This window comes from Ochotona curzoniae, unplaced genomic scaffold, assembly GCF_017591425.1.
Source record: "Ochotona curzoniae isolate NIBS_2020 unplaced genomic scaffold, NIBS_Ocur_1.0 contig_1071, whole genome shotgun sequence".
Classification (NCBI taxonomy): Eukaryota; Metazoa; Chordata; class Mammalia; order Lagomorpha; family Ochotonidae; genus Ochotona; species Ochotona curzoniae.
Genome location: NW_024464939.1, coordinates 22,893,954 through 22,954,901, shown reverse-complemented (window position 1 = coordinate 22,954,901; position 60,948 = coordinate 22,893,954). Strand labels below are relative to the sequence as shown.

At 41.4% G+C, this 60,948-nt stretch overlaps 2 protein-coding genes across 7 annotated transcripts; one reads left to right on the top strand and one right to left on the bottom strand.

Annotated features, from left to right (window-relative positions):
• Window positions 1-348: 348 nt before the first annotated feature.
• Window positions 349-43,049, top strand: TRIM55 (tripartite motif containing 55). 6 transcript variants are annotated; one of them, XM_040995888.1, is made up of 10 exons: window positions 349-949; window positions 1,464-1,636; window positions 7,774-7,939; window positions 9,810-9,905; window positions 24,262-24,495; window positions 24,824-24,846; window positions 24,943-25,067; window positions 26,315-26,544; window positions 27,895-28,188; window positions 42,252-43,049. In XM_040995888.1, the coding sequence occupies exons 1-10, from the start codon at window positions 782-784 to the stop codon at window positions 42,372-42,374; spliced, it is 1,632 nt and encodes a 543-aa protein (XP_040851822.1). In that variant the 5' UTR covers window positions 349-781; the 3' UTR covers window positions 42,375-43,049. The 6 variants fall into 6 exon arrangements, with proteins under 6 accessions (XP_040851822.1, XP_040851813.1, XP_040851804.1 ...); XM_040995879.1 differs by having other exon boundaries at window positions 26,297-26,544; XM_040995870.1 differs by having other exon boundaries at window positions 26,294-26,544.
• Window positions 43,050-44,650: 1,601 nt separating this feature from the next.
• On the bottom strand, window positions 44,651-45,293 carry CRH (corticotropin releasing hormone). The gene has a single exon (XM_040995859.1). It carries the CDS (start codon window positions 45,283-45,285, stop codon window positions 44,692-44,694), a length of 594 nt encoding a protein of 197 aa, XP_040851793.1. The 5' UTR covers window positions 45,286-45,293; the 3' UTR covers window positions 44,651-44,691.
• Between the last annotated feature and the right edge of the window lie 15,655 nt (window positions 45,294-60,948).

Below are 60,948 nucleotides of genomic sequence, written 5' to 3'. Positions count from 1 at the left end.
TGGAATTTTAGGAAACAGCACACTAGAATTTCATGATACAATCTTTTGAAAAGAATCATCCGGACCCCAGTGTTTGGAAAATTGCCTCTATTTAAGTTTGTGGACACTTTTGATTTGAAAAGATTTGAAAGTGGCTCCTAAGATGGGATAATTTTTTTTTTCTGATCACTACCCTGACAAAGATGAGTAAATCTTAGGCATGTGTCCTTGTGAAGCTAGGATGAGGGTTTTCTGACTTGTGTGTTTTTCCCTGAGGAGGTGATTCTCAAGATAGCAGTGGCAAATGTCATACAGTTAGATTCTCAGCCCGTGTTCTGCTCCTCCCTGGAGAAGCATGTCACCAGGGTCTGACTGAGTGCTCATGGAGAGCTTGGCTCAGGGACCAGGCATGCACACTTGGACTTGTTGCTGACAACTGTCAGCTTCTACCTCCTTCTCCTCACACCCCCCTTGGCCCATCTAAATGGAGTTCGTAATCCTCCTTCCCACCCACCCTCTTCATTCCCTGGGGTAAGAATGTTGACTTCTGCTCTCTGTCACCTGTCAGAATCCATCTCCCTGACACTGGCTTATATGGACAAGCTAGTTCACTGTCACGTGACCCTGGACTGCTAAAAACAGCTCAGGCACCCACTGTGAACCAGGGCCTGAAACAATGTCCTCCATGGAGAGAAATGTAAAGGACACTTGGTGATCCAATCCTTGGAATTATTTCCAGGAAATTCTTGCAGAAACCATTCAGAGCACCTTTTCCCTGGCAGAACTCAGGGACGGCCAGGAGATGAGCGCATCTCTGAGCTACAAGTCTTTTTCTAAAGAACAGCAGACCATGGATAACTTGGAGAAACAACTCATCTGCCCCATCTGTTTGGAGATGTTCACAAAGCCTGTGGTCATTCTACCCTGTCAGCATAACCTGTGCAGGAAATGTGCCAGTGATATTTTCCAGGTAGGCTTGGAATTGTGTGAGTATGTGCTGTGTGTGGAGGGGTGAAGATAAAATACTTAACAGGAACTGGATTCTTTAGAAAACTTTATAAAGCTAAATTTACTGTTAAGAAAAGTTTATTCGGAGGGTTTGTGCTTTGCTGTCTACCTCTTTCTTAACTCCAAATGTTAATATTAAGAATCAGCATAAGAAAGCCAAATTGTTGAATCTGATCAAAGATGAAAATAAATGACTGCCCAAGTCATGAATGTTTCTGACTATAAGTTTTGGATGTAAAAACATCGTATGGAAAACCGTTTCAAACTCAGAATGACACGTTTTCATTAACTATGGAGAAGGGCTTGGCCTGTGTTCAGGATCACTTGTTGGTTGAGTCCTGAGGGATTATCTCCTGGCAAACTCAAAAGCACAAGTTCGTACTGTTTGCAGTCACAAAGTGAAAAGAAGTCTCAGATATACTCCATGTGGCACTACTCAACTACTCAATTCTTGTTTTCTTGCTTGGCAAGAACAGGCCTCCAACCCGTACTTGCCCACAAGAGGAGGCACCACTGTGGCATCCGGGGGCCGCTTCCGCTGCCCATCCTGTAGGCATGAAGTAGTTCTGGACAGACATGGAGTCTATGGGCTTCAGAGGAACCTGCTGGTGGAAAATATCATTGACATTTACAAGCAAGAGTCTACCAGGTAATGCTCTCCTGTGTCATGCCCAAGGCTTGTTTTTTTTTTTTTTGGTGTCTTTGTTTCTTTCTGTTTTTGTTACTCTCTGAATGCTTTTTAGCCAATCACAGCCAAATGCTTTCCATTGAGAAAGAGTTTTGCAAATCTGTCCTTCCCAATGGGCTGAGATCATCCCTGGGCTGAGAAGGAAGCTGGTGTTGATGCTTTGTGTTCTTTATATCTCAGACAATTTTGCATATCACAGTTCTTTCATAATACCAAACCCTACCTAACAGAAAAAGTCTGGTGCAAAACTTTATAGAAAATAAGGTTTTTGGAAAATAATTTTCTGAAATAGCCTGTTCCAAGTTCACACAGTCTTGCCTTAAATTGCTCTGGATAATGATAACAAAATCAAAATTCTATAGCACAGTTTATCACTGAATTCACTCTCTGGGAAGTTGCAAAACAAGGCATAGATCTAACTTTTGCAAACTTCATTTTGGAGATGTGAAGTGGGAAAAAAGATGGGAGTTCAGATTGTGTTTTCCTATTCCCTAAATTGTATTTACTTACTCTCTTAGTATCTTCTTGTTAAGTGAAAATGACATACAGTATTCACACACAACACGCACACACACACACACACACACACACACACACACACACATATTTATATACACTCATTTAAAAGAAGTCTCCTTCTTTATCAAACTACATTGACTACCAAGTTTCTTTCCTAGAGACAACGTTGTGGGAGCTATTCCTGGAAGGCATGGCATAAGAGCTCTTTTTCAGTTGTACAGAGGTCAGTCCAATCCGAAAGCTTGACAGCAACCTTGAGGCCACCCAGCCTCATTGCCTCATTGTGATTCTTATTAAGGGAGAAGTATTGATGGAGCATCTGCCAGGCTCTAAGAGCCTTGAGTTCTTCTATGGAAAGCTGTTCTATAAATCTCACATAATTACTGTAATTATTATGGATATCACTTTCTGCCTAAAATTTAAAACTTAATTAGATAGGATCCAGATAGGGGACTGGAGAAGAAATGCTGACGACATATTGCAGAGTTTGGAGCTGGCGCTTTCCCTTGCTCCCAAAGTCTCTTGCCAAGAAGCAAAGTACTACTATTGTTGCTGTTTCCTCATATATCTGATCTCATTCTATCTCACTATTTTAAGATGCAAATGTATATACAAACTCTTAGAAAAAAAAATTAACCAGCCAATTAATAACCAACCAGTTATCAAAGGAATTTATCTGAAAATTGTTTCAGTACCTCTTACAGTGCCTTGCACAGAATAATTGTTCCACAAGTGCCAACTAATTGAATAATACCACATATAGTCTCATATGTTCTATTTATGTATTGCAATAATCTGTTTTTACTACTTGCCATGCAACAAAGTGGGGTGCAGGGAGGGAAGGACCTCAAATGTGGAAAATTAATACTTGTGATAAAATCCAGAAATGTTAAAAACTTGCAGTGTCAGTGAAAGTACGAAACATATTCTTCATTTAGCTATAAAGTTTGCTTAATAAAGCTGCCAAAATTAGTACCCAAGGGCTGGAATCAAATTGTATAAAAGCAATGAACCAAATTTCCAACACTACATCTCATTTCTGAGTGGAGTAGGGGTATCTGTGTCTGATTCTTCTTACAGTATTGAGACTTGCCTTTTACTTGGGAGTAAAACCACAAGTTGCTCAGAGGGCTTGGCCCCTTTGGGTGCCAAGCCAGTTGTTCCCTGAACTGCCACACCATTTTCCTGAGACTCGAAGTACCTGAAATGATGCTGTAATGACCTTGGCTATTCAGACGGAGATGAGCCCATCTCTGATCAATAGGATGTGGTGGTGCAAAAGGGTGGGGGTTGCCACTAACCTGCTAGGAGGTGCTAGTTAATTCTTATCTCCCACAGAACAGTCAGACTGCAGGTCTCTACAAAATTTTGCTTCCATTCTAGAATGCTGCATGATGCTGGACTGGTCATAGTTTGGGGGATAACAAGAGAAGGCACTAATTTGACTAATATTAAAAACATAATAATGAATAACTTTAAAATAAAAGTAACACTCCATTTGTCATGTGTCAGCCATGCTTCAGCTTGCTTTACACATAAATCTTTCATTCTCAACAATGTTGGAAATGGTGACTATTATCATTCAATTAAAGGTTTTAAATGTTTTATTCAAAATACCTTGAATATATAAGTTTTAAAATTTAACAGTACCACAAATCTTCTAATGAGAGCTGCAGTCCCTTCCCTACTCTCTCTTCACCCTAAGTCTCACTCCACCAAACCAGCCATTCTTAATTCTTTCAGCTATTTTTCTATTTATCGACTATGATATGTGTATCTGTGTTTTGGCTTGTGCCTATTTCTTGATTTTTTTTTTTTTTGCATTTTTGACATTCCTGACTTTCCATTGTAGATGGTTTCCATTCTGAATCCCTCGCAAAGCTAAACTTCATATTGTACTAAGGACTTCTATTACTCTCCCGTAGGCAAAACCCCTTGCTTGTGGGTTGCTGTGGTTTATTCTTCATTGATTTGCTTTCTTGTTTCTATGGTGTAAACCCTGAAGTAAACTCCTGCAGTGTGCACACCGTCCTCCTCTTTCCAGCGCCTCCCCCACTCCTGCCTTCAGGGTGCTTGGTTTTATAGCTCCAGAGCATTTCCAAGTTCCCCAGTGCAGGGCAGTTGGCTTCTTGTAGCCTCCTTCCTGTGGGAACTTGGCAGAGCTAAAATACAAGCAAGCAGGTCACTTCTTTTCATCAGTATGTCTTGACGCTCAACATTTGTTTGAGATTTCTCATGTTGATCACTTTGTTATTGTTAATTCATTCTTTTTCTTTCCTTACTCTCACTTGCATGGCATTTCAGGAAGACAAAATAAGTAAATGTCTGTTTATTCTGTCACAACTAATTAGAAGACTTTTTGCCCAATTTTATACATATTTTAAAATTTTTTATACATCAAATTTTATTTTATTTCGAAGACAGAGACAGTGATTGTCCTTCTGCTGGTTCACTTTCTATATGCCCACAGAAACTGGAACTAGACTGGGCCAGAACCAGGCACCTGGAACTCTGTCACTTCTCCTACATGGGAGGCAGGGACCCAAGGGCTTGCTCCAGCACCTGCTGACTCCCAGGGTGCACATGAACAGGTTGCTAGAGCCAGGAGTGGAATTAGGATCACCAGTCATGCATTCTGCCATGAGGTGCAGATAAAACAAGTGATGTTGTAACCCTTGCACCCAACTCCCATCCAGTGACTTTTAGTTGAGTCAAAGCTATCTAAGAGAGATTATGTAGCTCTTGTCTAGATTTACACAGCCACCCAATAAATAGAGGAGCTAAGCTAGAGTTAGAATTGAAGATCAATATGATGACATCGGTACTGTATGAAGCACCTTACCAAGGCTAAATGCCCCCTCTCAGGAACCTCTAGGGTGGTCCCAAGAAGTCTCAGAGACCAGAGAAAGCAGAATACACTCTTTCATCTGGCCAGCCCTGACCTACTAAAGACCACTGGCAACATTTGGTACTGGACCCTGAACCACATCTGTGAGCCACAACACTCTCACTTCCTCAAAATATATTTATATCTTTATTCCACAGGCAGTATTTGATCATGCCTGTTACATGTTTTAAACCATTCAGAGGTTTTCATTATATACCCACTTTGGATGTGTGGTACCTCTGGGCCTGTGTTGCAACAAAAACAGAAAAAAAAAATCCTTAAGGAATATAGAAAGTATTTCTCAGTATATAATTGTATCATGAAAAAACCTGAGCCATAAGCAGAACCAAACTCAGAGCCTTGTGGCTGTTTCCACAATGTCAGTGTCTCTATATACTGTATACACCTGTGCTCTTCAATGGACATCAGAACAGCACACAAGACACAGATGCACTAGGGAAGATAAGCCTCATTTATACCACCTCTGCCATTTTCTGGTCATTGGGTTACAGGCTCCAGCTTAGCCACATTTCCTGCAATGTGCTCATGAGAGGGAAGGCTTCAGAGATGCAGGAGCCTTTCACCAGGCAGACACAGTCTGAGTCTCTACGTGAGATTCCCTAGAGGGCTTCACATGTCTGAATTTGATATTGGGATGTCTGGCCTTCTCTTCTGCTATTCTTGAATGTCAAGTGATATCAAACTTCCCCATATTCCCTGTGCCTGGGTGGTATTAGATCAGAGAACAGAGAGTATTATGCATGAATCAGGCAAATTTCCCTTGAATTTCTCACTTGTTCAGTGAGAGAACTCCCCCCCACTCCCCACCTTCCCTCCAGCCCCCCTCCATGGGAGGCACTGTTCTGGGTACTAGGTACAGATTATGGCCCTGTTGTTAGGGAACTCAGGAGCCCACAGTGTAGTTGAGGAAATAGAGATGTGGAAAGAGCATTATTTTCTTAGTTGTGGGTTTTGCTTTGCTTTATTGAATTCCAAGCATCAAGAGAGAAGGTCAAAGATTTCATGGAAAGCATATTGCTACAAGAATAACAAATTCAGTTGGCAAAAATGCAGATTCTAAAGTCTTGAAGCTAGAAATCTATGCAATTTGCTTACCAGATTCAAGGCTTCTCCCAATGACTGGCCTAATGTCAAGTACTTGACTTCTACCTAGAGACTTACAGAGATATGTCAGCAGAACCTCCGCCATCACTGAGATCTGTGCTATAGCTACAAAGCATAGGCACACATCAGTGCCTCATAGAAGGAAGTATGTTTCACATTATAGCAGGTGTATGACTACATTTATATTAAGTGCATGGTGGTGTTTCAAGTGTATGTTCACATGGACATATGTATGAAGTACTTCAAAACATTTATAAAAAATGAAATTCAGTCAATTTTATTTTGGCACAAAAAATGTGAAGACATCTATATGGGAGATCTTCAAGAATTTGTGGAAAATGTGCATTGTGAAGAAATTGTGGATGGAGTGTGAAAATTTTTGCACCAAAGTAAACATAGCTTTGAATTTCATTTCCTATGAACTTTTTGAAGTCTTGTCACACACACATGCACACAAACACACATATGCATATATATTAGTAATTGTTGTAATCCAATAAATTGATTTTGTATAGTCCATAATAATTGATTTTGTGACCCATAAAAGCCAGCAATTTAAAAATGGACTCAATAACAACTAAAAAAAATGCTTCTAAATAGCTGAAAATCTGAGGACAGCATTTGAATTTGAGGTTTTCCAATAATTCCTCCTGATAACTATGATCAGCCTTGGTTTGTAGATAGGATATAGTGAAAGTCCTGCATTTAGTTAAGGAGGTTATCTTCACTCCTTTCTCTTCCACGGCAACCTCCAGCTAATACCTGGTCTTAGATCAACAATGACAGATTTCTGCTCCCCTAGCACCCTTACATTCCCTTCTGTATGTGGAAATACTCCTGATGCTGGAGTGGTGCGGTTGAGCTCCTTTGAAAAACTGGTACAAAACAGAGATTTAGCTTGCCAGAAACACTCCCCATTCCTTTGTCTTTTAAAATTTGAGATGAGGAAAGAGAACATGCATGCTTGTAGTCAGTTCCTTTCCCAGAAATCTGGAAGGGGCCAAGGAGTCAGGAGCTCAAGCCAGGTCTCATGCATGAAAGGCAGGAACCTGCCTACCTGAAGCAACACCCCTGCTCTCAGGGTCTCCACCAAGCAGGAAGCTAGGGTCAGGAGCTAGACACAGTGTGAAACCCAGGCACTCAGGTTGTGTGACCCGGACACCCCTTCTTTACCCATAATGGGAAAGCACCTTTTGAGAATCATACGCTTTGCCAGAGCCCAGTGTCCAACTTTTAGGAGTTTTTCTGTCTAGTTTTACTACCTTGAATAACTTGAAATATTCTGTGATGGAAATATTCAAACCTCAGAAATTGGCAAGTGCTACAGATCAGGGCCTCAGAGTCCCCAGCTCTGCCCCAAACAAGTTGTTAGAGGTTTTGTCACTGCTAAGCCACAGGGAAGACAAATTGGTTTGGTTCTGAGCACAAGCAGGGCTCCCTGGGAGTTGCCCAGATTAGGGCCACTGTAGGTACAGGCATGAGCTGTGGTTTGCAAAGCAGCCCAGCTTCTCCACTCAGTCCCAGTAGGAGTTGATGGACATTAATTGGCCTACCTCCCTCCATCCAGGCCAGAAAAGAAATCCGACCAGCCCATGTGTGAGGAGCACGAAGATGAGCGCATCAACATCTACTGCCTCAACTGTGAAGTGCCCACCTGCTCCTTGTGCAAGGTGTTCGGTGCTCACAAGGATTGTCAGGTGGCACCGCTCACGCATGTGTTCCAGAGGCAGAAGGTAAGAGAGCTGCTTTAGAATCATTTCCAAGCACCCACATGGTCAGCTCCTTATGTGCTGGTGGTGGAGAAGGGGAGAGCCCAAGCCACGAGGACCATGAGACGCCAGACACTGCCAGGGGCAGAGCCCAAATGGGAAGCTGTGTTACTCATCTGACTTTATCAGAGTCACTGGATGACCCTCGGGAAGAGAAGAGAGTAGCAATACAGAAGTTGGGAAAGGCTGCGGAGTGATGGGGTCACTGTTTTTTGTGCTTTTTGAGGTTGCTGAAGAAGAGCAGTGTTAAGGGATTGGCCCAACCTCAAAGTATTCAAGATTATTTGTAATGTAGTCTGCCCAGTACTAAATACTAAGTACTAAGTAATAAGGTTTCTCAACACAGAGCACTTAATTTTATTCACCAGAAAAAGTTTCCATTTCCCCTCCTTTCCTTTTCCCTATTCCTGGAGTGAGAGTTACAATAATGATGTTGAATTACAGAACAGCTTTAAAGCTTTGTTACTAGCCCTCAGGTCACTTGGGCCAGCAGTAAAAAAATAAAAGGCATCTTCAGTGTCACTCACCCCAGGGCCTCAGCCACAGTCCCACACTGCAACCTAGTGCAGCCCCAACCTCTTACAGCCCCTCCCTCTGCTCATGCACTCACATCAGGACTTAAGCCTCCGGAGCAGTTAACAGTGGAGTAAGTGCTCTAAAGATACAGCCATTCTGAGCACCAAGAATCTGGACCACTCTATTCCTTCAGTTAGAATCCCTGAGGCCACATTTGGTCAGCGTTTTACTTTGGAAGCCCAACTCCTGGGCAACACCAGCAATCCCTATGTGGTAAGAAAGCAGAGTTTTGCCAGAGAATTATAACATTTACTGCTTTTGCCATCCACTTACGATTCTTTCTCTGTCTCCTCCTCTTGCTTGTACTTCCAAGCCATTAGGAGTTAGAGTTGATTGGTATGTGCTCTACACCGCTTCCCGTAGAGGTCTGGAAATCCATGTGATATGGACAGGACAGACTGATAGAAAGCCCACTATACTCCAGATGAGACAAAGTAGCATTCCTTTTACCTGTAGGTCTCTATATTGGCTTCCATTTGAAGAAAGGATTCTCTGCAGCTTTGAAATGTTGCATAATCACTGCTGTGGTCCAGTCTCCTGTCTTAATTTGTGAGAAAAGTAGGATGTAAGATGGTTACATTATTTTGTCCAACATCAGAGATAAATGAAGGGCAAGGTTGGGTCAAGTAATCAGGTCTCCTAAATTTCCATTCAGTGTTCACTGTTAACTACAAACCAGCCCCAGCAATGGGATGAATACAAACACTAGAGCTCTTCTGGTGTCAAAAGAACATAGGACATTTCTTCCCAGAACCAGTTGCGCGTGACTTAACCTCCTGTGTGAGTGTGTGTGTATGCATGGTATTCCTAGCTAGCCTTGCAGGCCTGTGCTAAGTGTATGCTGAGTAAGTGACTACTTGTAATGTACATTTCCCCAGTAAAACGTATCCTGACCTACATTAGGCAAAATAATCCATTTGAGGTTCCTGAAGTCACATACTTGTGCTATTGGATTTCATCTCATTTATAAAACAATGTTTAGGATTTTTTAGCTTGGATATGTTATTCTCAGTGGCTGTAAGTCAATATTCATAGTGTTTTTAGAATTACAATCTCCTTTAAGAATGTATGAAGAACTATGGCATCTCTTTCCATACTAGCGGTTTGCCTGTGAATGAGTTTCCCAAGTACCACTGTTACTCCTTAGGGATTATGAAAGCCCTAATCCAAGAACCCACCAGAAAACTACTACAACTAATCCACAAGTGGGGCATTTGGGAAGTCTTTAAAATCTGAGTCCCTCTTTTCTCTCCATTAGTCTGAGCTCAGTGATGGCATCGCTCTCCTCGTAGGAAGCAACGATAGAGTTCAGGGAGTGATCAGCCAACTGGAGGACACCTGTAAAACCATTGAGGTAAGTAAAGTGACTCCCTGGAGTTCACATCAGGCTACAATCCAGCGGATTTGTGGCTTTCTTGGTGATACACTGGAAGCCCCTGTTCTGGCATTTCCTAGAGAATGGGCTCCTTTCTGATATATGTCTGAAATTGCACCTCCTGGAACACAAAGGGAAGTTACCAGGGGTCAATGAAGCAATTTTTACCGTAAGTATTAAGCATTGTTTTGCATGTGTTTTCCTTAGTCAACTGCTTTAGTAAATCTAGTTAGAGGAAAGTAAATTCCTGGCCAGTGTATTGTTTTATAGGCAAACCTAATTTTGCAAATGGCCTGATGTACTTCTCACTATGCTTCTTTTGTTTAAACACTATCTTTTTAAGATTCATTTATATGATTAAGAGTACATGTAAAAATGAGGTAATCAATCTACTCACTTTATGGTGTTACTTGAGGAATTAAACAAGCATAAACACAGTGCTGAGTGCCTGATGTGTGGTGTGTGACAAATAAATGCTGACTACTCATTATTTGACCATTAACAAGGCATGTTCTATTAAAAGCCAAAGGCCATTTCTTAGATGACAGCTTTAAGAACTTCACTGTAATTATCTCACTTTCCATTTGCACATCATTAATATAAATCTCCTTTCTTCTCCACACTCATATTCCTAAAGAGATCTGTGATAGTGCTGGGAACCATTTTGAGAAGGAAAGCTTTCTCTGGGTGAGGAGCCCAGTGAGAATGAGATATCAACAGGAATACTCTCCTTGGTCTCTACTTACAGAAAAGGTGGAGTCCGTACAGTTTGATCATTGAGCCATGAATCAGCACTGCAGTACAGTACCACACTGAGTCTTGAGAATATAAATAGCTGCATGTTGTTTGTGGGCAAGTGAGGTCATCGCTATCCTTGTCTCTGCTGTGATGGGGCCTTTCGCAGAGATCTCTGATGAGAGGAACAAGCTTTTCTGTCTGGGATGGAGCAGCTGGGGAACATCCCCAGGAGTAAAGCCCTGCGGTTCACAGTGGGGCCTTGAACAAATACAAACATTTCCTGGTTCATTCGGCTCACATCAGAAGACAGACACCAAGAGGGTGAGGAAAGGCAGCACTCCAGGTCCTCTTCCTGGAGACTGCTCAAGGGCACAGTAGAAAGCAGCTGTTCTTAATTCCTCCACGATGAAGACAAGCAGGAGCAGGTGTGAAGCTAATTCAGCTGACTGGATTTAGTGCAGATACTGAGGAGACCCTAGCCTTACTAATAATAACATTTGTCATATGTGATGCACTTTTATATACCTATTTTTTCAGGTTACTAGAGGAGGATGTGCAATTGTTCTGTGTGAACTGGGACCAAGCTGGAGGGAGTCTTTCCAAAAAAAAAAAAAAAAAGAAAGAGAAAACAGCATTTATTTTATTTTATTTACTTGTAAGGCAGACTGATAGAATTGGGGAGAGGAGAGAGATCTTCCACCTCCTGGTTCAGTCCCCAGTGACTGGGGCTGGGCCACACCAAAGCCAGAAGCTGGGAACTCCATACAGGTCTCCCATGTGGGTGGCAGGGACATAAGTAGTTGTACCATTTTCCACTGTTTTGCCAGGTACATGGGAGCTGACTCAGAAGTGGGGCAGCTGCGTCTCGAAAAAAAATCACAACATCACCCCACTGCACCAAATATTGGCCCTAAAAGAATCTTAATAGTGCTCACCCCCTTTTATGTACTTATTTTATTTCTGGGAATTGGTCACCAGGAAATAAGATGAAAAATAATGGCAGATATGTATTCATATATACTTCTAGGATGCGTACATTCAAATATAAACAGTATAAAATGTATATATGTTTCATGTATAACCTGTGTATTTGTGCTGGCAGAGAGCAGGAGAAAAAAATACAAAGACAGTGAATGGTGGAACATGGGTACCTTTCAGGGCCTTCTTCCTACAAGTGTATGCATTTTTACAAAGTGAGCTTGACCTTTTTAACAGCCAGTAAAATGAGGAATGAATGAATGGATGAATGAATGAATATGACTTGGATATGTACAGTTCTTTCAGGTCAGTTTTGGTGGCTCCTCTGGAGAAGGTCTCTGACATTCTGATTCCTACTTGATGCCATATCCTTTGAACAGGTCCTGGGGACCAAGGTTCTACCAGGAATGGTCACATCATGTCCGTGTAATCATGGGAATGATCTCCCACATAGCCAGGTCTCCATCAGTGGGGAAAACGGCAGAAACGCAGCTTCTTACCAGCCTACAAGGCAGGACAGCACGGCGCAGACACCAGCCCTGCCTCACATAGTGGGTGGATTCTTTGTATTCCATGTCAGGGATCAAGTTCACAGAACTTCTGCGGCTCCTTTTCTTCACCCAGGGTTGTTGCTTCTCTCTCTGGCTTAGCTCACCACCTGCTCAGAAACTATTTCTGAGAAGCCACTTGGTTCTGAAGATAGGGAGCTGTTGTTAAAAAAAAAACTGATTAATAAATTGCTTCTTAGGGACAGGAAATAGAGTAGCCCCTGGGGTAGGCACTGCCCTTGAATAATTACCTTGTCACTCCCTTTCCTGAGACCCTGGCACCTGACCTTTGGTAGTAGTGCCCATTTCTTGCATAGGTGTAATTTTGTCCCTACATCATGTATATCCTGGCCTAGGACCAGCTCTGTAGCATTGTTGAGCTTGGGATGACCCCTTGTTATCTTAATAAAATAAGGTACACAACAGTGGGCATTTGATGTAGTGGCTGAGACACTGGTTGGAACACCTTCGGTCCATATCAGAAGGCCAGGCTGAGTCCCAGTTCCACTTGCTATACAGCTTTTTGCTAATGCTTACCCTGGAAGGTACCAGATGATGACTCAAGTACTGAGGTCCCTGTCACTTGTATAACAGACTGGAATGAGTTCCAGCCTGGCTTCAGTGCACCTCAGCCCCACTGATGTAAGCATTCGAGGAAGAAATCAGTGTGTAGAAGGTGGCACTGTATCTTTTTTTCAGATAAACAAAAAATGTTAAGTTATGAAACAATAACATGCATAATTGGTGTGAATTTCTAATCATGGTGAAGGCCACTTTGAGAGTAACATTTTCCCTGTAGCTCGTGAGGGGTGGTAGGTAGGTGAGAGAGCCTTGAGTCAGTTTAGGCATCCCAGCTGAGAGAGGCTGAAAGTGGCTCGACCTGAGATACTCCTGAGATCTGGACTGCAGTTGAAGGAGGGTTCTAAGCCATCCTGATTGAACTTGCCATGGTTTGTAGCTCCAGTTGCCTTCACAAGTAAAGCGAGCTTCAGGGATAGGCCAAGACTGGGAAGTGGGGCTGCTTCTGAGAATGGAGATGTCTACCTGGGAGCTCCAAAGCGAACAAGCATAATGGGTTTTAGTTCTTCATCTCTAGAAAACATACCCTCCCTGTTGTCATCTTTACCAATGTCATTTACCCTGTGTCGCTGGCTTCACCAAGAACAAGCTATTAATGGCCCTTGCAAAGGCAGGCAGGCAGGCTGAGACATATTCCTGTTGTGTTTGAATGCCTGTTGCTGAAAAAAAATGCTACAAGTTCAATACAAATTGATACTGATCCTTTTTAATACATGAAAAATGCCAACTTTCATAAAATCTTTCTATAATTTTTCAATGAGCACAAATCTATTGAATGAGAGGTTTTCAAAACAAGTGCACTGAAATGTGTATTAAGAAAAACTATTAGTAGATTCCAATGTTTTGTACCATAAGCTTAGCTTTTAATTCCACTTTCCCAGAAAATTTTAAGCCTACCTTTGTTTTATATGAAACTCTGTCATGAATATGGCAAGGGGAAAGTTGCTCAAGCTTCTGGCCCCATCACCTCTTCAGTTACTTGATGAAAATGCTTCACCTTCATCACAGTGTTGTTATGAGGCCTGAGGTGGAATACAAAGTGCAGGCCAGGGGCCATTTGGTGTCTCCCCTGAGTCATTCTCAGAGACAGGTGGAAAGTGCTGTCTTGTCCTGAGGAAGTGAATGAAGAGTGTTGGATCCCTGGACTTAAAGGGTATCAGGAGAAGCCCCTCCAAGTCTTGGCTAATTGCTTTGGCCCAGCATAGCCATATAAGGGAATAATTGAAAATGGATGGAACTAGATATTAGCTCTATTGTTAATTAAAGAGGCTTTGTGACAACTGAAATTATTGGCAGCCAAGGAAGACCGAGCTTTTCCTTGGGAAACAAAAGCATGCAGACCGTGGCAGGCCAGAGTCCATTAAATATCTTCTCAGATTGCCACTGGGCAGACTAAATCAGGACAGACCCATGTGCTTCTCAGTCCTCAGGGCTTAACTCCAAATAATTCTAGGTGGCTAGGTTTAGCCCAGATAATTCCAAATGCCTATAACCCTAAGAGTAAGTATTAGATATGCCACAAAAACTAAGACATAATCTATACTTCCTACATGGAGTGGCAGCTTGACGCAGTAGACTAGACCCTGATTCAGGAGACGCAGAGCCCAGAGTCCCTGAAAGGAACATGACATCAAGCCTGGCTCATAGGAAAAGGCTAAATCACAGCCTTGCGCCTGGAGGACACTGTTTGTCTAATGAGTCTGTCTCTTTTTCTGGGACAGCTTAGTTTATACTTCTGGGACCTTTTGGGGAGTTTGTAGTGATGGGCTGGGCTTCATTTTCTTGGAAGGAACTTCCTACTTCAATATGGTTTTTTCTTCAGGATGCTCTTTTTCAGGAGTATGGGGAGAGGTGGTGGGAGGAACCCTGTTTGGCTCAATGAAGGCAATTTTGACTTACTGTATTTCCAACAAAGCCACAGCTCTGAACACGTGTGTGTTGATGAATGCTGGAGGAATGTCGAGGAGATATGAATGGGACTGGCAGCACCACAGTTGTTCAGAAGCAAGTGCTAAGGCTCAAAGCTTATCTTAACTCTATTTTAGTTGTAGAGTTGTACTCCATATATGGTAAGAAAGAAAAAAAAATTGTGCCTCTACTGAGATTAATCTTTCCCTGTTGAGACCATGGCTCATGTCCATCTTATTGCACAGATTTTAATGCAGAGTACATGCATTGTCCGGGAAATGAATATTGTACAAATTTTAAAAAACTGCCTGGAGGTTTAATGGCTTCTCCAAAGTTGTATTATTATGACTTTTTTTTTTTTTTGAGCATTGAATGAAACAGTAGTTTGGGGATCCAGTTAAATGCTCCTTTTCTTTGGGAAGGAACAACATAGAAGATACTTTTGAGTGAGGAATGAATCAATCAATCCTTCAAACCCTGTTTCTTAAGTGTATATCATGTACCATTCTCCGGATATATCGAGTGGAAAAATAGTGATGAGTTAAATGTGAAAGATTTGTGTTCTGGGGCTGTTTTTGCTATAGGAGAGTGGGTAGACAATAAAATAAATAAAAAGCAGATATAAGTAATAGATGCCTGGGAGAAAATGTGAGACAATAACCATTAAAAACAGTGGTATCCTGGTATTTTGTGTAGAATACTGTCTGCTCTTTTAGTTTAACATTACTTATTATTTCTCCCATAGAAAGTTTCTCTGCAGTTGTATATCTTGCTTTATTTTATTGCTATTAAAATATACAGATGGCTGAAAATGGAAAAAATGTAAATTTTAATATTTCTGTGAAGACTTCAAATGCCTGTTTTTTAAAAGATTTGTTCATTTTTATTGGAAAATCAGATTTATAGAGAAAATGAGATACAGAAAAAAAGATCTTCTATCTGCTGGTCCATTCCCCGAGTGGCCACAATGGCCAGAGCTGAGCTGATCTGAAACCAGGAGCCAGGAGCTTCTTCTGGGTCTCTCATGTGGGTGCAGGGTCCCAAGGCTTTCCTAGGCAATAAGCAGGGAGTTGGAAGGGCTAGCAGTTGTGACACGAACATGGGATCCTCGTGCATGTATGCAAGACAAGGGCTTTAGCCACTAGACTACTTCACAGCACCCAACTACAAGTGCCTTTTTATAAACATAAAGTGTCCCTGAATGGAACATGACATCAGCCCTGGCTAATGGGAAAGGGCTAAATCGCAGCCTTGTGCCTGGAGCTGATCAATTTGAGCCAGGAGCTAGTGCTTTTGCAGATCTCCCAGGTAGGCTCATGGACCCAAAGCCTAAGGCTATCCACTGCTGCTTTGCCAAGTCATAATCAAGGAGCTAGATTAAAAGTGGAGCAGCCAGATCAGGTGCACAGAATCACTTGTCATCCCATGACTAAAAGGCCGATGCTCCTGGCTGATGAGGGATGAGTCAGCCTGCAGGAGGTGCACACTCACCTGTAGCTGAGCCCGATGGTCCCAAGAGACCAGAGTAGACAGGGACATCAGTGTGGTGGGAGATCAGCCAAGAGGGCTGCTGAGGAGATGTGAGTCTTTTTCTCCTTGGCTTCTCAGAGGCATCTGCGGAGGAAGATTGTCAGGGAGATGGTGAGTGGTGGCAAAACAACCAGCTAAGAACCAGGCTGGCAGGACCCAGCTGTTCACTACCAGGGGAAGAAACATCTGTCTAGAAATGAGATGGCAAGGAAGCAAGAAAAATGAGAAGTGGTGGACCTTGGAATCCCAAGAATATAAAAAAAAAAAAACTCAACAAATAAGCGAGTGCGTGTGGACTCTAAGGTTTCTGCTGGGCACTGAAAAATGGACAGCCTTGGTGATCCTAGCCAGGTGGTTGATGCGGCATCAAGAAAACAGTGCCCAGGGTGTATCAATCAGGAGAGGCAGCAGGAGCTAAGCAGCTCCCGACAGAGAAATCTGGAGAGGCAGCCTTACAGGACAGATGGGAGATGGAAAGGTGGTGCCTGGGATGGATGCTGGTCACCGGTGTGGCACTGAACCGGAACCTCATAAAGTGAGAAGATAAGGAATCTTAAACATGCTATCAAAATCCCAGCTCTAAGGGACGGAATGGGTATTCCAGAGACAAAATCAGTGACCACTAGATAAAGCTTTCGGAGAGAGGAATGTTATGCTTAGGCAGTAGAACACGATTCAGCTTTGAACATTGACCGGTGTTAGTATGTGCATTTTTTCTGGTTGTGAAAATGTACTTGTAAACCTAAGTGCCTAGACCATAATTAGAAAAAAATGTAAATTTTTTTCCTACATCTGAGACTATTTACATTCTAACTTTTGAATGCAGATTATATTAAGCTTCACTTTTTTTTTTAATATATAAAAGTGGAGCAGCCAGGACATACATGGTATGCCAGCACTACAGGCAGAGGATTAGCCTGAACGCCACAGCACCAGACCCTAATACCATGCTTTTGCAGGAAACAATTACTCTTTAAAATGTATATTCTACCAATATTTTGATATTGCAGAGGCGCACATTTTGTCCCAACCCAGTTTTCAGGTTACTAGAAAGTCACTGTTTCAAGTGATGTGAATTCATATTTGCAAAGACACAGATCATGCTGAATTTAGTCAAACTGAACCCTTTCAGGAGCTGCCTGGCCATTGAGAACATTTTCTTTTCAAGGTACCTGCCTAGTTAGCTTAGACAGTAATCTGCTATGCAGGGGCTTTTGTACTTCTCCAACCTTCACAGACCTTGATAATCTTGTGAAGGAAGAGTGAAGGGCACTCAAGTTACCCACTCATGTGTTGGTTTGACCTCAGAGAGTATGAAAAAAAATTGAGTTTTAATTTCACAGAATATTTAGCATCTAATCTGACATTAGCCTAATTTGAATATATTGTTAATTTCTAAAAATTTAAAAGCCCCAATTCATAATTCCAAGGACAAAATGTGCTTGTTTGTTTTTTCCTACATTCTAGAAACAGAACTAACTCTGGCCATGTATTGTTTAGGATTATATTAAAGGCAAAGTGAGTAAGGGAAAAAATGCCTGTTTCCTGTTCAAAATTGGAGAATACAATAATTATATATATATTTTATGTTGTCATTTAACAAAAATTTTACAATTTTGATTCTCTTAAACATAGGGACATTGTGACAGATTTTTGAATGTATAATACCTGGTACATAATAAGCACTTAATGAATTTTGCTAAAGGACTTGACTAAACTTTACCTTAAAAGCCTATCTACAGCATAGTAGGACTTATTAAAAGGCACATATATGGGCGATGACTCAACGGCTCAATTGGTTAATCCTCCAGCTAAGCACTAGCATCCCTAAGGGGTGCTGGTTCGTGTCCTGGCTGCTTCGTTTCCTACCCATCTCCCTGTTCATGGTCTAAGAAAGCAGTCAGCCCAAACCGTTGGATGCCCGCACCTATGTGGGAGACCCAGAAGAAGCTCCTGCCTCCTGGCTTCAGATTGGCTCAGCTCTGACCATTGCAGTTATTCATCTTCTCTGTTTCTCCTTCTCTCTGTAAATCTGCTTCTCCAATAAAAATAAATAAATCTTACAGAAAGAGAAAAATATATTTTTAAAAAGGCATATATATATATATTCAGTTCACAAAAACTTCCTAAGCTTATTTTTTCAAGCTACTTGGAAAAATATGGGCACATCTGGGTGTGAGGTGAGTAGCAATGAGCCAGTAGGTCAATGCCAGAGACCCCACACTAGCCACTAATGATAAATGATAGAAAGACCTCTAGAGTGTGACTGCTCTGCCATGTTTTGGGTTTTCACATTGTAACTTGGTTGATTTTCAGCAGATTATTTCTAAGAGTCCGTGCAATTTCAAAATTCCACAACTGAATACATTTGGGTCTAAATTTGATAAACATCAGCATAGTGCCTAATGTGTGCCAGAAAATATTATAGGTGCTTTACAGAGTATGCAGGGAAATAACGATAATAAAGTACATGGAATAGCATTTGTCATACTATGAAGTATAAGTAAGAAATGCTACTAAAATGACTAATTTATTAAAATTCAATAATGTAAGAGTCATTAAAAGATGAAAATAACAGTTACAATTGAAATAATATAGGAATAAATGTAATTATTTCACTTAAAGCACTAAATGACACTTATATGCACAGTCTATCACTAGTCTGATCTCATTTTTAAAGATTTTTCTATTTGAAAGGAGGATTTATAGAGAGAAAAAGAGAGAAAGAGAAAGAGAGAGAGAGCTTCCATTCATTAATTCACTCCACAAATGGTCCCAATGGCCAGAGTTGAACTGATCTGAAGCCAGGGGTCTGGATTTTCTTCCAGGTCTCTTCTAGGTCTCTCACATGGGTGCAAGAATCCAAGGACTTGAACCATCCTCCATTGCTTTCCCAGGCCAAGAAGCAGGGATCAGAACAGCTGGGACTAGAACTGGTGCCCATATGGGATGCCAGCACTGCAGAAAAGAGGCTTAGTTTGTTGAGCCACCACACCAAACCCATGTGATCTAATCTTTATTTGACCTTGCTCTCATGACAAATGATTAGCTTTCAAAAACTTGCATATTCTCACACATTAAATCATATGAAGGGAAAATTTTAATGACATGAAGATATTTTACCAGCATCACATCTTGACAGTCATAAATGTTGCAAATATGCTTCACTTAAAACAAGCTGGAAGCAATCATGTTTTCATATTAATCCATAAGGCTTCTAAATGGTAGACACAGTTCAGGTTTGCAGTGGGTATATAGTACTTTAAGCTTAACACAGAAGAATTGCGATGAAATAAAGTTTGATTGGAAAGCTACTGACAGGCTTCAGTTCCTAGGTCTGTTTTTTTTTTTATTGTTATTAACACTGTATTATGTGATACAGTTTTATAGGCACTGGGATTCCTCCACCCCTCCTACAACCCTCCCCTCATGGTGGATTCCTCCCCCTTGCTGCCTAACCACAGTTCGAGTTCAGTTGAGATTCCTTCATTACAAGCATATACCTAGCATAGAGTCCAGCATCTTATTGTCCAGATAAGTTCAGCGGCTTCTTGGGGAGACCTTCTCTGGTCTGAAGGTAGAGCTAACAGAGTAAAGTCCCGGTCAGTTAAAAGCCCCAACAAAACATCAGCAACAATATACAATGTTATGGAATTAATTGACACAGTATTGAGTAAACAATATGTTAAAAATAATGCAAGTTCCATTCTTCAAAACACATGGGTTCAGACAGTATCAATGACAGGTTCAAAAACAAACAAACAAACAAAAATTACAGGTTAAATCAAGGCAAACATGTGGTATCTAACCTTCTGGGATTCACTCATTTCTCTTAGCATTATAGTTTCCAGTTGGGCCCATTTAGCCACAAAGAACTGCATTTTGTTTTTCTTAATAGCTAAGTAGTATTCCATGGAGTAGATGAACCAAAGCTTTCTTATCCAATCTTCTGCTGATGGGCATTTCGGTTGCTTCCATGTTTTTGCAATTACTGATTGTGCTGCTATGAACATAGGGGTGCATGTTGGTTTGTCGTGAAACAGGTGTTTTGGATATATTCCTAGGAATGCTATTGCTGGGTCATATGGTATGCAGATTTTGAGTTAAGTGTTCTCCAGACTGATTTCCATAAAGGCTGTACCAACCTGCAGCTCCACCAGCAGTGGAGTAGGGTTCCCTTTTCCCCACATCCTCGCCAACAAGTGTCGTTGGTTTTCTTTTTTATGTGGGCCAATCTTACTGGTGTTAGGTGGTACCTCATCAATGTCTTAATTTGGATTTCCCTTATTACCAGGGAACTGGAGCATTTTTTCATGTTTGTTTGCCATTTGGGCTTGTTCCTTTGTGAAATGTTTGCCCATTTCCCGTGCCCATTTCTTGAGTGGCTTGTTTGTTTTGGTTTTTTGGTTGTTTTGGAGTTCTTTGTATACTCTGGAGATTAGCCCTCTATCTCTTACATAGTGCGCAAAGATCTTCTCCCATTCTGTGGGTTGCTTTTTTTACTTTGTTGATTGTTTCCCTTGCTGTACAGAAGCTTCTTAGTTTGATGAGGTCCCATTTGCTTATTCTGTTCTTAACTGCTATTGCTTTTGGAGTCCTTCTTAGAAAGTCAGGACCTACTCCTAGGTCTTGCAGGTATTTCCTACATTTTCTTGCAAGAGTTTGAAGGTTTCTGGATGTAGGTTTAGGTCTTTTATGATAGATGTGGGTCTATCCTTTTGTTTCTGCAGGCTATCAGCCAGTTGTCCCTACAACATTTACTGAAGAGGCCTTCCCATTTGCTTGGACTGTTGTTGGTCTTTTTGTCAAAGATTGTTTGGCTGTATTTTTGTGGGTTCCCTTTTGGTGTTCCTATTCTGTTCCATCGATCTTCCTCTCTATCTTTGTGCCAGTACCAGGCTGTTTTAATAACCACTGCTCTATAGTATGTCCAGAGGTCCGGAACTGTAATTCCCCCTGCTAACTTCTTGTTCTTTAGGATGGTTCTAGCTATTCGTGGTTTTTTGTGTTTCCGGATGAACTTTTGAATCATTGTGTCCAGTTCCGTGAAGAATGTTTTGGGCAATTTGATTGGCATTGCATTGAAAATATATATTGCTTTTGGTAGTATAGACATTTTAATGATATTGATTTTACCTGTCCAGGAGCATGGGATGTTATTCCATCTTTTGAGGTCTTGTTCAATTTCTTTTTTGAGTACTTTGTAGTTTTCTTCAAATAGGTCTCCTACACTTTTGGTTAGATTTATTCCCAGATACTTCATTCTTTTCTCTACTATTTTGAATGGTATCCTGCTGGTTAGGTCTTTTTCCATCTCGGGGCTGTTTGCATACACTATGGCTGTGGATTTTTGTTCATTAATTTTGTACCCTGCCACTCTGCCAAACTCTTGTATAAGTTCTAGCAGTTTCTATATTGAGTCTCCTGATTCTTCTATGTACAGGATCATGTCATCTGCGTATAGTGAAAGCTTGATCTCTTCATTTCCCATTCGTATGCCTTTGATTTCTTTTTCTTTTCTTATGGCCTCTGCAAGTACCTCTAGGACTATGTTGAATAGCAGTGGAGATAGTGGGCATCCTTGTCTTGTTCCAGATCTCAGCGGAAAGGGTTCTAGCTTTTCTCCATTCAGTATGATACTGGCGTTGGGTTTTTCATAGATTGCTTTGATTATGTTGTGGATTTTTCCATCTATGCCTACCTTGGTTAGAGTTTTTAGCATGAAGAGGTGTTGGATCTTGTCAAAAGCTTTTTCTCCGTCTATTGATACTATCATGTGGTTCTTGTTTTTCAGTTTTTGGATGTGGTGTATCACATTTATGGATTTCCGAATGTTGAACCATCCTTGCTTTCCAGGGATGAATCCTACTTGATCTGGATGAATGATGCATGGCCATTGTCCTACTTTTGATGACATCTGAGACTCCAAATATTTCATCCCTTTCCACAACATCTACATCTCTTGAAACCAAACTTAATTACCACCTCCTCTAAGAAGCTTTCCCTGAGCTAACACCTGTTGTTCCCTTGGAAATGTTCCCTATCCACATGAAGAGTTTGATTAAGGTCTCATCTTTTGGCTTCTGTAAACCCTGATATAATTTCCATTAGTCAAACTACTTTATCATATCACCGACCCATAGTCTTTTTCATTTAATGAGCTATGAGCACCTGACAAACATGAACTATGTTGAACTAGCTTTTGAGTCCCAGTTTCTCAGAGTTCTGCATAGTACATAACAAAAATGATGATGAATTATTTATTAAGTGAATGTGTGGATGACGACAGTATCTGGTAGTTTCTGCCAAATTGGTTTGAACCATTGAATATTCTTTATGCATTACAATTTGGTTAGAAATTGTGATGATAAATAATTGTGTTCCAAGGAAGGCAATGGAGTGAGGCTTTTGTCTCTTGCACATTTGTGTGTGAAATATCTTCACAATCAATGATTTAGATGTTTTCCCCCTTCCTCCTCACTCTGAGAATAGTAGAGGAATATGAGAGAAATGAATCATCATTTCAAAAGAATGCAGTCACTAAGTATTTATTGAACATCTTGTATCCAAGATGGTATGTGTATCCTAGGCAGACCAGATTCTATCCCCAAGAAGTTTAATGCTTAGAAAGTCTTATAAAGAAAGAAAGTCATACACAACACCAAAGAGGTTAATGTTTATCAAAACAAAACTAAGAGTTTTATGGAGGTTAGAAATGTCAGATAAATTAACTAGAGTCCCAGGAAGCCCCTCACTGGGCAGAAGAGCCAGTTTAGGTTATTGTGGTTCTCAGATTTCTCTTTATCTGTAAAGCTCCTGAACCCGGAGATGATCAGGAACAAGGAAATTGCCAAATACACACACACACACACACACACACACACACAGACACACACACACACACATTTACTAGACTATGAAACCCCAAAATATCAGTGACTATATCAATTGGAAAATTATCACTTCAGTAGTAAAGGGGCTCAGACTTCCAACATAGTCTTTGTCTCCAGAGACAAAGACCAAATACTATATTCTCCTAATTAGACAGTATTGGACAAAGGACCTGGTAGATAAAGGCTTATGCCATCATCAACAACTGATAGGGGATTTCAGAAGATAGAATTCAAGCATAGAAATAAAGGGAAGAATTATAAAAAGAAAAAGTGTGCCAAAGAAGGTCTTTGAGATTGCTTAGAGTTTGCAACTGCGATTTGGGGAGAACATTATAGACCAAAGCAAAAACATGAACCACAACAGTGAGCACTTTTTTTTAATATGAATACAGATTTTGGAATGGATGATGGTAGAGTGTTAGGAAGGAAGGTTGGAATCAGGTTGTAATAGAGTATTGAAAACAAGTTACGTTTTTAAAATGTTCTTTGTGTTAACAGCTAGTCAAAGCACAAAAGACATGATTAGAACTGTATGCTCACAACAATTAGTTTGACTGTGGCATGTGAGTTGATTACAGGAGAAGTGCAAATGCAGAAGCCCTTGGGAAGCTGCACAATTTGTTAGGACACTAGGGGTATAGATGGAGCAAATAGAAACTGAAGGATACAAATTAAGAGGTGTCACACACACAACCCACGCATACATATACACCCCATTCCAAGGAAAAATATAACCCACAACCTATATATTCCAACTACAAAGTGGAATAAATATTGCTGTAATTTCTAGGAAATTCTCTGTAAAAACAAGAAAGTTGATAAAGCCAGCATTGTGGCATAGCAAGTTAAGCTACACCTGCAATGCTGATATCCCCATTTGGGTGCCAGGTTGAGTCCCTGCTGTTCCACTTTCAATCTAGCTCCCTGCTAATCCTCATGGGAAAACAATGAAGGATGGTCCAAGTCCTTGGGTCCCTATACCTATGTGACAGACCTGGATGAAGCTCCAGGCTCCTGGCTTCCTCTTGACCCAGCCATTTTGGAAATGAACCAACAAAAGGAAGAAATTCTCTCTCTTCCTCTTCTTTGCCCTCTTCCTTTCCTTTGTCCTCTTCCTCTCCTTTTCCTCCTTCCTCTCCCTCTCCCTCCCTCCCTCAACAGGAATGCTGCAAAAAACAGAAGCAGGAGCTTTGTGAAAAGTTTGATTACTTGTATGGCATCCTGGAGGAGAGGAAGAATGAAATGGCACAGGTCATTACCCGGACTCAGGAGGAGAAACTGGAGCATGTTCGTACACTAATCAAAAAGTATTCTGATCACTTGGAGAATGTCTCAAAGTTGGTTGAATCAGGCATCCAGTTCATGGATGAGCCAGAAATGGCAGTGTTTTTGCAGGTAAGTCTTTTCTCTTCTACTGATGAACAGATCCAAAAGGTGGGTGCTGCAAAATTAGTTATTACTACATTCTCATTCTTGCATGGATATTTGATCTATTTTAATAGCAAAAGCTGTAAACCCTCTACATGTTTGTCTCTTCATCTATTTAACAATTCAGTAAATGTTACATCTTGAATATAAGAAGGTTCTGAGCTAAAAAGTGTTGTTTATGACATTTGGAAATTAAGTTAGAGAATTCTCAGAGTCTGAATAGGACAAAATTAAGTTTCACCAGTGTTGTAAATACAAAGAAGTAAGTAAACATGTCTTTTGTTTGCTTTCTCAGAATGCCAAAACTCTGTTGCAAAAGTAAGTAATTTTTATTTTAGGGAAAAATATATATAATTTTAAAAACCTAAGTCTGTTTTAAACGTGACAGAAATTGGCAATTTGTCTTCATTTCAGAATATCTGAAGCATCAAAGGCATTTCAGATGGAGGAAATAGATCATGGCTATGAGAACATGAACCACTTCACAGTCAACCTCAATAGAGAAGAAAAAGTAATACGTGAAATTGATTTTTACAGAGGTTTGTCATTCTTCTGACAATTTGAACAGAATTACAGTTATATGAAAGTTGTAAAGAACTGAGTAAGAGCAAAAGGAGATTTCAGAATCACCTTCAGAATGAATGTCACAACCTTAAAGGCATAATAACTTCTTCTTTGTTACAGAATCGTATAGTTTATTGACAGTGTTTACATAACTTTGGATACAATGTGCTTATTTTAATGACATTTCAGACCTTTGACACTGGATAGTCAACTGCTAATAATGGTGGTGATGATGACAACTCAGCTCCAACCCTGCACAAAGTGTTAGCCGTAATGACGTAAAGTTATTATTAATAGCAAGGTTAAGGATGACATAAGAACAAAATGTATAAGACATCTGGAATATATAAGGTAGCATATCAGCTTAATCAAATTTTAGAGAAAAAGAAGAGAAGCAAGTCATAAAATAAGTCAAAATCTGGAAATAAAGCTGGATCTCTCCAAGAGCTGTAACTACATCCCTAGATGTATCTCTACCTTTTGGCCCAGAACTTCCACTCCTAGAAATTCATGCTTAAGAGATAATTGAAAAGAGGAAAATAGCCTTGGAGTTGATCCAAGCTTTGATTACCTTGACTCATGCTAGCACATTTAGATGATGATACTCTTTGGCTAAACCACTCAGTGCACCTGCACTAACATCCAAACATCTTTTTCAAAGCAAATATGTGTGATCAAGATTTTAAAAAATAGTTAATATTATATATTCTTAGTGTTTCCTGAGGGAATATTAAGACCAATGGTTTGGGGAAAGAATTATGATATCAACTGGGGCAAAATTGAGTGTATGCTGTGAACAAAGGAGATAAGAAACGAAAATAAGACTTTTTAAAATATTTTCTGTGCTAGGGAAGAGATTCGCTTTTCCATGTGACACGAGAAAGATGAGTGGCAATCCTAACCCTCCAGGAGCTTTTCGGTGTGGCAAACTATGACAAAAATGTGAATAGACTCTGAGGGGTGAGGGAAAGAAGCATAGTGGAGGTGAGGACTTTGTGCTGGGGAGGGGAGGAGGAAGGATAAGTATCCTTCCTGCACATTTGTCATGCCCACACTGAATCAGAAATGTATCCACACTTGGACCATCGTCAAGAGTCTGTTGGAAAGAACTTCCCTAGTCTGAGCATAAACTGAACTGAAAGTACTGACTACTGACTGTTTGCATTGGTAGCTTGTAACAATTTTTAAAATATCTTACCAGAAGATGATGATGGTGAAGAAGAGGAAGAAGAGGAAAGAGAAGAAGGAGAAGAAGGAGGGGAAGAAGTAATAGAAGTGGAACAGATAGAAAGTGTCCAAATAGAGTCATCCAGAGAAGATGAAAGTCCAGAAAAAGGCTTGGAGTCCCTTCAGTTGGCCTCGGAGCTCGAGGTGGCCCCAGAGAAACTTCCAGCTTCTTCTCCAGAACTCTCTCCAACCCTGCTGCCCACTGCAGATGCTCCAGTGATGCAGGTAATCACTCAGGCTTTGCTTCCTGGAGGACACACAGGCTCCATCTTTCCTAAACAGCCTGAAACTGCCTTTTTTCTGTCTTACAAAAAAGATCACAAAATACCAGGCATTTGCATGTGATAGATGAACCATTTCAGAACAGTCAGAGGACAGGGAGACGTATTCTGGGTGATTCAACTGGTTCATTGTTGTAATAATTGGTAGACACGACTTAATTTATTACTATTTTCTCACCAATAACACTCTCAGATCTGAAGCAGTCTTGGTCTAGGAGGTGTGTGTGTCTTACATGTTAATTTACAGTGAACCAACATCATGGTGTTTGGGTTTGCTTTTTGTTCTTTTGTGAATGCAAATAAAGGGAATAATGTGAGAAATAATATAAGAAATAAAAGCAGCCATATTTTCAGAACTTTGGACGTCTGTAGATAAGAGAGAAAATAAAGGGAAAACCACACTACTTTATGTCCCTGTTTGTCCCTGTTGCTTACCATGAAATATAGTCAGAACTTTACTTCATTGGAAAGGAGATGAATCCTGATTATCTGTATATCAGCCATTTGATGAGCTTGTGTTTTTTTTTTGACATAATTACTTAAAATTTATCTTAGGACTTTAACCCAAGCCAGATCCCCCTGATATGCTGACCTCTGTTACCAAGATGCCATTGTCCATTCTCAGGCTCTTATGCTGACTCTAGGACACTAGCAGACAGAAACCAACCTGTGTGCTCATTTAAGAGGAGTTGTGGTTTTACACCAGCTTTCAGGGTGCACTGGAATTATCTGTAGACACAGAACCCCAGAAGGGAAACTCTGATGTAGAAGTATAGTCTGCACTCTGTTTCTCAGGAAACCAGACTAAAATATTGCCTATGATTCCCAGAATCTTGAAATTCCAAGTATGCCAGTGACATTGACATAGAAAACAGGGTCTTAACCAAATGCAGGTTAGATTTGATCCAATGATATCAAGTTTGGGTTTTTAAAAAGAGGCTTTAGAGTGCTTCATATAACACCAAAAATTTAGTTTAGGCCAGTATCTTCTCCCATAACCAACTTTCACTAGAATCTGCTTTTTAGCTGCCCAGGTACTACTTGGTGAAAGACAAGGGCAGAAAACAAGAGGGCACATCCAGATCCCAGTTGGGGGGTTGCTGTTTTCAGTATTTCGCCCTTAGCACTTCCAAATGTGTTGAATGTACTATGACAGCCACTTAGGTACTGCACACAGAGCTTAGTGTTCAAACCCAAGGAGAACTAAAATCGATTGCTTTTTTTTCTTCTTGTTCTCTCTCTCTCTCTCTCTCTTTTTTTTTTTTTACTTTTGACTTTAACTGTTGTGATGAAGGGGGAGGTTGTGCCCACTGGCTCTCAACAGACCGCAGAGTCTGAAACTTCACTCCCGGCAGCAGCAGCAGCAACAACTGCGGATCCCTTGTTGTACCCTAGTTGGTATAAAGGTCAAACCCGGAAAGCTGTCACCAATCCACCTTACACGCAAGGGAGCGAAGGTCTGGGACAAATGGGGGTCTCAAGTTCTGAGGATTCAAATGTGCAGAAGGCAGAAGTGGCAGAAGCTGCAGCCAATGAGAGGGCAGCAGTGAGTGGTAAGGAAACTAGTTCACCTGCAGCTACTTCTCAGGTTAGTGTTGGTGCTCTTGTGTTTGAATGCTTCCTTTTACCCTCTAAGATTCCGCTGCAATAGGCTTCAGCCAGAAAGAAGAGCTTCCAAAGGGGTAGAGAGAACCTACCTTCATGGAAAAACACAGAAACAATGCACCTCCCACCCCATTCATGTTGGCGTTTCTTTTTTCTGAAATACTATGTGAAAGCCAAAGTGCGCAAACCAAATCTGACTGTACCCTGCCTTTGTGTGAAGAGCTCACTCACACCTGGCCTCCTAGGGAAGCCAGCCCTTCCTGCACGCCCCTGAAAGCTGCTCTGCCTTCTGTGTCGGCCAGAGCCTAGGCTTCTCCTTTGTGACAGCCACTTGCCCTCACTCAGCTTTTCCTCTGTTCTCCTTGGGTTTCCAAAGACTAATCACCTGCTTTTGTGTTGTTCCCAGCAACCCCTAGGAGCACGTTGGAATTAGTCTCAAGTCTGCTCTGGAACATAAGCTTTGACTCACCGATTCTGGGAGCATGTTGGCTGTGGCTAGACAGAAAGAGTGTCTTGGCTTAGCTAAACCTGTGCTGCATAAGCTTGTGCTCCTGAGAGCATAAAAGCACAGGGTATCCTCTGCTAGGATTTTGTTAAAAAGTGTCTCTTGATATCTTTTGTTGTTGTAATGAAAGCTTGAAGTTCATTCCTTTTCTTAGCTCTCATGTTACAGAGTCCCTAGCAGAAATCCTTGACTAGTTCTTCACAAGGAAGAGTGTTCCTGGCTATTTCGTGTTCATGAATGTTCGTCAGTGTTGTCTTGGGTATGAGTCTTACCTAGGCAAGAGACTGTGTTCAAGAAACTTTGTCTAGTTAATTTTCATGCTCTCAAGTCATCAGGGAATTATGAGAAACAAACAACAAACCCATAAAGATCACAACAATGACTTTTTAGCTTAGCTGTGTCTACTCAAGTGGACTTTAATTTCATGAGGGAATAAAAGAAATATGTTTGGAGAATTAAAACTCGCATTCTTTTGTGCAAGACATTTGTTTTACAGAAGAAAATATAATGACAAAAATTCATATTTGGTTTGAAAAACCTTTAGAAATAGTTTTAGATTTAAAAAAGAGGAATAGGTTTTGATTATTTCTGAAAAGGTTACAGGTATTGTTACATATCTGGTAAAAGTTGAGTGAAGAGAAATTGTTTTCTGAAAATGGCAGCATAATATCTTTTAAGGAATATGTAGTTGGGCTGTAATCCCAGATAAAAGTCCATCGCGATGATGTTGAACAATGTTATTTGTGATAATATCAGTGAAGCTCTCTTCTTGTTTTCTCACAGGAGTTAGCAATCTGCTTAGTGCTTTTGGCTTTTCTCATACTTCACTACATCTGGAGTCAGATTCAGAACTTGATTTGTACTTTAATGGGTAGGAAATATTTTCTTTTCCCTTGACTAACATCTCACTTAGTTTCTTCCATAATGCTCCTCTTCTGTAGGCCCAGAGGTGAATTTCTCCAACAATCTTGAGGCTTTGTTACTTAAAAGAATCCTGTTCTCAGATAATGTCATGACCTCAAGCTCCCTAAGATGTAATTGTCTTAAGGTGCTGGGGAAGGAGGATTGCTCACTTCTCTATTTCTGCATGGAGGGGAACTTCGACTCAGAACAGGGACTCCGTCAGCAATTATTCAGTAATCCGGTAGTAGTGAGTCCTCCGGAATGACTGTTAAGGGAAGTCATTTTCAAAAGGCATCCATAATGCTTTGAGGCCTCACTACCCTTAATGTAGAGAGGAATAACAAAGGATTCACTCAGGAAAATTCAGATTACATAGCAGCCTCTCTACACACATCAGTGATGCCCAGAGATGGTCAGATGACTCCTGTCAGGGATGTTAACCTAAGCAGTGTCTGCATGGCTGGGCATGTAGATGAGATGATTGCTCAGTTCTTTGAATACTCACCCAACATCCCCCAGCATTTCTCCTAGGAGAGGAAGTTTCTGAGAGAAAGATGATCTGAGTACAGTAGTATCTGAGGAATTGCAGCCAGGTGAGGTGTGAATGAATAAAGAGAGCCAGAACACTAAGGTGTACTTACCAACCACAATGAAGGAGAGGCTAAGGAAAGCCAACTTATTATTTATTACTATGAAAAGTCCTTTTATTTTGTTTTCTCATAATCAAACCTTTATTTGATTACTGTTCAGAGGTTTGCTTGGGGCTAATATTTTCAATAGCCTCTTAAGGGCTATCTGTTTAATTAATATTTGAAGATCCAAACTCCATGAACTTTTAAGCAAATGAAACCACTGGACTTAAAACCTCTCTGTGCTTCAGCTCAAAACAATTCAAAGTTCCTGGTGTTGAAAGGTCTCAGCTAGTTCTATCTCAATGATTTTTCCTGGGTCAACACTGCCTTTTCTGGAAGCTCCATCATAGACTTCCTTTCTGCCTCATTAACCATCTGCTCAACAAAAATGATGGGCTCTTTATGGGTCTCTGCCATGTCTGTAACTTTGTGTGGGCAAGCTGTACTTCCAAAGCCTAATAGTCAGGTGGAAATTTGTGCACTCTAAAGTATTTGGTCTGTTTAGCTCCATAATTCCTCCTAACGTTATTGGCTTGACGTTACTGGCAATCAACAAGTTGGGTCAGGGAAAGTGTTGGTAGTAGACTTAGGAGGGTACATAGAGAGAAAGGAGACACTGTACTTGATTAGTACCAGGACCATAACTGTGGATCTGAATAATTGTCTGAAGAGTTCTGTTTACAATTCTGAGAATTCGAGTTTGGGTTTTTGTCAACATGTGTCCTTGTAATGCTTCTCTGAGGCCGCAGGGGGAATGCCACGCTTCATGGCTGCCATCCTCTGAGTCCTGCCCTGTATGCTCATATCCCTATGTGTGTCTGGTAAGATTAGGGGAGGCAGGTGGGATGGGATAGGGCATGGTGGATTGACATTCAGAATTGCAGAACACCTTTAAAAAGAGGCCTCTCATAAAGAGAAGGAACCCGGATGATAACAGGATACCATTCTTTGGTTCTTGAGATATGTTGGTTCTGACAATAGAAACCTCTTCATTGTAGCAAATTCCTGGCCTCTGAATTTTTTTTGCAGGGTTTGTTTACCATCACCACCTCAGAATCCAGCTACCAGATTAACATTTATCCCACGTAAGACTGACTTGTTGGAATTCATGCTTTATTGCCTTACCTTGAATGTTTGGGATGTACTACAAGAGCCCTTGATTCTGGGGAGGGAGCCACTCCTGACTAGGTGGCCCCAGGTCAGGACTGGTGTTGCCTTAGAGCCTCAGGAGTGTCTTGGGTTCACAGGTTTATCTGTAACACCCTGAGGTTGAACTGAATATGTTTAGGGAGGTATATGCTCTAATTCCACATGCTTTCCTTGCATCCATTCACACAGGGAAGCCTGCCCTTGGTTTTGCTGCTTGTGATTTGTGATGCTCAACAGTTGCGTTGCAGCTGCTGGCCCTCACCTGGACTCAGCCCTGACCACTGCAATCAGTTGCGAAATGAATCATGACTGGGGAGCCCTTAATTCGTTTTTCTATCTTTGTTTCTCTGCCTCTAATTTCCAATAAAAAAAAAATAAACATCATTCCTCTCTAACAGTGATAGATGGGACTTTTAATCTTTATGAGATCAGAGAAACATTGTTGCTTTTCTCATTTTCATTCTCTAAGAAAAAATAATTCCTCAACAAGGTTAATGTTTATCTTTATAAAAAAATTATCTTTATAGTATCAAGTTGCCTCTTACAACTCTAGTACCCCATATCAGAGCATTGGTTCAAGTCCAACTGCTCCACTTCCAACCCAACTCCTTGCTAATGCTCCTGGGAAAGCAGTGGATGGTGACCCAGGTGTTTGGTTCCCTGCTATTTATGTGGGAATTCTGGGTGGAGTTCTGGCACCTTGCATTACCCTGGCCCAGCCCCAGCTGTTGTGGTCATTTGTATAGTGAACTAGTGCATGAAAGATCTCTGTATCTGTCTCTTCTTCTCTGTCATTCTCTTTGTCAAAACAAACAAACAAACAAGAACTGAAATCTTATGCTGTGTTCTGATTCCTATTCATCCTTCTGCAGATGGTACTTTGAACCTGTCACCTCTGTGCCCCTCAGAGGCAAAGACCCCTTATTTGATCTGGTCATTAGGTGCAGGATCACCTTCTGACTTACCATCTTTCTAGGCTATGCTAACTGTATGCTCAATCAGTGAATAGAGCTTGGTAGAAGCAATATTTGACCTACTTCATGTGCCAACTTTAAAGTTTATTTTTGAAAAAATGATGCTATGTGCAAGTCAACATCAGAACACAAGGCCAGAATCAGGTGGAAAGTGTAGGCTATGAAACAAGTTGGCAGCTGTTAGAAAGCAGTCCATGTGACATCATGTCTTGGATCTGTCTCCTGGTGAACATTTCCTTGTCAAACTGCTGCTATCTGAGATCTTTTCTCTCCCAGAACTAACTCTTCAATGCTCTGAGTGTGAACACAGGCACTGTCAACAGACCTTCCCATCCCTTTTGGACAACTGAGAATTTCACTGGAAATACAAGTGTCAGTTAAATTTTTATAGAAGTAGAAATAGCAGTGATGAAAACCCTCCCCAGGTTCCATTCTCTTCTGTCCTGATGCAGCTTACTTGCCTTGTGTGGAAAAGTTTATCCAAACCATTCAGTGGGAGCTGTGCAGAGAATTGGAGTTTCCAGAGAAACTTCTCTCTACTTGTGGATTAACTCAGCAGCTGCACTGACTGATGTATGAGCAGGACACAGCAGCTGCCTTAAAGGCAGAGCCCTCCCTCATTCCCCCCGCTGAACTGCACACACGTTAGTGAGAGCTGTGTGCTTTGAAGCTGAGAAACTTGGCATTGAAGTATACGTAATTTCTGCCTGTGTTAAGATCCGAAGCTCATGTATTTCAAGAACTCGGAGGTGGTGATGATTAGAGCTAAAATCTTTATCATATCATAGCTATTTGTTGTCTCAAGAAGAAAATAGCCACTTTTCACACATGCTTCATTCTTTAAGCTTGTAAATGATAAACAAGTTGGGTAGAACTTTTACCAAGACTCTGAACAATACAAGTATGAATGAAATTAGGATAAAAGAGTTCCAGTTCAGTCTTGGAGCTACTTCTGCATCTGAATGTAGGCACTTAATTTCTTATTTTTCAAATGGAATGGGAGAGAGAGAGGAAGATATCTTTCATCAACTGGTTTTCCTCGCAAATGTCCTCAATGGCCAGAGCTGGGCTAGGTATAAGCCAGGGGTCAGGAACTGCAGCCCAATCTACTGTGTGAGTGGCAGAAACTTAAGCACTTAAACCATCACCATTGCTTCCTAGGTGCGTTAGTAAGGAGCTGGATTGAAAGAAGAGTAGCTAGGATGCAAACCAGCATTCTAATTTGGGATACAGGCTTAACCCATTGCACACAATGTCCTCCCCTTCTGGGCCTTTAATTCTGTTCACTTTGAGTTTTCTTTCTAGGAAAACCAAAGAACCTCTCAATGAGTAGAGTGATTTGTTATACAACATTGGAGAGGGCCAAATCTACCATTAAGAATTTTATCATTTATTACAGGAGATTTTCATGAGTAGGGCTGTGGACTTTGGGCTGTCACAAGTCATTCTGGTGACAAGAGTAGCAACAGATTATTAAAGAAATAGTTCATTGTATTTCTCCAAATATAGCTATTCAAGCAGGTACATAAATCCCCAATTTACTAAACTGTGTACTAATACCTCTTTCTAGGGACCCATTTGGCTGAATGTTTTACACAGTTGTTATTTCAAGTGCCACAAACTGTAAAATCCATGATGACAAATCTGAAATCCACCTAAATGTTCTTCACCTCTCTAAAAAAGACAGAATGTACTCATTAGAGTCAGTCACAAAATGTTGGATGAACAGAGAAATAAATGATGATTGGTTTTTAAAGCCAGTATTTCCTAAATACACATACACTGAAACTTATCCATTTTAAGTGTACAATTCAATGAGTTTTGGCAAATCTGTAGTGTTGTATGCCCACCACCACAGTTAACATAGAGGCTATGTCTACCAACCCCTCAAAACTTCTCCGAGTGCCTTTATAGTTAGTCTCCTCACTACAGTTCAACCGTTTGACAACCACTAATGTGTTTGCTCTTTATTAGAATTGTGTGCAATTCTAAATGAATAGATGAAAATGTACAGTACATGGACTTTTGTGACCGTCTCTTTTGACTTAGAACACTTTTAAGATCCAGTCATTTTACTACATAGATCATTATCTCAATTTTTATTCTTAATTATTATTTCATTGGGTGGTTAGGATACATCACAATTTGACTATTATGCATAAAGCTGCCTTGAACATTTCACATATAAGACTGTGTGTGAATATGTCTTCATTTCTCTTAAGTAAATACAAAGGAGTGGAAATTTTGGATTGTATGGCAGGTTTATAACTACCTACTAAAAAACTATCCAGGGCCCGGCGCTGTTGCCTAGAGGCTAAAGTCCTCACCTTGAACATGCTGGGATCCCATATGGGCACCAGTTCTAATCTTGGTGGCCCCTGCTTCCCATCCAGCTCCTTGCTTGTGGTCTGGGACAGTCTAAGGCCTTGGAACCCTGCATCTGTGTGGGAGACCTGGAGGAACTTCCTGGCTCCTGGCTTCGGATCGCCACAGCACCGGCCATTACAGTCACTTGGGGAGTGAATCAACAGACAGAAGATCTTCCTGTCTGTCTCTCCTCCTCTCTGTATATCTGACTTTGCAATAAAAATAAAATAAATCTTAAAAAAAACCAAAAGCAAACTATCCAAATTTTCTGGGATGAGTATACAATTCTATGTTTGTATCAGCATTGTGCAAGAGCTCTGGCTCCTCTGCACCCTGGCTACCCTGTGGTATTGTATCAGTATTTTTACATGTTAACCACTATAATCAATATGTATAGTATATCCTTAGGATATATAGGTAAATATATGCTTATTAATACAGGTAAATGTATTCTTATTGATCAATTTTGTAATTCCTTTTGTGGAATAACTACTCAAATTTCCTCCATTTTAAAAGATTATTTATTTTTATTGCAAAGTCAGATATATAGAGAGAGGAAGAGAGACAGAGACAGGAAGATCTTCCAACCATGATTCACAGTGACCGCAACTGCTGGAGCTGAGCCAATCCAAACCAGGAGCCAGGAACTCTTCCTGGTCTCTCACATGGGTGCAGGGTCCCAAGGCTCTGGGCCATCCTCAACTGCTTTCCCAGGCCACAAGCTGGGAGCTGGATGGGAAGCAGGACTGCCAGGACATGATCCGATGCTCACAAGGGATCCCGGCACATACATGGTGAAGACTTTAGCTGCTAGGCCACCACGCCAGGCCCAAATTTCCTCCATTTTTAGTTATTTGTCTACTTAGAAGTTCTTTATGCACTCTGGATGAAACATACTTATCACGTATTTTTAGCTGTTTTGCAAAGAACTGAGCCTGTGTTGTCAAGCTTGCATATTTAACCATGGATTGAAAATATCTTAAAAGATCACATCTTTACTAAACATGTACAGGTCTTTTTTTCTTGCCAGTATTCACTGAACAATGCAGTGTAACAATTTACATTTCTGCCCTTAAATTGTGTTAAGTATAGTAAGTAATCTAGCTATGATTTAAAGTGTGAGAATGTGTGGGAGCTAAATGCAAATATGGTGCAGTTTTATCTAAGACACTTGGGCATTCACATTTTTGATGTCCACTGGGGAGTCTGGAAATGACCCTCCTGCAAGTACTGATATACAACCGCATTTTATATCAATCTTTGACTGATTTTGTCTATCATTTTCTTACTGTATTTTGAAAAATAAATATTTTTCATTTTGACAAAATCCAGGCTTTTGGTATTCTGTTTAAGAAATCTTTGTTTAACTTGGAAAATCACAGATTTTCTCCCACCTTTCATTCTATAATTTTTACTGTTTTAGCTCTTAAATTCGGTCTAAGATGATTTTGTTATTCTTTTTGTGTGTGTGAGGTAAGGATTGAGATGTGCTTTTTTGTTGTTGTTGTTGTTGTTTGTTGTTTGTTTTACATATGGGCATCCATTTTTCCATGCACTCTTTATTGAAATTTGTCTTTAATGAATTATCTGCATAACTCCATAGAAATTAAACTGAATGAATATGTGTAGGTCTATCTCAGGATTCTGTTTTGTATCATTGTGTCAACAGTGTAATAAATTCATTTCCCCTGGCAACTTGTGCCTACAGTTCTACATTTCTGTGAAAATAGGCGCTGGGGAGAGTTCGCTGGGGGAGTTGTTATGACACAACCAGTTGAGTTTTGCTTCCTGTGTTGTTAAATTGTTATTATTCCGACTTAACCTAAGACCCTGGTTAGTGTTGTACATTCTGTGACTTTCTCTCTGGCTTTATTTGTGTTTCTCACTAGTTGCAATGAAATGGCATTTTGCTGACAACATCCCAAGCAGTGCAGAGTTCATCCATTCTAATACTACTGCATTTACAACTTCTGACAGCACGTGGTAGTCACTGTAACCAATGTGTGTACATGGCTGGGTAATTTACATATCTCCAAGAGATGCTCTCAAACTGCTCAATCCTGGATAGTAGGAAATAAGAAGTTTCCTATTTTACAGTGGAAGGAGTAGGCATCCTCGAGGATGTGTGACTTGTCCCAGACCATATTGTGAGACTTACTGCTTTCTTATTTGACTTTCACCCTCCGTCATGGAGTTTGACTAGTAGTGTGATAGACCCAAATCAGCATTCAAGAATGAGTGAATCCCCACTTCACCTAGGTTGCAGTGACTGAGTAGGATGAACCTGTCATGGATTTGTCCCTCGTGATATATTGGCACAGCTTCAACAACTGAGTAATTTAGGGTCTCTGCCACTTGCAGGGGTGTGGCTGTCCTTGGCCAACTGAGGGCAGTCCAAGTCTTCAGCTGCAACCCATGTTCCTGACCAGCCGGCCTTGTTCTGTTTGATTTCCTTGGGTGGGATTGCCCCTGCATCAGCACCAGCTGTACCCTTTTCCTTTTGGATTTGTGGTCATTATTAACAATGCTCAGTGCTTTAGCATTCCTTAAGCAGTTTTCTTAAATTTCCTAGGTTTAGTTTTTTGTCTATAAATCAGGTGTAGTAGCACTACCAACCTCCCTTCATTCTTGAGATGAACTTGTTTGGCCTTTTGCCTAACATGAGGTCAAGAATTTCTTTGTGATGAATCCAAAGTTGAAATGTTTATAATACAGTTCTGTTTTCAGAAACAGTGAAGCACACACAGACATTCCATTGTCAAATCCGTAGACAGGCTGACTTTCAGGTTTTGCCAGGCTGTAGCATCTGCATCTGTAACCTGCTCCCCAGATGTCCCTTTCAGTTCCCAGGCAGCATGTTTGAAGTCAAGGAAACAGAATACACCATTCTATCCTACTCTAGAGAAAGTAATGAGTGAGTTTAATTTATTCTCCTTCCATGTGTGAGAAGAAATTGCTTAGCTCCTGTCCTTCCCTTAGTAAGAAGTAACTAGCTAATGACAACGAAGCAACCCAGATCAACGAATCCTCCATCCTCTTCACCAGTCAGGTGTCCACCTGCAACTCCTCAGGAAAAAAGTGCATTGTAGGGAGTGCCTTCCTTCCAGAGCTCTTTTGTGAGCCCCCTCTTTTCCTCTTCTGTCATTCATGGAGCGTGTGCTTTTTTTTCACAGCTTTGTGATTCATTCCTACTATATCTTTATTCCTTTGCCCCAAGCAAGAAATATCTCTATTTCATAGATGCCTCTGCTGGCACAGCTGCTGTAAATAGAGTTCTCCAAGGCTTAGAGCTTTGGCTGTGAGCCACGGACTATACCTCGGTTGCTTCTCACAGTTGGTGAGTGGCCTGAGTTCTTGGCTGTACTTTCCTTCCCAGTCAGAAATCCATCATCTCAAGCTATTCAAAAGCCCAAGGTTCAAGAATGTAAAGTAGGGGAGCAAGCTAATACTTGAACTTGATCCTTCTGAATAAACATTCTAAACATGACCTCAACAACTCTACTCTTGTTTCCAGCACCTGGCATTGATTCTCCCACCCAACCTAGCAGGTGCAGGATGAATACTGGGTGGTTGCCCACTCAGTAGCCTCGAGTGTAACTCTACCCTTCCTATACCTATCTCTTTATGACAAATGGATTTTACTGTAACTGGGAAAGGTTTCTTTTGAAAAGCCTAGAAAGATTGGAATTTAGCCTATAGTGGTAAGCAGACTCTCTGTGGGGTTGAATTTCTGACAGGCATTCACTGCAACATTAAGAGAGGGAGGAATGGCAGAGTGTGTGGAAGCCCGAACACATTTCCTCGGAGCTTTCAATATCGTTTTTAGTCTTCTGACATCAGTCGTCTTTAGAATAGGAAAGTTTCTATATAAAATCTTGCCTGACGGCAGTGTATATGAAGTGTATTATGGTGCATCAGTGTCTTAATTTTATGTATTTTCTCAGTTTGATGACCATCGCTTGGAGAAATCTGGGGCAATAGAACACAAGAAAAATAAATCTTAAGGGGATGGAGTCAAGGGTAGTGGACAATGATCATTTGAGAAAGAAAAACATAAAATTCGAAGACTCTATTAAACATTAACTTTCTTTCCTTTGATACTTTCTTACCAAGAAGCTAACACCACTGAAAACAGGTAAAGGAATAGAAAAATGTCCATAAAATACAAGGCATAGGTTGCTTTCACCTTAATTCTACTCTGAATTAAGGCAGCAGAAACTAACCTAACAGCAAGGGAGGCAAAAGGGAGTAGGGACAGCGAGAGAGGTGCATGTCATCAGAAAAGAGGCACTTAGTAACCATTCAGGTACCATGTTGGTTAAGTTCTGCATTGCCCAGACAACTTGCAGGCCCAGCCTTAAGTGTAAGATTTTTTTTAAAGTCATATTTGTCTGTTTGTAAATTGGAGCTACAGGGAAAAAGAGAGAGAGAGATCATCCATCTTTGTACCTTCCACATTTGTGAGTACACTGTAGCCTCCCAATTACCTATTGTGAAGAATGTTATGTGCAAATAGCTATTTGGATTCCTGCTTTCCCTTCTTTTAGATATATAACCTAAAGCAATGTGTCTAGATAATATGATGATTCTAATTTTTTGGAGGAATCTCCATACTGCATTCTATAGCAACTTTACATTCCTTCCAAAAATGCACAAAGGTTCCTGTTTCTCTGCACACTTACTTCTGACATTTTTTACATCTAATTAACTTTTTTTTTTCCAAAATGTCAGTCACGCTATGAAGGTCCAGTAAACACCATAACCCATGTCTGTCTTGTGCATAGAGAGAATCAGATGTCCACAAGCCTCTGGTGGAATGTGCAGTCCCTAATCCCCAGCATCAAGGAGTGGTCTGGACGACCTAACTTGTCAAGGATGATGACTTCAGGGCACAGGCTCTGGGTGGTGCTGCTTCACCTCATTCTAACCTTCTGTGCAGTGAAGCAATCCCCTGGTACCAAAACCTGATGTTCATGCTCCCTCTCAAAGGATGTTTAACAGTAACAAAGTAAAGAAAGTCAAAGAAAAAGAAGAATCTCATGTTTTAGTTGAATCTGATTCATAAAAACTGAATCTGATTTGTGAACATTCAAAACTCCTGGTCAAGATCATCCAAGAAAAATAATTTCTCCTCTTATTAAGGTTCTAGAACTCCTTTCTGCAGGTGTTTGTGACTGTTGGCATTTTTGGATCTGACAGTTGAGTCAGAGGGAAAATGTGGATTCCTTATTGCATTTTCAAATTTTATTTTCTGATTGAACATCATATTTGTCGAATCTGCGACTGTATGGGGATAGAACGCTGTGTCCAATGATGGTTTTGTATGTTAATTTATTTTTGCAATATAGGCAATCTATAAACTGTAGCAATACTGTGGGACAAATATTCTCATTTGCCTTAGTGTATGGTCCAACCTAGACTGGTATACAAGTAGCAGAAAAGCAAGTAGAGATCGGCGCTTTGTTTCTGTTTTTTGTTCTGTTTTTACACCAATATTCTCAAGAAATGGCATCTCCTGCAATAGAGGACCGTCAATTTGGGGAAACAATTTGAAAGGATACATATGAGCCCATGTGGAGATGGCTAAAGGAAAAAATGTCTTTATTTCACTCTTTCTGAAATCTCATATTTGGTATGATGCCATTTAGGAAGGGCTCATTCCAGTATAGGAGTGCTTGGGTTCAAATCTCAGCTCCACCTCCAATGATAGCTTCCTGCCTTATTATATAAACAAATACTTTGAAGGCTGCTGCATAAAGACAACTAAGATACTTCTAATGGAAGATAAAATTTTAATCTTTAGTACAGAAAAGCATCATATATATGTATTCAGTCCCCAATGGCTTTTAACCACCAGCAGTTCCCTTGGTGTCATCCTTGAGATATTTCGGAGTAGTTGTCAAGGAAGTTCTCTCTAGATTAAAGTTGATTAATGAGGATAAATTGATTATGGTGACAAAGGGAGGAATTCATCATGTACCAGCAGGTACAGGTTTCTCAAAGGGTGCTACTTCAGTTGCAAGGACATCTGGACACACCTAACTCAGTACCAAAATTTCTAGCAGTATCTTTGTGGGGGAGGGGCAGAGAAAAGGGTCAGTTTCACTTTTTACATTAGCTATTGTAACGTAGAAACTAGGTGTTTAGTTTTATTCCAGTATGGCTATGATCTTCCTTAACTTTCTACCAAGGAGCAACATGCATGCAGACCAACAGTAGTTGTGTGGGATTCTGACTGCTGTTGCATTAAATCTACAAGTTAGCTGAGGGAGATTTGACATTTTACTGATATTCATGATTCTGATCCTTCTCTTTGGCCCAATGTCATATTGTTTAGTTTGCTTTCTCTTAATAGTATTTTACAGTTCCAGTGTACAGATCCTGCAAAACCATGAAGACTTGGGATCATTTTGTTGATTTTGAAACATCATTCTAAAACGTAGTTAGGGTGTAATCTGGTAAGGTGAAGATCAAAGTCTCATTTTTCTCTTCAGAGAGTTGGAGGGGCAGTGAAGCAGTATAGTTACCAATGGTGTGATCTGCCTGGGCTGGGTATTTTTTTCCCCTCATTTAGCAGCTTTGTGCAGTTACCCAGGGCTTCTGAGCTGGCCTAATGCATGTGGCTATTTCATTGCTTTGGAATGAAATTCTAATGTGGTGGGTTGTTTTCACCAGTAAAGTCATAAGAATATAATTTATCCATTTCCAGAGTTCTTCCTGCAAGAACTGTATTTTTCATATATTTTTCAGGGTAGAGGTTAAATTAATTAAATCATTTGCATTTCAGCAAGACATCTTTATGATTGTCACTCATGCCAATTAAGTCATTATTTTAAAAATCCAAAGGAGCATAAAGTTTGTTTATGAGCCTGTATTGATCAGCTTATTCAAAATAATAATATGTATTTGTCAAGCATTTCTAAAAGATGATTATATTTAGAAATTTTGATATTATATTTGCTTTGATATAAATATTTTATTAGGTTTCATTACCTAGATAATAAAATCCCTTCATGATTATTCAAATCTCAGCCTCTAGTTTTTCAAAAATTACTTCTTACTTTACCAATGGAGAAATTATATTAATATGCCCTGCAATGTCATGCAGTATAGCGATGTCCTTTAAGTTAGGTTTTCTTTTTTTCTTTTTTTTTTTATTCTGTAGGCTTTTCTAAACTCAAATTTCTGTTAGTTTCAAGAGACCTTTCTCTCAGTAAATTATGTACAAGTGAACTTAAAAAGCAAACAGTAGAAAAGCTTGGATTCTTTTTTTTTCCAGAACTTCCTTCCACTGCATGCTTTACTATCATCCAATTTTGAACTGCTTTCATGGTTCTTGGCCATAGCCATGATAATAACCTGAACTTGCTTTCCACCCCTGTAATAATTATGTTCCATGTATTATTATACGGGGCTGTTATTATTTATTATTCTCTATCTTCGGTAGGAAAGTACCTGAGCCAACTCCCAAAGGATTGCCTTTTCTGTCTCTGATTCACATTTTCTCCTGTTGCAGATTGGATTTGAGGCCCCTCCCCAGCAGAGCCGGGTTGCTGCTTCAGTGAGCACAAGTGGAGCTAGTGCTGAGCCAGCTCGCCACGTCTTCTCCTTTTCATGGTTGAACTCCCTGAATGAGTGATGTGCATTCCAGCTGCTGCCGCACTGTCTGCCTGGCTGCAATGCACACAGGCAGCAGGTAACTTAGATGGAGTTAACGTGATGCAGATGATGAATGGGACCGCCTCATGGGATTTCTGCAAAGGAAACAACAAAAACAAGCAAAATCTTTTAATCCCAGATGACTTACCTAACACATTGAGGGAAGAGAACACTTTGAAAAAATAGCTACAGTAAAACACTGGGGAAAAGAAACTTGCTCTTACGCAAATCTTTTACTGTGTGGGAAAGATTAGAAGGGTGTGTAGGTGTGGTAGATGTGTAATGAGTGGCAAGTGTTGAAAAAGTAGGCACTACACTCTTGTCTTTAATAGGCACTAGCTGTTTGTTATGATATCATAGTAGCTCTTATTTCTTTTCCTTCTTAATGATGAGGGTGGTCAGTGAAACTCAGTGTCAATTTAGTAGTGACTGATCTATCCATTGTGGATAAAAGGTAATCATTGACCAAAGCTATGAAATGTTTCACAAACTTGTCCTCATTTCCATAGTAGATGTCCCTGGGCATATGTCCAGAAATTCCTTTAGTTCTGGTGATGCTTCACAAGGCTGGAACCCTAGGATGCCCCTTGTGCCATTTTTCTAATTTTAGTTTTAGCTATTTGTATATTTTTATTCATATGTCATACAGATATATGAAAAAGATCTTCCAGCTGGAGTTGTCTACTTTCTCAGCTATCCACAGTGGCACCAATCTGGTAGGTAAACTACAGAATAGTTGCATATATTTAAATATATACGCACACATGACACACATTAATATATGTAAGTTTAGACCATGTTTTATTTGTGATGCTGTAATGCCTCCCTCATTATACAAATGTAACTTGACTCTGTACGAACTCTTAAATAAATGCAGTTTTAAAAAATTTAGTCTTATCATGAGTCATTCGGTGCTTCCTATTATCACATTAATCTGTTAGTCAGATGTATTTCAAGGGCCTCAGGGGAAGAAGTGTGCTCATTCATACAAATTAATTCCAAAGAATTGAACATGCAATTGTAGTTTATAAGAGTAAGCTACCAAGGCCAAATACATTGTAAAACTAATTAGGTGTGCTATTTAAAAGGGAATAAACATAATCCATATTCCTTAGAATCAAAGCAATTAGGGTTGGCATAGAAGTGTGACAGTTATTTATGTAGCTGTTAAAGTCACAAAGTTGCTGGAAATAAATTCTTTCCCAGGTGTCACTTTATAGCCAGTAAATGTGGTTGTTTTTAAGTGGAGATGCTAACAAGTGTCTCCTATTAAAAGCAGTGATTGGAAAAATCTTCAAAAAATTGTTGGTAATACTAAAGTCCTATCTTGATAAAGTGATATTCTCATAGTAAAATAGAGAAAAATATTTTTTTTAAAAAAGATTTATTTTCCATATTTAAAAATAAAGTTTTAAAAAGTAGTATTTTGGCTTTTTAGTTTGGAGGAATAACTCTTCCAATCAACTGTTCTCTTTCTCCCGTTTGTCCCCACTCTCCGCAGTTATTTCACATCTTATAATTAGTTAGGGTTAAATATTTCCAATCTGATTGAACTTCTATTTGTGGAACTGCCAGGTGTCAGAGCTGGAAGCAACTTTCCCAGCTGCTTAAGTCAACCTCAGATGAGTCACCTCAGGAGCAGAGAGGAGCCCAGGCCAGTGCAGGTCGGTGTGAGGCTCTGACATGAGTTTGTGCATGTTTTAGTAGGAAATAAAATGCGGGGTGTTTGTCTTTCATTTCCTGCGCTGAAGAAAGGGGAAAGCTAGGAGCTGAGGGCATTTCCTTGTGTGAACACTGAAGAGGAAGAATAAAGGCACAACCACCTTTGCAGGTTTTATTAAAAATATAAATATTCTGCATTCTCTTACACAACCAAGTGATCAAGGATTGGAAAGACGTTTTATTACTGAGACATTTACAAGAAAAAGTTGACTCAGAGCCTACAAGCTTCGTCTTACCCCCACCCACTCAGGAGCTGCATTTCATGTGCCCCAACCACATTAGCAACGGGGTGACTTAGATCTTTTTCGAAACCTTTCTCCTCTCTCAGGTCTACATTCTTTGAAACATGGCCATGAAGAAGCTTAACAGGGAAAAACTAAAGGAAACAGGACAAAGCATTGTTGTCACTGCAGGTGCATGCTAATTGAGGGGTAGAGACTTTCTCCCTGTACATCCTCTATATTTCAAGCTATATAAAAAATAAACAACTGATATCAGAACAGCGCTATGGTACAGAATACTTCGTTTAAATGATTTGTGCTGAATGCAGACTCTTTTTGGTTAAATGCACCGCTTTATTTCCCAATGATCTCCATCAGTTTCCTGTTGCTGTGGGCTTGCTGCGCTAACTGCTCGGCCCTGGCCATTTCCAACACTTCCCGCAGAAGGTGGAAGGTGAGATCCAGGGAGATGGGGGGCTCCTCGGACCGCCTCTCCCTCTCCGGTGCCTCCTGGTGGTCGCCCAATGCGCCCTCGGCGCCGATCTCTGCCGGGCTCGCGCGGCTGTCGAGAGAGCGCACAGACAACGGCAGCTGCTGCAGCAACACACGGAAAAAGTTGCCAGCTGCCTGGTCCGGCGAGGGGCGGCCGCCGTTGCCGGCGCCGGCGAGGGGCGAGGAGGCGGGCGAGAGCGCGGCTGCGGGGCTCCTGCCGAGGTTGCCCAAGCGGAGGAAGTATTCCTCTCCTATGCGGAGCAGGACTGGCCGAGGCTGCGGCTGCTGAGGCTGCGAGGGCGGCGACGGCGGCTGGAAGAAATCCAAGGGCTGAGGGACCTGCGGGGCCTGCCGGATGCCGAGAACGGGCCCCCGGCGCAGGAGGGCCCTGCAGGGCGGGCAGGGCAGGAGGGCCACCAGCAGGACGCCCGCCGACACGAGTAGCGGCAGCCGCATGTTAGGAGCGCTGGCTGCTGCAGAGCCGGGCGGAGGGCGCAGGACAGCGGGCGAGAGGGAAAGAAAAGAGTTGGTGAGAGTTGAGCTCTGCTTGGGAACGCCTTCGGAGGTCTCCCCACCCATGCACGTGCCAGGCCGGGGCTGGGAGGTTGGAGGGCAGGGGTGGGGTGCTGTCCGCGGTGCTGAAGCTGCCTTTCGAGGACCTAAGGGGGTTGGGGTGTCGGGAAAACGGACTCCCCTGGGAGCTCACCCCCGAGCCCATCCCGAGCCCGGCAACAGCTAGCCTAAACATTGGACATATCCAATGGGACAGTGTCTGAGTCGTCTTCTCAACGACGCTCCCCACACCAACTGATATCTATATCCCCCTACTCCCGCCCCAGAGTAGAGCAAAACAAAGCCGCACATTGGAAGACCTCACCTGCTCTGACAACCCCCTTTTAAGGTATTTCAGAAATCTCCTCCAAATCCCCCTCCTCTTCTCTCTTCTTTGGTTCCTCCTCCTCACCTACTCCACTCCTCATCTTCCTCCTTTCTCCATCCCAGTCCTTGCTTCCTTCTCTCTGAAGTCGGGATTGATGGCAAGCACGAGGGGGCTTTTTCCCCCCCTTACACGAGGGTGGAGTAACTGACAATTTCAGGAGACTGAGCAGCCGTCTAAGTTTGCTTTTGCCATATCTCAGCTACTCTGGGGACTGCAGGTGCAATCAGCGCACACAAGCATCCACCCCCCACCCCGCCCTGCGCGGACACACACACACACACACACACACACACACACACACACACACACGCCAGCCCGCCAGTCGGGACAGGGCAGCCTGCCCGGAGGAGGCGCGTTGAACCGCGGCTCCGGCCGCCCAGAGTTGAAGGCGCGCTCCGTCCAGGCACTCCCTACCTTCCCCGGGGGCTGCACAGGTGAGCAGGAAGCTGCCGCCTCTCTGCAGAGGGTCCTTGCCTGGCTTGGAGCTGGAGATTTTCTCCCCTTCTCCTTTCTGTCGCCTCTCTCTCTTTCTTTTCCACTTCTCCTTCTCTTCCGTCTCTCAATGGACTTGGGTTCTGAGTTTCTCCACAGCACAGGCTGGAGTGGGGTTTTATAGCGTCGACCCTCTTCAGAAAGCACGCAGCATTTGCCTAATAAGCTGACGCTCTCTTGACAGCTCGATTGCGTGCTGCCTCTGCTCCTGCATAAATCATAGGGCCCCGCCAAGGAGCCAGGGACAGAGTTTTTGCTATTTCAACACTGAATCTCACATCCAATTATATCAACAGATATTTATCGCCTCCTTGGTGACGTCAACGAGCCCTAAAATGGAAGGGTTTCTTGTGACTTGTCCATTGATAAAAATTCTTGAATGAAATTTCCCAAGTGGAAAAACGTACTGACCTCTTACTAGGGAAGGCCAATTTTGGGGGGAGGATCAGAAAAGAGACAGCAAGTGGGAGGGTAGACCAGCAGGGCAAGTAGGAAGGAGGGAGGTCTACCCTAATCATTTTGCCTGAAAAACCACAGGCAGTTGGGCACCATGAGTGTCATGGAGACTCTCTCCCTTCCAACCCCGGACTGATTGTCTCTGGATCTGAAGATACCACCTTGCTGGAAGTAGTTTCCCATTATCTTTCAGCCTGGGGAGGAATGAGAACCAGGACACGTTGGGAGGCCATCCATTTTTTAAGCTTCTGTTTGCTTTTTGCCTTCAGGAACAGACAATGGAGTTCTAGAGGCAAGACCATCAGTGTGTTGGGAAGCAGCTCAGAAGTTTCAAATGATGGCAGGAGCTACTCTCATGATCAAAGGGCATATACCTGTCTCAGTTACCAGTCTCAGATTGTCACCAATCCCCTTCCTTTTCCTTTCAAAATCGGAAACTAATTGTGGGCTTTTCTATTCCCAAATGAAAGAGTGAAAGCACCAGTGAGAGATGCATGGGTTACAGTGTTTATTTGCCTTACTCAGTGCAAACCCAGAGAGAGAGGCACCCATTGTACTATCCTATGCTGTTGGAATAGGCTAACTGCATGAGAGCAGGCCTGTATTCATCAGTTTCACGTTTTCATTAATGAATATGGAGTCCATCATATTTACTTTTCTTCGAACTGCTGTTAACATCCTTGATAGATTTTGTATCAGAAGCATTCGTGTTATTTTTTTAATCCTTCAGTTTTCCAAATTCAAATGTGCTCCACACCAGCCTCATAAATTAATGCTCTCTGGCAGGACTACAAAATGGAGGGGTAGGTCTATAACAACCGCATTCAAATTTGGAGATAATACTATCGTATAGATGGAAGCAGCTGCCTCAAATTCGGCAATTCAAAATGTTATTCCGAACTCTGATGTCTGATTCAATTCAGCCTCCAGATTACCACGAGAGCTGTTTACCAGAAATTTCCTGTTTCTCATTTCTGGTTAGCTCTACTGCTTCCTTTGTAGGTAACGTGACAAATGAGGCAATGCATATTTCAACTCCGCAACAGCTCTTAGAGGCAAAAAGAAGGGAGGGAGAGAAAAGCTGTTTCCAGAGATGTCAACCCATACTTGGATCATTACACTAAGGGGGTAACTATTGACACAGAGCCAAGGAGAAAATGTGCCAGAAGGTGTGAGTTGTTGCTAATAGGTCATGGCTAGGGAAAGTGATTGAGCTCCTGCAGGAGAGCTGTGTTTTAAACTGGTAAGAAGACATACAGAACCACAGATGGGTTATTAGGGGCTTCTCTTTAAAAGCTGAAATGGATCTCAACATTTTTGCCTGCTTTCCTTTGTGATTTCTTCTCCACCTCCAAGGGTAAATGTTAGCCGAGATGTCAATCTGGAAATGGAAACTTGACTTGAAAAGGAAGATTTCAGGTAAATGGACTCAGAAGAGGAACTAGGAAAGAAATGGAGTGGAAATTGAACTGGTGGGGCCTAAGAATTAACTTCGGCTAAATCCCAAGCTTTGGGCTCTGACCAATCCAATATTCCTTCGGCTCTGTCTTCCTTTGGGCCATTTGGGGAGTGTGGTTTCAGTCTAGCTCTCTCATCACCACTGAGTCCTTTGAGGTTTTCCCTAAGAATAAATTATAGGGCATTACAATTTACCCCAAAGGTAGTTTTCATTAAATCATCAAACATCTTAGAGAGATCACTTGAATTAAGTGCAAACCAGAAAGGTTCTTGACTTACTAAAAATTACTCAGTTAATTAGTGGTAACGTCAGAATTAGAACTCAGTCTATATTATTTATACAACAATATCCACTTCCTTTTCTAGCAGAAAGTCAAGGAAAAATTGCAGTGAGAAGGTGAGACTAAACAAAGCAATGTATTTCCTATTTCCTTATATTTGTAAAACTAAGGTGTGAGAACACAAAGATACTCTACATGCTGGTGCCCCTGGATTCTCATATTAAATCTCTATGTATACATACTGCATTTACCTTTGAGTCAAAACCAGCAATTACAACATGGGGTTTTGGAAATGCATTGCCTGTTTAAAATGAATTAACTTTATTTTTCCTCTGTCTGTGACCGCTAGAAAAACTAATCTTTTCATAAAATTATGACCAAGATGTGTGACTAGAGAAGTAACATAATAAAGAAAATATACATGTTGAGTAAACTAAATATCTGACTCCATAAAAATCACCACAAACACATCTGATCTTACATGTAAGAATAACCTCTTGAAAGGAGTATTTCTCTGAAGAGCAAATCTAGAGGCTGGCATTGTGGCATAGCGGGTTAATTCGCTGCCTGCAACTCCAGTGGAAGATGTGCACCTGCACTCACGTGGGAGACCCAGAAGAAACTCCAGCCTGTGCCGTGGCTCCCAGCACTGATTTAGCCCAGCCTCAATGGTTATGGTCATTTGAGGAGTGAACCAGCAGAAGTTCTTGCCCGGTCTCTCTTTCCTCTCCTTGTAACTCTACCCTAGAGACAAACCTTTTTTAAAGCGCAAATGTTTGAGAATCTAGAACACAACTGAAAAAATAGGAGCACAAAAACAGTGATTACTCCATGTTTTAAATTATGTTTTAGTAGCAACAGGAAAGGGCCAAAGATATAAGGTACAATTAAAATAGACATGCACAACAGTCTAATGAATAAAGAAATATCAGAAACAATAGGAACTGCTTGCCATATTTTTGTCACCTGCATCTTTTCGTAACTTCACACGCTTCTGTTCAGCAAAGCACATAACAAATATTCCAATTTTGCTAACTGAAATACTGACTGAAATAAATCCACTTCCCATCCCCACAACACAGCCTTCAAAACTGCCCAGGGAATGGACAAATGCCTTGGTAATTATTGGTGACTGTGCTGTAGATGGATTAGTAACTACCTCTGCTTCTAGAGAGGGGCTAGAGGAAGACTCAGTGCTTTCTAACTGCTTCCCCAGGAACAACAGCTTGCGTTAGTCTCTTTCGATTATCAAAGTCATACATCTTCCTAATGGAAGAGTTGGAGAAATCAAAAAATTATAAAGAAGAATACAAATCTCTCAGAACGCCAGAATCTAGGTATAAGCACAAGGAATGCTTTGTTGTTTCCCTTGAGTGATTTTCCTGAGCTCATCCATTTTACATAACTGAGTTAACACTGTGCTCCTAATTGTGAAATGCTGCCTTCTAAAAAAAGTCCTCTTCTTTAAAAACTTAAAAGTAATTGACCTCTCCTGGGTTCTGCGGAGGGCTCCTTCTTCACTGCCTGCATTTGTGTTGTCAGCATTTTCATCCTCCTCCACGGGCTCCTCGTTTGCTCCGTCTGCTCCCTGCTCACCTGGCTGTGGACCATTTCCTGCGGCCTCTGCATCTTGCCTCCTCAGCCACCATCTCCTCTCGTCTGCTCTCTCTGCGGCAGAAGTTTGACTTTCTCACTTACGTGTGCCCCTTATCCTTTTCTTTTCATCATTTGTGGTTTATAAAGGGGAATTTCAAAAAGTTCATGGAAAGATTTGAAGTCCTGGAGAAAGGGGATTGTTGTAGCTGTTAGCATGCCATATAGGACACTATATCCCATATTAGAATACTTAGGTTCAATTACAGCTTTCTGCTAATGTGTTCCTTGGAAAGCAGCAGATGATAGCTCAAGTTTTTGGGTCGTCCCTGCCATCCATGTGGGAGACCCAGAATGAATTCCAGGCAATTGGCTTATGTCTGACCCAGTTCCAGCTGATGGACATTTGGGAAATGAGCCAGCAAATGGAAGATCTTTGCCTACCCCTATCTCTGTTTCTTTCAAATAATGTAAAAAATAAACAACAGCTTTTAGAACAGTGCTTTAAACTCATGCATAGTTACATATATGTTACATATATGTGTCACACACATATGTTTTCCATGAACTTGTTAATGACCTCTCAAATGTATTTTGGAAAGATCCCCTCCAAATGCAGTGTGTGAGTAGATGGGAGAAACAACGGGACGGTTATACCTTTGGAACCCTTAGACAGTAAGTGGCTGAGGAATGACAGGAGCTACAGCTACAGAAGGCGATGGGAGAGTCCAAGGCATGCAAGGTCATCCCTTGGAGAAGCTACCAGGGCATCTGCTTAGTTCTGATCCATCAGTAATCTTCTTGGCACCCCAAAGTTGCCACTAGGTGCTTTATTGCCTTCCCTCAGACAGTGGGGAGAACTTTGAGAACTTCGGAAGTAATACACCTCTGGGGAAATGACTCAGAGCATGATGTTTCTGCTTCTCTAACAAGCCTTGGACTTGACAGACATGACTGACCTTTCTGTTTACATCATAATACATTGAATTTTCTGTTTTAGGCTCCAGATAATGGATGGAGGGCAGTGAGAGGATGTCTGCAAACTTTCTGTCATGAACGGCAATTTGCAGGAACTAATCATCTTACAATGGTTGGTTCAAAGAAAGAGATCCATCACCCAAGCATGCTGATGGGTATTTATATTCATGAACATTGCTGGGCTCTGGAGGGAGATTTCTCAATGAAGCCTCCTAGGAATGCTCCTGGTATTCCAAAGAGGGTCTGGAGGAGAGGGAAAGAAAAGTTAAATGCGGGGTTTTTTTCTATTGCAGAAGCTTTTCATGTTTAAATTTCTTGTTCTGTAGTGTAAATCTCTGCAGCTTCAGCATTCTCCAGATTTCTTTGACCCATAAAGAAAATAAAGGGACTCTTTGGCAAATATAAGCATCCCAGAGGCATTTTTACATCCCAGCTAGACTTTTTACGTCTATGATTAGAGCTGCTTGTAATTTTCTACCGCTTTTGGGAGAAATTCTAGAATAACACTTTTTATTTTTTACCCTTAAGAAGGGGGCCTCAGGATATGGAGATGTGTCTATATTCAGTTCTTCAGAGAATTACCTGCCTGGGATAAGGTCACTACACAGCAGAGAGCTGCCAAGCTCTGAATTGCCACCCACAATGTGGTCAAGTCTGTACATTTCCAAGGCTGGGCAAGGAGCTGGTCTGTACAGTGAGTTAGCCCAGTGGAAACACATGGGCCTGCTTTGCAAGGAAGAACCCTCTCCAACTACAAAGGTTCCTAAACAAAGTAGGTTGCCAAGAATGTGAGTTTTTCATAAAAGGCATCCAATTCTTCAAGAGGCAGTCAGCAGTGAGGGACGCAGGGAGGGCACAACTATATGGACAGCCAATTTTCAGGAGTTGTGGTCTTCAACTGTGTCATTCCTAGTTGTGGATTTAGACTTTTTGCAAAGCCTAGGGCAAGATCTTATCTCTGGAGCTTCTGTCATCCAATCTATGGAATTTGCTGTTGGTTTGCATCATGAGAGCTTCTGTCACATCTTCCCTGGGTGTGCTTGTCCGTTTGTTGCCCAGCTTGACTCTGAACTGACCGCCTGCTTCCTTATGGCAATTCCTAAAATATAGCTCACTCATGGTGAGTATAGGCCTTTGGAGAGTAACTACATGTGCTGTGTCCCATTTAGGAAAAGGACCACATAAATTTGGGGTGATCCTGTACCTCTGAAAGCCTATGACTCCTTGAAGCCCGACTCTGGAAAACTTATGTCTGGGAAAGAAGGAATCTATCTCTTTGTAACATTAACTCTTCTTTTTTGCATAAATTTTAGGAGTGATCTGAACAGCAATGTTCAGGATAATAGAAAAGACTTAATGGCCTCAAGCAGTAGTGAAGTTTAGTGCTCCTAGTCATAGAGTTAAATATAGACATATATTTCTGACTCTCACCTAATTTTCCAACCTGTTTTCTTTGTGCTTTAACTCTTCATGGCTTTAAAATTCTGCCAAGTTCTAATGTATTTCTGTCTTACCAGCACCAACAATAGTTGTAATAATGGTATTTTAGTTGAATGGGTAATTATAATTACTTAACCTATTAGATTTCTTCTGTAAAAACTGTTTTTTAACTTTCTGAAATAGAGTGATGCTTTTGACTGAATGTTGCTTCCCCCTAAAATTCCTATGTCAAGGCACAATTCTCAGTATGATGAGATTTGAAGGTAAGCCTTGGAAGCTGTTTAGATTACCCCACGCATGGGATCAGTGGTGCCCTTTGTGTATGAGATAGGAAGGATGGTGCAATCTCTGTCTCTTCCCTCCATTCCCTGCCATGTGAGGGCTCAGTGGGGAAGACAGCCATCTGCAAACCAGAAGCAACCCTCAGCAGACACTGGATCCACTGGTGACTTGATCTTGGCTCCTTCAGCACTGTGAACAGTAACTGCTTGTTTAGGACACGCAGTCTGTGGTATTGTTACAGCTGCCCTAAGATGAATGGCACTTGTAATTTTTGTTGGTATTGTCACTTGTTCTAATATCTTTGCTTGACTATTTTACTACAAAATGTTTAGAGCCTGCACTGTGGTACCAGGCTTCCTCCTGTAATGCTGGCATCCCAAATGAGCACTGTTTTGAGTCCTGGCTACTCCAATTCCAGTTCAGCTCTCTGCTTATGGACTGGGAAAGCAACAGAAGATGGCCCAAGGGCTTGGGCCCCTGTACCCACATGGGAGACCCAGATGAAGTTCCTGGCTTCTGCCTTCAGACTAGCCCAGCTCTGGCCATTGCAGCTCTTTGAAGGAATGAACCAGCAGATGAAAGCTCTCTCTTCTCTCTCTTTCTCTCTCTCTATGGTTCCACCTTTCAAATACAAATAAATAAATAAATAAATAAATAAATAAATAAATAAATAAATAAATAAATAAATAAAATGACAAAACTTCTCATAGCAGTTGTACACCTTTTCTGAGGGCACATACTAGACTTCTAAGTATGTCTGTTGTTAGACTGTAGCAATAGAACTCTGACTATGTGACTTCCATATTGGGTGGCCTCGGACAAGTTAAATGTTCCAAGCTTACTTGCTTGTTTGTCAAATCAATATAACATATTTATTTGCTCCTTTTAGGATCATGGGATTAGATGAGATAGGGCATTCAGTACCTAGGGTAACCTAACGCTTCTGCAAACATTATTTCCTGTTGCTGGGGTAATGATGAGGTGTTACTGTTGTTCAGAGAGCAATTCTATCTGATTTTGACAGAGAAACTGAGCAGCAGTTACAGAACTTCCATACACTCCTGGTTACCCAAAGATGTAATGTCCAAATATTGCCCTGCCACCTTTAGGCTTCCCCTGTTGTTAACCTCACACATTGGTGTGGTGCATGAAGGTAAGCTTTTGGAAGCTAGTTAGATTTCTAGAGTAGTGACCCCATGCATGTCCTCCCAGCCCTGTCTTAGTCACTGAAAGCATCTGGAGAGTGAATCAGCAGTTGGAAGCTCTATCTGTCAGCAGTCTGAATCTCCCTTCCTCTTCCTTTATATCTCTCCCATTCAAATAAATAATTTAAAAGTTTTTTGACACTTCATAATTAAGTGCTAATTGGTAATGCATTACTAATTAAAGAGAAAAGAATGTACACATACCCCTTCCATGCCATTTGCTGGTATGAGCCTCCATTGTCCCCACAGCAGCAACAGATGAGTCTGATTCTCCAAACTTGCTGCGGACAACCACTCATGCCAAGCTGTCTGGCAATTCTGTTGTCCATGCCAAAGTTCACCGCCACTGGACAATCTTAGTATCATTACATTCCTAGCCATTGCTCCAAAACCAAAAGTAACAGAAAATGATGAATCATCGTAAGTTTAAAAATTCCCCTTTTGCTCATTGCCTCTATCTCCTTGCATCAATCCCTGGAGGACCTTTTCTGTCCCCATCTGGAGAGAGGAAGTGAGGATGGAACAAGTGCAGCTACCTTTGTGCTTTCCCAGGAGGCCAGCCACAGACTCTCAGGCTCTCCCCTGATTTAATTTCCTGGGTAATATTGTGTTCTTCCTGTCCCACCAGTCCCTCTCTGCAACCCTTGCCCTCCCCTGTACTCCTCAAGGTTTGTACCCTTCAAGCACTTATGAGCAGTATTATTGTTCCACTAACCTTAATTTAGAAAACACACAAATCTGTTTGATTCTTTGAATGCTCTCTTAAAAATCATCTTCCTGGGCCCTTGAACTTTTTACGGGCTCTTCTGTGACCAAGAGGAAGTGAAAGAAGGCTCTTTACCAAACCATCCAAGGCTCGGTGACAAGAATTCTCAGCAATAACTGGCATCTCCTTTTTGTTCTCACTTCTGCGTCTAAACCTGTGGCAGTGTTTGTTCATGGAGCAGGGCACCCAGAGACATTCCCCTAATAGGCTGACCCAGGGGAAAGAGCAAAAGTGTTGGGACTTGCTGGAGTGTGTTTGGGAATAATAAGGAGGGATGCCTCCAGGAACCCTCATGCTTCAATCACATCCCCAAATCACATCAAAGTTACTGAATCCTAGCCAACAGTGAATAACCTCTTTAGGCAAAGTACTAAGTAAGCTAAAAATCAAGAGCAAAACTAAGAAAAACACAAATCTGGCATTTGGGGTTTTTAACGAAATGCAAAATGCAACCATATTTGTATCTTCTGGGGTTGAATCAGAATGTTTGAGGAGAGGTGGATATAAAGGGCTGAGCAGTTGCTTAAGACCCAGCCATGGAGACTTTTCCTGTGGGAAACTGCAGCTCCCTCCCTTTTGGTCAAAAGCAGCACATAACGCCCTCCTTGCTTATACTTCTCCCTAATGCCTACTTTCCTTTTCTCTGACCTTCTATACTTGCTAGAAGGATTCACATTCCATAGATGAAGAAGTGGAGGCTCATAATGTATAAGTGGCTAGGCTAAGGTTCCACTGAGGATCTTTCCCTTTTCAGCTCTCCTACATGGGTACAGGGACCCAAGGACTTGAGCCATCTTCTGCTGCTTTTCCAGTCTATAAGCAGAGAGCTGGATTGGAAACAGAGCAGCTAGAATATCCCATATGGGATGCCAGCACCGCAGACTGAGAATTAGCCTTATGAGCCACCACACTGGTCCCATCATACCTCTTCTATATAAGCCACACTGAACATTTCATTTCATCCACCCTTGGCAGCCATTTCCAGCAGCAGTTGTTATTGCTTGCTAGTCAATGCTTTTATGCAGATCCTCAAAATACATTCCAATCTCTGTACATCTCTGAGCCAGGAAAAGGTTTGCATAGTTTCTGCCTATTTGGTGGATATTATAAGTTGAGTTTTATGCCTCACACCAGTTTCTGAATTGATGTTTGCTATATGGAGGCCAGTTAATTAATACATGCCTTGGCTGGAATTTCAAATCAGCTATTTGAAATGGGAAGAAAGCAGAAAGTAACTTGCAAATTCTGTGCATAATGAAGTAAGGCACAAACTCACAGAATAAAGACAATTACACAACATTCGCATGATTCTTTTTTCTTACAACATGAGAACAGAAACAGAGAGCTGATTAGCATTCTGCTTTTGCTGTTAATTTTGCTTTTTATTCCTTCACCATTTGGTGGGATAATCAAAGGCAAACGCAGGTCATGCTGTTTTGCCAAAGTTTTCTTATATTAACCTCAGTTCTGCCAGACAGCCAAGATTACCTTGGGAAATTAACTTGGCACAGGTGACTTCCTTGTCTTTGACTTCTCTGACAGTAGACCTATCACCTGACATCCCTGTGCCCAGGGGAAGGTCCCAATTCAATCTTTGACTCCCAAACTCCAACCAGCCGGAGATTCCTGAAAACAATTCCCACTCACCCTCCAAATATTTGCTGAGTGCCTACAATGCCTCAGAGCTTGTACCAGAAGAGATAGCAAGAGACAAGTTAAACCCACCTGCTTACAGGAAAACATGTCAAGAGCCAGGAGCTTCTTTCAGGCCTCCCACACAGGTACAGGGTCCCAAGGCTTTGGGCCATATTCTGTTGCATTCCCAAGCCACAGTAGGAGCTGGATGGGAAGAGGAGCAGCTGGGACATGAACTGGTGCCCATATGGGATCCTGGTGCTTGCAAGGTGAGGATTTAGCTACTGAGCCATTGTGCCTGGCCCAATGCCTCAATTTCTTTCTCCACGAGATAAGCAGAATGGGATCCACCACTATAGAATTACAGTTGTTAGGGTAAAGCTAGCTGCTAGACGTACAGTCTTTAGTACAGCTTCTGGAACACAGACAAGTTCTTGGCTGTTGGTCTCACTATTTGAATTAGGGTACGGGTTGCAGGCAGAAGCCAGTCTCAACAAACATCAAGAGCAAAACCAGGAAGAAGGTGGGAAGGAAGGACACTTGCACAGGAATCTCATCACTTGATCTTGGACAATGAGGCAGATGGTAGGCATAGGAGGAGAGCAGTTTGGGATGGGAAAATGATGAGATATATTTGGGAAATAATGACACTGAGAGTCTGGGGAAGAGTCAGGTAGAATTACCCAGCTAGCATTGCACATGGGAATGTGAGCTCTGGAGAGCTGTCTGGGCAGGGCTTGAGAGCTGGAGCTCTCAGCAAGAAATGAACCCATGGTTCTAAATGGCCCAGGGTGAGTAGTGAGGAGACAAGGGGAAAAAGGGAGGGAAAGTGGGCTGAAAGACAAAGGGATCATGGGAGGACTGAGAGGCGGTAGCTCGAGAGCAAGGAGAATGGAGGAGTGGTGTCCTGAGGCTGGGAAAGGATGCTCAGAAAAACAAAATGCTGCAAAGAGCTATTTCTGAAAGGAATCACAATTTATTTTTCAATAAGTCACTAAAACAGGGGAGTTGAGTTAGCAGAAAGGGCAATGAACTTGAAACCACTTGAACTGGATTCAAATTCTGCCAACATTTTTTCTATAATTTAATAAAATAATAGGCAGATTATTTTTTCTGAGTCTTGTGGTTTTTTTTGTTTATAAATTCAGATAGAAATCTTTGCTTAAATATACTACACTAACCATCATTTCTGTATTCCCTCTTAAGGCACTTTGAGCAACAACAACAGCAAAAAGGGTAAGCTCTCTAATCATGAGAACCCCTTTGGGGAATCCAGATATCAATACATTTCAAGGGATGAAAGACATTGAATTGTGTGGTCCCTGATCAAGTAGGATGGAGCAAGTCATAGGCTATAGCAATAAGGGAAGAAACACAGTCATATACTTTTTTAGGTCTTGCAAAGCGTTAAGATTCTGGAACACCAAATGTTGTAAAGGGTTGATGAAAGCCACAGGGGATGCTTTTTGTCCCACCCTCATGGACATTGGTCTGGAGATATCTGTGACTGGGGATGCTCCTAGTACCTGGTGGTTGGAAGCCAGGGATGCTGCTCAACATCCTACACATACAGTCCCCATAGCAAAGACTCACGCAACCAGTAATGTCAGAAATACCTCAGAAATCCCACTCTAAACCCAACAGCTGATCTTCCATTTTCATATCCTCTCTTTATCTATGGACTCATACTATTCATCACCCCTCTGTGATATATTCAAAATCCATATAGAGAATCCCTAGCCCCAGTGCCTAACTAAGTGCCTGTATTTGAAGACAAAGTCCTCAGAGATGTAATTAAGTTAAAATGAGACCTTTATAATAGATTCTAATCCTATCTGGTGGTATCCTTACAAGAAAAGAAGACTGAAATCTATAGAGATGACTTGCGAGGATGTGCAGAGAAAAGCCTGCAAGGAAGTACTCAAAAATGCAGCCATTAAGTCAAGAAGAGAGTCTTCAAAGAATAGAATACTGAAGTGAGTGGTTAGCCTATTCCATGTCTTGAATCTAGGTGCCTGGGTTTAATCCCCAGCCCAGGTTTCTGCTCCAGTTTCCTGCTAATGCAGACCCTGCAATGCAGAGGTGATGGACCCTACCAGCCACATGGAGACCTGGACTGAGTTTTCACATTTCAGTTTCGATCATAGCTCATCCCTCATGCTAATGGACCTTTGGAGAATTTACCAGCAAATATGAGCACTCATCCTCTATCCATCTCTCTGTGTGTGTCCCTCTCTTTGCCTCTCACATTATTTTCAATGTCTGGAACACTTAAATATCTATTGCTTATGCCACATAGCCTTACTTTAGTAACATACTTACTTTAACTAATCTACCTACAATGGAAGTAATGAAAAAAATGTATCTCAAAAAAAAGATGGAGTGACCACATACAAACAAAATTTCAATCTGATTATTTTGGGTTCCTAAAAATTATTCTGCACTCATCCTCATCACACAAAGGGAATTATCATGCTTTAAGCAACACAGCTGTCCCTCCATGAAGAGCTCAGGATCAGCCCACTGCTTTACTCTCCAATGTGATGGAACAATCAAAACATAGCCGACTCCTGAGTGAAATCTACCTCACAGAGAGAAGCCAAGACAAATAAGCAGCATATGCAATTCTGGAAGGAACAGAAAGATCACAATTTTAAGACTCTCTAGTTACTATTCCTGGAAAAGGTAGGGGATCAGAAAAGTATAACTAAACAGGAAAAGTAAAAAAATATATAACCCTTAAACTTATATAGATTCTAAGCAAAGTTTAACAAAACCACCAGGTAGCAGCACCAAGACAGATATGTGAGAAAATTTGAGGTAAAGATAAAATCCCAGGGCCTGTGGTTCAACAAGCCAATCCTCCACCTTCCAGCACAGCATCCCATTTGGGCTCCAGTTCTTGTTCCAGCTGCTCCACTTCCAATGCAGCTCCCTGCTAACGGCCTGGGAAAGCCACAGAGAATGGCTCAACTCTTTAGAATTCTGCATCCATGCGGGAGACCTAGAAAAGGCTCCTGGCTTCTGGCTTTGAATCGGCTCAGCTGTGGCCATTGCAGCCATTTGGAGAGTAAACCAGAGGAGGGAAGATCTTTCTATTGCTCATTCTTTCTGGAAATCTGCCTTCCCAATAAAAATTAATAAATCTTTTTTAAAAAAAAACAAAATAAGACAAAGATACGATCCTTAGAAAATAACTTGAAAGGACCCTGTTCTAGATCAAACGAATGACAAAAAGAGGAAGTGAAGAGGAAGAAATCTTCAAGGAAATGTCACAATAATGTTTGTAGAGGAAATAACACGAACTTCCACATTAAGAAGGCAACCAAGTACTGTCTGACATTGTCTGTCCTAGCAATGTCTGAAGGACTGTACTATTGTAATGATATGGTGAAAATTACTCAGAGGGTGGGAATTTGGGGAGAGGGTAGAGAAATCCCAGATCCTATGGAATTGTACCATAAAATTTAAAAAAAAAGGCAACCAAGTACTCAAGGCAATGGGTTGACACATATTCACATACGCATCCACATGCACATTTAGACCCACCATTATAATATTTCAACACATTGGCAGTAAAGAATAAGCTTTTAGAGGCAAGAGGTACATTTTTAAAGTATCTATGAAACCCAGAACTTTGACTCAAACCTTTCACCAAAGTGGATCAAAGGAAATGCTCATATGTCACTAGGAGTTCTGCAATCCATGCTGTGGGGTGTCTTGAGGTTTGACCAGATCCTGGCTCCAGGAGTGGTTCCTCAACAGTGGGCTGCCCTTGAGCCCAATAACAAATCTTGTGATCCTTGGTTGTCAGAATGGCACTGACAGGATTACCAGGTCTTAAATATGTCACAAGACCAGGGCAGTGCTCAGGGCACTAGTGGTGCTTTGCCAGCTCTTGGCTTGTGCTGCATGTGTGTGCTCTGTGGGTCAGGTCACTTCTGGCCTTCTGTGACACTACCTCTAAACTTCAGTGTTTACAGGAAGCACCCATGGATGGCAAGGTAGTATGAGGTAGCTTTCCTGCCTTTGACTTGGAGAGTGGCTATGTCTTTCTCTCCTAATGCTTTCAGTATCTTGGCTCTAATGTCCTTCCTGCCTCCAACAATACGCGATGTCACACAAATTGAAGTCAACCACACAAACCAAGTCAATCGAGGCCGTTCCTGAGGACAGACTGGCATTTCTTGTACCAATGAGACTGATGTGCTCTTCCTTTCTCTGTTCCTTTCCACTGGTGTCAGTAAGCAAAAGTCAGGGGTGCAACTGACATTGACATAATTCATTATTCTTTACCACGCGCTACTTACTTAAAAAGGTTTAACAGAAGACAGATTTATGAGGCACAATGTTTAATGTTAAGGTTATAAAATTGCAGATGGTAAATTCAGAATAATCAGAAAATATATTATTATTCACATTTTCCTATATATTTTGGATAAGCTTTGCATTTATGATCATCCTCAAATGCATTCCAGCACAACCTTTGAGATCACCAGAAGCCAGCCAGTATTGATGAGTGACAAGATAGAGATTGTGTTTCACAGGTAACAATATATTAGAATTCAACAGATGTATTGAAAAGCAAATACA

Coding starts and splice junctions, on each gene's coding strand:
- CRH (XM_040995859.1), bottom strand. CDS start 45,285: ATGCGGCTGCCGCTACTCGTGTCGGCGGGCGTCCTGCTGGTGGCCCTC.
- TRIM55 (XM_040995870.1), top strand. CDS start 782: ATGAGCGCATCTCTGAGCTACAAGTCTTTTTCTAAAGAACAGCAGACC. Junction 950..1,463: donor GTGCCAGTGATATTTTCCAG/GTAGGCTTGGAA, acceptor TGGCAAGAACAG/GCCTCCAACCCGTACTTGCC. Junction 1,637..7,773: donor TACAAGCAAGAGTCTACCAG/GTAATGCTCTCC, acceptor CCCTCCATCCAG/GCCAGAAAAGAAATCCGACC.